This window comes from Bos javanicus, chromosome 6 (assembly GCF_032452875.1).
Source record: "Bos javanicus breed banteng chromosome 6, ARS-OSU_banteng_1.0, whole genome shotgun sequence".
NCBI classification, from domain to species: domain Eukaryota; kingdom Metazoa; phylum Chordata; class Mammalia; order Artiodactyla; family Bovidae; genus Bos; species Bos javanicus.
The window spans coordinates 3,055,109-3,127,197 of record NC_083873.1 but is presented as its reverse complement, the minus strand read 5'-3'; the positions used below and the strand labels follow the sequence as shown (position 1 = coordinate 3,127,197).

Below are 72,089 nucleotides of genomic sequence, written 5' to 3'. Positions count from 1 at the left end.
GTGTTTTTAAAATATTGAATTAGGTGAAGGAGATGATTTTAAAGACTAGGGAAAAGGAAACATCTATAAAGATGCTTTACTCAGATTGTTTTAAAAATCTATTTAAGTAGAATGTCTACTTTTAAATAAACCAAACTAAATGCAAATATTGACAAAGATATGTGCAATTATTTTTAATTAAAATAAATTATCTAAGCTTAACTCATGATCTCTAAATGATTCTTTAAATATATGTTTTCAATTACTCAACCTATAATTTCTACTCCTGATATAGAGAAGGTTCCTATTAGAATATGTGTAATGTCAAATAATTAAGGAAAACTATTAAAATTAAGTATTTGAAATTTTTATCTGAAAACAAACATAACAAAGAATAGTGATTGATGCTATCTACAAAGCATAGAACTACTGAAGCAAGTCTTTGCCAGAGACTGTTGTGCTATATTCATATATGCTTTCTGTTCTGTTCAGTTGCTCAGCCATGCCTGAGTCTTTGCAACACGATGAACCACAGCATGCCAAAACTCTCTGTCCATCACCAACTCCCGGAGCTTGCTAAGACTCATGTCCATTGAGTCGGTAATGCCATGCAATCATCTCATCCTCTGTTGTCCCTTTCTCCTCCTGCCCTCAATCTTTCCCAGCATCAGGGTCTCTTCAAATGAGTCAGCTCTTTATATCAAGTGGACAAAGTATTGGAGTTTCAGCTTCAACATCAGTCCTTCCAATGAATACCCAGGACTGATTTCCTTTGGGACGGACAGGTCTCCTTGCAGTCCAAGGGACTCTTAAGAGTCTTCTCCAACACCACAGTCCAAAAATACCAATTCTTCTGCGCTCAGCTTTCTTTACAGTCCAACTCTCATATCCATACACGACCACTGGAAAAACCATAGCCTTGACTAGACAGACCTTTGTTGACAAAGTAATGTCTCTGCTTTTTAATATGCTGTCTAGGTTGGTCATAACTTTTCTTCCAAGGAGTAAGCATCTTTTAATTTCATTGCTGCAATCACCATCTGCAGTGATTTTGGAGCCCAGAAAAATAAAGTCAGCCACTGTTTCCCCATCTATTGCCATTAAGTGATGGGACCAGATGCCCTGATCTTAGTTTTCTGAATGTTAAGCTTTAAGCCAACTATTTCACTCTCCTCTTTCACTTTCAAGAGGCTCTTTAGTTCTTCTTAACTTTCTGCCATAAGGGTGGTGCCATCTGCATATCTGAGGCTATTGATATTTCTCCCAGCAATCTTGATTCCAGCTTGTGCTTCATTCAGCCCAGGGTTTCTCATGATGTACTCTGCATATAAGTTAAATATTCAGGGTGACAATATGAAGCCTTGATGTACTCCTTTCCCTATTTGGAACCAGTCTGTTGTTCCATGTCCAGGTCTAACTGTTGCTTCCTGACCTGCATATAGGTATCTCAAGAGGCAGGTCAAGCGGTCTGGTATTCCCATCTCTTTCAGAATTTTTCACAGTTTCTTGTGATCCACACAGTCAAAGGCTTTGGCATAGTCAATAAAGCAGAAATAGATGTTTTTCTGGAACTCTGTTGCTTTTTCAACGATCCAGTGGAAGTTGGCAATTTGATTTCTGGTTCCTCTGCCTTTTCTAAAACCAGCTTGAACATCTGGAAGCTTACAGTTCATGTATTGCTGAAATGTATGCTTTAGCTTACTGGAAATCGAACTTTAAGGCAGAATTTCTGTGATTCAGTCCTTCCCCATAGAAATAGAGACTAGCAAATATAAAAAAAATATGTAAAAATAAATCTACCAAATTAAAAAAAAAAAACAACAAACTAGCCTGTTCCTCAAAAATTTCCATAGTGTTTTTTGTCAGTAATGTGAATATTCAAATGATATACTAAAGCAATCTACAGATTCAGCACAATTAATATCAAATTACCAATGACATTCTTCACAGAATTGGAACAAAAACTTTTACAATTTTTATGGAAACACAAAAGACCCTGAATAGCCAACATAATCTTGACATAGAAAAACCAAGCAGGAGGAATGAGGAGCCCCAAATTCAAACTATTACTACAAAGCTACAGTAATCAAAACAGTATGGTACTGCACAAAAACAGAAACAGGAAAATGGTATAGGATAGAAAGCTCAGAGATAAACCCATGAACCTATGGTCACCTAATCAATGATAGGAGACAAGAATATACAACGGTAAAAAGACAGCATCTCCAATAAGCGGTGTCTGAAATCTGGACAGGTACATGTAAAATAATGAAATTAGAACACTACCTAACACCATAAACAAAAATAAACTCAAAATGGATTAAAAACCTAAATGTAAGGCTAGATAGTAAAAAATTCTTAGAGGGAAAAAAGAAAAAGGAAAAACATTCTTTGATATAAATTACAGCAAGATCTTTTTCGGCCCACCTTCTAAAATAATGAAAATAAAAGCAAAAATAAACAATTGGGACCTAGTCTGCCTGCAATGTGGGAGACCTGGGTTCAATCCTTGGGGTGGGAAGATACCCTGAATCTTCCACTCTTGCTATTTTGGCCTGGAGAATGCCACAGACTGTATAGTCCATGTGGTAGCAAAGAGTTGGAAATGACTGAGCCGCTTTCACTTTCACTTTCTTTGGGACCTAATTAAACTTTAAATCTTTTGCACAGCCAAGGAAACCATAAACAAGATGAAAGACAATGGGAGAAAATATTTTCAAAGGAAGCAATAGACAAGGAATTAATCTCCAAAATATACAAACAGCTTATGAAACTCAAGATAAAAAAAAAAAAAAAACAAGCAAACAATCTGATCAAAAAATGGGTGGAATATCTTAATAGACATCTCTCTAAAGATGACATATGGATGGCCAAGAGACACATGAAATAATGCTCCTTATCACTAATTATTAGAGAAATGAAAATCAAAACTACAGTGAGTTATCACCTCATACCAGCCAGAATAGTCACCATCAAAAAATCTACAAACAATAAATGCTGGAGAGGGTGTGGAAAAAAGGAAAACCTTTTACATTGTTGGTGGGAATAGAAAATGGTACATCCATTGTGGAGAATAATATGGAGGTTTCTTGAAAAACTAAAAATAAAACTGCTATATGACCCAGAAATCCCACTACAGCAAATATACCCTGAGAAAAACATAACTCAAAAAGACACATGTACTCCAATGTTCACTGCACCACTATTTACAGTAGCCAGGACATGCAAGCAGCCTAGATATCCATCAAGAAATGAATCAGTTAAGAAAACATGGTACGTATATACAATGGAATATTTCTTATTCATAAAAAAGAATGAATTTGAGTCAGTTCTAGTGAGGTAGATGAACCTAGAGGCTGTTACACAGAGTGAAGTAAGTTATAAAGAGAAAAACAAATATTGCATATTAGTGTGTGTGTATATATATATATATATATATATATATATATAACCTAGGAAAATGGTATTGATGAACCTATTTGAAGGGAAAGAATGGAGATGCAGATATAAAGAATGGACTTGTGGACACAATAGGAGGAGAGAGTGGGACAGATGGAGAAAATAGCTTTGACATATATATATATATACTACCATGTGTAAAAGTAATTGGTTGGTGTGATTATAGATAAGTAGTGGAAAGCTGCTATATAACATAGGATCTCAACTCTGTGGTGACCTAGATGGGTGGAATGAGAGAGAAGGGTGTGGGGCAGGGTGGGGAAAAACAAAAGAGGTGGGGATATATGTATACTTACGGCTGATTCACAATGTGGCACAGCAGAAACAGCAGAACATTGCAAAGCAATTTTTCTCAAATTAAAAAAAAAATCTGATCACATCCCCCAAAAAAGGGGGATGTGAAAACTAAGAATATTTAGAATATAGAAAGAGATTCTTCAATGGCTAGTGTTCAAAGGTTTTGTATTCAGTGTGTTTTATTGTATCACAATACTTAGGGAACATTATGACCTTTCACAGACTCTTTCTAATTGAGGTGTAATTACAGAAATTGTACAATAAGTGATGCAAATGTAACATGGGTACTGTACTCCCGGTGCCATCTTCCTCTCTCATTTTTCTGGTGAATAGATGTGTCTTTTACTGAATGAAATCCACCCTCTAACCTGGATACTTCCCTAACTCTGGCTACACAGTATCCCTGCTGGTTCAATGTTGTTCTCAGAACATTTTTTTTTTTTATATCCAACAGAGTTATGTGAAATAGAGCATAAAAAGTAGGCACTGTACACAGAAAATAATAAGCATTTGACCAATAATAACTGCAGTTGTAAATGTTTTATAATTTTAATTATTTATTTTTTGCTGCAGTCTTTAATTTAAAATTTTTCGGGCAGACTGGAAATTTGGGAGAGAATTGATATTACAGTCTTCTTATTTTCCAGAAAATCTCAGTATTGCTCTAAAGGCCTCCACTGATAGGGTGAGCCCCACCCTCATTGTTGAGGTTCGTCTCCTTTACTTGATGTCAGTTGGCTGTAAATGTGGACCACATCTTCAAAATACTTAGATTAATGTTGGATTAAACAGCTGAATACTATAGCCTAATGAATTTAGCACATGAAACAGACCATCACATAATGTTATGGCAGCCATACACAATATATAAGCAAATGGATGTGTAGATGTTGCTGTTCCAATAAAACTTGATTTAGTTTGAATTTCATAAACTTTTCACATGTTACCTATTGTTTTTCCCTAAAACACTCCAAAATATACATACCATATTAAGCTCACATACAGACCATATAAATCAGGTAGTGTGCCAAATTTGTCCCAGTTGCTGACCCCCTACTCCAAGACAATGCATTGCATGTGTTATCTATGTTAATTATAAATATATTAAAATTTTGTTTTAATCACATTGACTGACATTAAGACAGGATCTGATAATATGTCCAGACTCAGAGCAGTGAAATACAGAAATCAGAGTATGGTCTTGGTTTCTGACATAGGCTGTACTCTTGAACCAGGAGGTGCTTGTTGTGCATTGTAAAGCAATAGGAAATGTTTGGGAAGTCCCATGGACAGAGGAACTTGGAGGGCTACAGTTCATGGGGTTGTAATTGAGTCAGACATGACTGAGAGACTAAAAAACAAGAACAAGAAAACTTTTTGTGCATTTTCCCTATGAATTAAATGATATAAAGAAAAAAATTAAAAGCAGGTCAGTAGACAGAATAAGCACTAAGCAAAAGATAGTTACTGTTATTATCAGTGATAGCATCTTTTGGCCTTATTGTGGCCAAAACACTGGTTATGTAGTTATCAGTTTTGGCAATTTAATGACCTAACAATGCAAAAGAAACATCATTAAGAAACAAAAGTAGTATTTCATACAAAATACATAATCAAAAATATTCTTAAGTTGACACATAATTTTCTCCTAGAGAACGGAATGGCAACCCACTTCGATATTCTTGCCTGGAGAATTCCATGGACAGAGGAGCCTGGTGGGCTCCATGGAGTCTCAAAGAGTCAGACACGACTAAATGACTGACACATACATACACATTTGTAACTGAGCAAATAATATTTTCAAAGTATAAAAGATACAATCTTCATTAGAAGTGCCTTCATTTTTTCCATATATCCACTCGAATTCTCCAAAGTCTCTTAAAATCAAGCAAAATCTAAAACATGTATTTTTTCACAGTTCCCAACTTTTACCTGTCTTCCAGCAGCCCCTTGCTTCTGCACATTTAATCTTTAGATAATACTTCCCGAGTTCTTGTGTTTGTGCCATGCAGTGGGCCGACACTCTCCTTGAGAATACCTGTGAGGGGAAAATAAACTTCCTTCCATTGATTCTGTTTAAAATGAAATCTCATGTGCACATATTCTTAATAACTACCTTCTTGTATAACTAAAATTTTCTACACAGTTAAAGAATCATTTTCTTCCTCCATAAATTTGACCATTTCAGCACTGAAAATTTTATTAATAGGTAAATAATGTCCTCTATGATACTTAAATAATCTATCATGGGCTTTTAGCATCCATTTTTAGTCTCCCTCTTATCTATTTGAATTTTTTATGTGAGTCTCAATTTCCACACATCACCTTCTTAACCTTCTGAGACATTGCAAATTGAATTTCTCCTTCTGAAATGAATGACAGTTTAGTACTGATATTAAAATTCTCCTTTCTTTCAAAACTCTCCATAATCTGTGTCTTCTACGAAGGCCTTGCACTCCAGCAACTCCTGTAGACTTCAGCAGCCTTCTTTGTGCTTCACACCATCTTCCTTCCTGTCACAGTTCAGTTCAGTTCATTTGCTCAGTCGTGTCCGACTCTTTGTGACCCCATGGACTGCAGCATGCCAGGCTTCCCTACCATCACCAACTCCCAGAGCTTGTTCAAACTCATGTCCATCAAGTCAGTGATGCCATCCAACAATCTCATCCTCTGTCAATCCCTTCTCCTCCTGCCTTCAGTCTTTCCCAGCATCAGGGTCTTTTCTAAGGAGTCAGTACTCGCATCAGGTGGCCAATGTATTGGCCAAAGCTTAATTAAGCTTTAGTATCAGTCTTTCCAATGAATATTCAGGACAGATTTCCTTTAAGGTTGACTGGTTGGATCTCCTTGCAGTCCAAGAGATTCTCAAGAGTCTTTTCCAATACCACAGTTCAAAAGCATCAATTCTTCAGTGCTCAGCTTTCTTTTAGTCCAACGAAAAGACTTTCTTTTAGTCACATCCATATATGACTACTGGAAAAACCCATCACAATTGTGCCTAAAATAAGATTTGCACTCAGTCATTCAGTCACATCTCTTTGCAGCCCCATGGACTACAGACTTACAGTCTCCTCTGTCCATGGGATTATCTAGGCAAGAATACTGAAGTGTGTTGACATTTCCTTCTCCAGGGGATCTTTCTGACCCAGGGATCAAACACTGGTCTTCTGCATTGACAGGCAGATTCTTTACCACTGGACCATCTGAGAAGCCCTAAAAGATGATTCACCCAAGGCTCAAAAAAATTAACCATTATTAATTAAACAGAGACCTGTTGCTACCAAACCCTATGTGAAGTTCAACTGAGTTGCCATCTCTGAGGATTAGCTCAGCTGTCACTTAGCAACCACAGTGTAAAGCACTGACATTTGTCAAGTTTTAAAGGATCATAGCCAAAATTACTGCTTATTTTCTCTTTCTGTACATGTGTATTGCTTCTATAAACCACAGCCTCATGGGACTATTACTGGTCCTTGTCTTCAAGTTCTTTGGGGGCACATTTAAAGTATATTTTATATCATGCTACATGTGTCAGTTCAGTTCACTAACTCAGTCGTGTTCGACTCTTTGTGACCCCATGGACTGCAGCACACCAAGCCTCTCTGTCCATCACCAACTCCAGAGCTTGCTCTAACTCACGTCCATCAAGTTGGTGATGCCATCCAACCATCTCATTCTCTGTTGCCCCATTCTCCTCCAGCCTTCAATCTTTCCCAGCATCAGGGTCTTTTCTAATGAGTCAGTTCTTTGCATCAGGTGGCCAGAGTATTGGAGTTTCAGCTTCAGCATCAGTCATTCCAATGAATACTCAGGACTGATTTCCTTTAGGATTGACTGGTTTGATCTCCTTGCTGTCCAAGGGACTCTCAAGAATCTTCTCCAACACCACAGTTCAAAAGCACAATTCTTCAGTGCTCAGCTTTCTTTATAATCCAACTCTCACATCCATACATGACTCCTGGAAAAATCATAGCTTTGACTAGACAGACCTTTGTTGGCAAAGCAATGTCTCTGATTTTTAATATGCTACATGTGTCAGTCCACATCAAATTAATACTCTAAAAGTGATGGCAATCATCTCAGATTTAACTGCTCCAAGAGAGATGGGGTGGTGAATAGATCTCTCTTACCTACTAGTATTCTATTTACTCTAGCTTGGATAATTGTCATTTCCACATATACCTTGCTAGCTTTATATTTAAGAGATTAACCAGACTTCCCCAAAGTTCATTTTGTATATGTCATATAGTCAATATTTAGTCAGTCCACCCCATACATGCCCCCCAGTTTGGGCAAAGATTCATACACTCTTCTAAAGTGATGGAGTATTAGGAGATAGTGCTTACTTTTTTTAATAGTTGACCTTTGAACAAAGTGGTTTGAACTGTGTGGTTTCACTTATATGGATATTTTCAATAGTAAATATTAGAGTACTACATGGTCCAATTTATACTTGGTTTAACCCTCATATTGTTCAAGGGTCAACTGTATATATAAGTTATTGGACATTGAAAAACCAAATGCAATTGAATAAAAATATAGCTACTTTCATTTCTATTATTTGTTTTTATTGGAAAAATAAATTTTATTGTGAACACATTATAATATTAGCTCATTATTTTTCTTTTTTTTTAAATTTTTATTTATTTTATAGTGGGTCAATAATATAAAAATATTACACACAGCACAAAAAAGAATTAAAGAAAGTTAATGATATAAACCACAGAACAAAATAAACCTCATTATTTTTCTATATGCTTTTCTAGTAGTTTTCTTAGGTTCTCTCCTTAGACACTTCTTTTTATCACACCTATTGTGTTTTCATTATATCTTTAATTTTAAGGTATAATCACCTTTCTGGAATTTTCTACAGACTTTTAAAAAATTTAAATATTTTTATTTTTTATTTATCCTATAAAATCTTTACAAACTATAATTTCAAATTGATTTAGAATTTTACAGTAATGAAAACTGTACTATAAACACTATGAAATGTTACACATGTTTCATAAAGATATTTGATTAACAAAAAAGTTATTAGTCTATCTAGTCTAAGCATATATTGTAAGAATTAGTTCAATCTAGAAAACAAAGGAAAACATTTTGGAACAAGCATCTCCATGATATCAATGTAAAGGTTAATCTTGATCAATTTATTTGGACTCTGACATTATTAAATCAATGCTGAGTTTTCCAAAGCAGAGATGTCAAGTTACCCTGATATACAGTGAGACGGTAAGACTGAGATGCAGACCAAATGAAGAAACTCCCATAATTTGTGTGTCACAGAAAAAAACCCATAATTCAGTTTGGAAATATATACTGGTTACAGTATGAAATAAATTGTCAAAAGGCAATCAGGGATTCTAGAAAAAAATCTATTTAGCTCACAAATATATGACTTTCATTATTGTCAGTTCTCACCAAGTTAGAAAGCAAAGGAAACCCACTTGTTTGTATGTGTGCTCCTTTTTAAAATATTAAATAACATAAAAACTTTATAAGCATTAATATTTCAATAGAATAAAAGACATTAACCTACATAAAAATGTCAAATATTTTAAAGTGGCTTGCATATCATTTGATATACTAACTGAAACAGTGATTATTAAAACAAGAATCACCAAGAAGTTCTACCTGTCAACACTCTTAAGAGATAAGAGGTGTTATGGATATAATGTGATCTCATTAATTCAGACTGTTACTCTCTGAATATTTTGTTCTTAATATTTTAAGAACAGCAGAATGTTTTCCATACTAAACAAATTCTATTTGTGGAGTTTGTCTTTGATCATTCTTTAAAAGTAAAATATCAAGGCAATTTATTCTTGAAGTGAAGAGATAAGCATATTTTCTTTAAAGGTAAAGGATTATCTGATTAGATACTTAAATAGCATAAAAATAATCTCTGAAAAGTGTTGATTGAAAGTTACAAATAAATATAGAGGATCAATGTTTGAATTAGGTGGTGCTCCTATCACAACCTTTTTGTTTGCAATGAGTAAAAGCCTATGCAAATTAGCATAAAAGTAAATGTGAAGATATAACACACAGCAGGTGAGTGCCGTACGTGGGTCCACCAGGTCTCAGCACAGCTGTCTTGGGCTGTTCCAGGCACGTTGCAGCCTCCCACTTGTGTCACAAGGTGTCTGCTTTACTTTCTAGTGGCTCTCCTCACCACCAGGACAAGCTACCCAGCTCATCAGCAGAACCCAGAGTGCAGGAGATGGGTGCCCACCAAGGGAAACAGAACTTGCTGGGCCATTTACTTAGCTTCACGGTCTTTGGTGAAAAACTGTAAGGTATGCATGGGCTCCTCAGGAGGCCCCCAAAGGAAGTAAGTGTCATTTGCCATAGCTTATAATGCTCCCTTATCAGGTTTCCCCTTTCTTGTCTCATTCTCCTCTTTAATTCCACTTCCAGGAATCACTTCCCAAATATTGTGTCGAAGGCCATGTTTCAGGCTCTGCTTCTAGTGGAATCTGAGGATACAGGACACAGACCTCTCTCCCAAATTTCAGCAAGTACTTATGGGCTTGCAGGGCATGAAGAATGTACTAGTCCCTCACAAGTGTTCTCTGTTATGTCCACTGGCGGGGCGGGTGGGCAGGGGGCAAAGGGGAGCACCATCTAAAAATTGACAACTGTGTTTTGTTCTACAGACAGGCTGAGGACTCAAACCCAGGACATAGCCTCTCAGGTAACTCTGAGGGACTGCGCCACAGAGAGGAGACTAGATATATAGGGGGTTTTGCCACAAAACCCAGGTGGTTGAAACATCAAAAGATTACAGCTAATTAAAGAAAATCAGCTATCTTGGATCTTCCCAGGTGGTGCTAGTGGTAAAGAACCCATCTGTCAGTGCAGGAGACATGAGATATGAGACATGAGACATGATCCCTGCATCAGGAAGATCCAGTGGAAGAGGACAAGGCAACCCACTGCATTTATTCTTGCCTGGACAATCCCATGGACAGAGAAGCCTGGTGAGCTATGGTCCATAGTCCATAGAGTCACAAAGAGTCAGACAAGACTGAAGTGACTTAGCACACACACACAGACACACACACAGATATCTTCAGTTAAGGAATTTAACACTTTTCTATATATGGGGCATTGCAAGAGTCTGGGGTCATCAAAAGAGTTCTTTTGATATGCATCTCAGCTATCTGGGGTGTATATCCTCTGTTTTCACACCCTGAGTCATCTCAGTGTACACCACTGAGAGCAGCTGAGTGGCTAATGACTTTATGTTCTAGCATCCTTTGTTTACTGATTTGGCAGTTAACGATCTTAGTCTACACTTATATCTCCTTCTCTTGAGTTTCTCTGTCTCTATGTCATTTTTTTTTCCCCAGAAGCTCAGCAGTTTAATTCTGTTTCTGGCTTGTTTATCTTCTGTAAATCTATCTCATCATCTAGTGCAGGCAACTTATAAACACATTATCCTAAACAAAGACAACTTTGCCATGAGAAGAATTTTGGTTAACTGTTAGCTTTTAAATGTGTTCATAAACAAGTAGTATTTTTAAGGTAGAACTTGTTTATATTTATCAGACATCTTTATTCCCTTCCTATGCCAGGAGATATATGTCATATTTTTAAAAATTATTTACCTGTGATGGAGCAGTGGCTGCATGTTGCTGGAGGAACTTTGAGGAGATATCCCGTGTCCAAGGGCAAAGGAGCAGCCCCAGCAAGACAGTAGGAGGAGCGAAATCAAGTTTAGACTCAAACCCCATACCTGCCAGAGACGCTCAGAAGGCTCAAACATACCTTGTGCACACCAGGACCCAGAGACTCCACAGAGACTGAGACAGAACTGCATTTGAATGTCTCCTGAGGAGGAATGGGTCATCAGAGGACTGCTGCAGGGGCAGGGGCTCTGGGTCCAGTAGACCTGGGTATGGCATAAGCCCTCTTGGAGGAGGTCACCATTAACCCCACCATAGAGCCGCCAGAACTTACACAGGACTGGGGACACAGACTCTTGGAAGGCACGAACAGAAGCTTGTGTGCACTAGAACCCAGGAGAAAGGAGTAATGACCCCAGAGGAGACTGACCCAGACTTTCCCATGAGTGTCCAGGAGCCTTTTACGGAGGTGTGGGTCAGTATTGGCCTGCTGAAGGGTTGGGGGCACTGAGTGTAGCAGTGTGTGCATGGGACCTTTTGAAGGAGGTCACCATTATCTTCATTAACTCCACCATAGTTCAGGCTTAGCTCAAATAACAGGGAGGAAACATAGTCCCACCCATCAACAGAAAATTGAATTAAAGATTTACAGAACATGACCCCCACCCATCAGAACAAGACCCAGTTTCCCCCTCAGTCAGTCTCTTCCAGTAGGAAGCTTCCATAAGCCTCTTATCCTTCTCCATCAGAGGGAAGACTGAGTGAAAACCACAATCACAGAAAACTAACCAATCTGAACACATGAACCACAGCCTTGTCTAGCTCAATGAAACTATGAGCCATGCCTTGTAGGGTCACCCAAGAGGAACGGGTCATGGTGGAGAGTTCTGACAAAACGTGGTCCACTGGAGAAGGGAATGGCAAACCACTTCCTTATTCATCCCTTGAGAATCCCATGAACAGTATGAAAAGGAAAAAAAAAGATAGGACACTGAAAGATGAACTCCCCAGGTCGGTAAGCATATTGCTACTGGAAATCAGTGGAGAAATAACTCCATAAAGAATGAAGAGACAGAGCCAAAGCAAAAACAACATCCAGTTGTGGATGTGACTGGTGATGAGAGCAAGGCCTGATGCTGTAAATAACAATATTGCACAGGAACCTGGAATGTTAGATCCATGAATCTAGGTAAATTGGAAGTGGTCAAACAGAAGATGGCAAGAGTGAACATCGACATTCTAGGAATCAGTGAACTAAAACTAAATTCAACATTCAGAAAACTAAGATCACGGCATCGGGTCCCATCATTTTATGGCAAATAGATGGGGAAACACCAGAAACAGTGGCAGACTTTATATTTTTGGACTCCAAAATCACTGCAGATGGTGACTGCAGCCATGAAATTAAAAGACACTTGCTCCTTGGAAGAAAAGTTATGACAAACCTAGACAGCATATTAAAAAGCAGAGACATTACTTTGCAACAAAGGTCCATGTAGTCAAGGCCATGGTCTTTCCAGTAGTCATGTATGGATGTGAGAGCTTGACTATAAAGAAAGCTGACCACCGAAGAACTGATGCTTTTGAACTGTGGTGTTGGAGAAGACTCTTGAGAGTCCCTTGGACAGCAAGGAGATCAAACTAGTCCATCCTAAAGGAAATCAGTCCTGGGTGTTCATTGGAAGGACTGATGCTGAAGCTGAAACTCCAGTACTTTGGCCACCTGATGGGAAGACCTGAATCATTTGAAAAGACCCTGATGCTGGGAAATAGTGAAGGTGAGAGGAGAAGGGGATGACAGAGAATTAGATGGTTGGATGGCATCACCGACTCAATGGACATGAGTTTGAGAAAACTCTGGGAGTTGGTGATGGATGGGGAGGTTTGGTGTGCTGCAGTCCATGGGGTGGCAAAGAGTTAGACATAACTGAGGGCCTGAACTGACTTACTGATTGTAAGTTCAGTGATAATAACTATGATTTACTGTCCATTAAAGAAAAGAAATATGTGAAGTCAGACAGAGAAATAAAAATATATCACTTATACATGAAACCTAAAAATATGATTCAAATGAACTTATTTACAAAACAGAAACAGACTCTCAGACAGAAAACAAATTTAGGATTAGCAAGGGGAAGAGTGGAGGGAAAATTAGGAGTTTGGTATTAAGATATACCCGCTATTATATATATAAATATATAAACAAAAAAAGACCTACTTTATAGCATAGGGAGCTATACTGAATGTGTTTTAATTTTTTAATAGTTTATAATGAAAAAGAATCTGGAAAATAATATATATATTCATATATGGAGAAGGGGACAGCAACCTATTCCAGTACTCTTGCCTAGAAAATCCCATGGACAGAGAAGCTTAGCAGGCAACAGTCCTGCTAGGACTGTAAAGAGTAAGACATGCCTGAGTGGCTAAACAACAACAACAGCAGTATGTGTGTCTGTATATATATATATATATTTATATGAATAACTGCTGTACAGTTGAAATAACAGCACTGTAAATTAGCTTTGATTTAAAAAATTGAAATTAGAAAACACTTTTCAAATAACAGGAGATATATTTAGCTGATACACACACATATGTATATATACATTTGTCATGCAGAGCATAATAAGCTGATTTTTTCCCTATGAGATTATATAACTTTGCTTTTCTGTTTGTAGTTGTTAGAAAAATATCATCAACAGTTCTTCATTTTTCTTCCCCTAAATGCTACACATGATTTTTGACCACATTCTTTCTATACAAATCAGTAAGATATCAACACATTTTTACCTTGGACATTTTACATATATAGACCTTTGGATTGTTAACTAAAAGATGATGCTGTTAAAGTGCTGCACTCAATATGCCAGAAAATTTGGAAAACTCAGCAGTGGCCACAAGACTGGAAAACGTGTTTTCATTCAAATCCCAAAGAAAGGCAATGACAAAGAACATTCAAACTACTGTGCAATTGCACTCATCTCACATGTTAGCAAAGTAATGTTCAAGATTCTCCAAGCTAGACTTCAACAGTACATGAACTGAGAACTTCCAAATGTTCAAGCTGGATTTAGAAAAGGCAGAGGAACTAGAGATCAAGTTGCCAACATCCATTGGATCATTGACAAAGCAAGAGAATTCCAGAAAAAGCATCTACTTCAGCTTCATTGGGCTTTCTCGATAGCTCGGTTGGTAAAGAATCTGCCTGCAGTGCAGGAGACCCCAGTTCGATACCTGAGTCAGTAATATCCAGTGGAAAAGGGATCTTCTCCAGCATTCTTGGCTACCCGCTCCAGCATTCTTGGGCTTCCCTTGTGGCTCAGCTGGTAAAGTATCAGCCTACAATGTGGGAGACCTGGGTTCAGTCTCTGGGTTGGAAAGATCCCCTGGAGAAGGGAAAGGCTACCCACTCCAGTATTCTGGTCTGGAGAATTTCATGGACAGCAGAGTTCATTGGGTCCCAAAGAGTCGGAAACCAATGAGGGACTTTCACTTTCATTTTCTGCTTCATTGACTACAGCAAAGCCTTTGACTTTCTGGATCACAGCAAACTGTGGAAAACTCTTTAAGAGATGGGAATACCAGAACACCTTACCTGCCTCCTGAGAAATCTGTGTGCAGGTCAAGAAGCAACAGTTAGAACCAGACATGAAACAATGGACTGGTTCCACATTGGGAAAGGAGTACGTCAAGGCTGTATATCATCACCCTGCTTATTTAGTTTATATGCAGAGCAGATCATGTGAAATGTCAGGCTGAATGAAGCACAAGCTGGATCCAGATTGCCGGGAGAAATATAAATAACCTCAGATATGCAGATAACACTACCCTTATGGCAGAAAGTGAGGGGGAACTAAAGAGCCTCTTGATGAAAGTGAAAAAGGAGAGTGAAAAAGTTGGCTTTAAACTCAGCATTCAAAAAACTAAGATCATGGCATCTGGTCCCATTCTTCATCATAGATGGGAAAACAATGGAAACAGTGAGAGACTTTATTTTTCTCGAGCTCCAAAATCACTGCAGATGGTGACTGAAGCCAGGAAATTAAAAGACACTTGCTCCTTGGGAAAAAAATCTCTGACCAACCTCAGTTCAGTTCAGTTCAGTCTCTCAGTCGTGTCTGACTCTTTGTAACCCCATAGACTGCAGCACACCAAGCCTTCCTGTCCATCATCAACTCCCAGAGTTTACTCAGACTCATGTCCATTGAGTTGGTGATGCCATCCAACCATCCCATCCTTTGTCATCTCCTTCTCCTCCCAACTTCAATCTTTTTTTTTTTTAATATATTTATTTATTTTTTAATTTTATTTTATTTAACTTTGCAATATTGTATTGGTTTTGCCATATATCAAAATGAATCTGCCACAGGTATACATGTGTTCCCCATCCTGAACCCTCCTCCCTCTTCCCTCCCCATACCATCCCTCTGGGTCATCCCACCTTCAATCTTTCCCAGCATCAGGGACTTTTCAAATGAGTCAGCTGTTTGAATCAGGTGGCCAAAGTACTGGAGTTTCAGCTTCAGCATCAGTTCTTCCAATGAATATCAGGACTGATTTCCTTTAGGATGACCAACCTAGACAGCATATTGAAAAGCAGAGAGATTACTTTGCTGACAAAGGTCCATCTAGTCAAAATTATGATTTTTCCAGGAGTCATGTATGGATGTGAGAGTTGGACTATAAAGAAAGCTGAGCACCAAAGAATTGATGTTTTTGAACTGTGGTGTTGGAGAAGACTCTTGAGAGTCCCTTGGACTGCAAGGAGATCAAACCAGTCAATACTAATGGAAATCAATCCTGAATATTCATTGGAAGGACAGATGCTGAAGCTGAAACTCCAATACTTTGGTCGGGTGATGGGAAGAACTGACTCATTTGAAAAGACCCTGATGTTGGGAAAGATTGAAGGTGGGAGGAAAAGGGGATTACAAAGGATGGGATTGTTGGATGGCATCACTGACTCAATGGGCATGAGTTTGAGTATACTCTGGGAGTTGGTGATGGACAGGGAGGCCTGGAGTGCTGCAGTCCATGGGATGGCAAAGAGTCAGAGGCGACTGAGTGACTGAACTGAACTGAACTGATGAATTTTAAGCTGCCAGTCAATATGAAAAGACCTGCATTTAAAGGCATTTTAGAACTACCATTCCTGGTTTGGGGTTTAATTCAGCTGCCAGCCATAGGCTTGATCAACAGAATGGTTCAGCTTGGCGTCCTCCACCTGACTACTGGCCCTGGGACCCAGAGTCTAACATTTTCTCTCGCCACCTCTGCAATGAGTTCTCACACTTTCAGTTTAGCATGCAAAGCTCCCTGATGGCCAGGGCTCTGATGTCTTCCACACCATGGATATAGACCTAGACTTCACTCTGGATGAATCTCTCTCTCCCTACCCTTTGGGAAAGAGGCGTGAAGGAGTGCTCCAATCCCAGCTCACTGCTGTCACCTTCTGATCTTGAGTAGTAATTCTGACTGCCCCCTTCCCACCTATCCCATGTGGGCCATTTGCCCTGAAAATTAGCTTTGTAAAACTCAGGTTAAAGAGACTTATTTGATTTTGCATTAAAAGCTTGAATTCTTCACAGGGCCACATTCCCCTGATTATCCTGTCATGTCTTATCTAAGGATTATTTTAAGCTTCACTAACTGGCACAATGTAGTCATAGCAACATAGCTTTCTTCTTTGTTTCAGGTTGATGGCAACTACTCTGAAGTCAATACTGCTAACTTCGTTTCTAAATTGTTTCACCTACTGTTCCAGTTAGATTTACCTTTTGTGCCAGAGATTTAGAATCCACTGAGTACCATTGACATGTTGGGGGAGATTAGAGAAGGGTACTTTGATATGGACAAGCATTTCTTGAACCAAGCATACCAGCATAGATCTTATGTGCCTTGAGTGGCTCACGGGCTCAGCACCAATGACAGTTGTGACATGGGTGGACAGGTGGTGAAGGAGTTTGGTCTCCATCCCAAGTACCCACACACTCCGTAGATGCAGCAGAATGCTGCTGTTAGAGCTGTGGCTATTATTACAGCAAAGGTGTGGGAAAACTTGGAAGGATAAGACCAAATAACACCAATCATGTCCAAAGGAGTCTTAAGATGTTCTTTCAATGGTTAAACGGTGAATCTGAGCTGGGGAGGATATTTTCTTCTTTGTGATACAAGTACTTTTACAAAATGATAGACATCCAAGAGCACTAGATTTGAACTAATATGAACCTTAGCTTCTTCAACAGAACTACAGACCCAGCTGCACCTTCTCTTTCCTCAGTAAAGAACTTCAGTCTCATTGCTTAGGGTGGAAGCCCGGGAGGGCTCATCACCTTCTTCAGCAGGAAGTTGAGGCTAGGCCTGATCTCGACCACATAGATCAGGCTGCAGGACCAGAGTCACAAGCAAACAGGTTAAGGCAGGGTTTGTAAACTGAAATGTCTGGAGGGACTAAGCTGATAAGCTAATCAAGGAAGCAATTTCTACTATGCAAATTAGCTGAAAATGGGAGGAAAAGTGATAAGTGACCTGACGCCTCAGTTTTGAAGGAGCAATATAGAGTGATGGTCAAGAACTGTCACAAGTGTAAAAACTCATTATGTGAGTGAGCAGCCCCAAATGTGGGCTTAGTGTACTAGAGGTTTTGTTTTTTCAACAAAAGTCATTCATTTGATTCTTTAAGTGAATTTGCCTGGAGATAACAACTAACGCAATTTTCTAAACAAGTATGAGAATCTCAAAGAGCTTTCTGACAAGTTGGTAACTCTTGGAATAGAAGCTGTTGTCTTCAAAAGACATCACCTTCTCAGGGTTATGTCCACTTAGTGTTTGCTCTGTGGTTCAGTCTGGAGTCTTTTAACTTTTGAGCTTCTCTCTCTGAAGGTCTGATATGACTTGTTTGACTCCAGTTTCGAATGGATCACAGGCCTTAGGAAAACTGGGCAGGTGGCAAGAAAAAGAGGTACTATCTGAATCCACCGCAGTTTTTCAGAAAACTGAATTGGGATTTTGGCCAAAGCCTTACAGACCCCATAATTTTCTCCAGAATACCTCCTTAACTGAGACAGAAGTAATCATCTGTTAATAAGTCAGTGATTCCTTCCTGTTAGTCTTTTTTAGTTTTTTTCTTTCATTTTGCACCTGTAAAATATGTTAATAATATCTATATCCTATAAGACCAATAGAAAATTATAGACAATTGTTTCCCATACCCTGTGTTGATATTAATGTCTACATGCACCAGATGATAGATTGTGATTATGGCACACTTATGTCTAAACACTGGTAGTCTCACATGACTGTACTTCACCATGGACTATGTCAACTGTCTGTTGAGACGCAGTCCTCCGCAGATCTCTTGTGTTTCCTCATAGCTCATTAGTGAAGCACTGACTTTACTTTTTTGGCATAAGCCATCATGGATGCTTGTCTAGTGAACAGCCTTGGAAGACAGAGATGGTATCTCCTTCTGGAACAAAGGCTGAGTATGCATCTGCCCATTATAAGACAGGGGTGTTCTCAAGTTCAATACAGCTTAGTGTGAGTTGACATCCATGTGGCCCATTCATATCATCCCCATGAGTGTAGAGGCCTAGAAAACTGACACACATGTGTTAATGCTGATGCTGCTGGTCATGTCCTGAATGACAGAGTTGAGTCCTCTGTGCCTGACCTGAAGTCTTGTGTCTGCTGTCAGCGTCCATGAAACTGGCTGGCCACCATCTCAGCTCCCAAAGAAGGGAGAACCTCAGACTCTCCCCGTGCTGGGCAGTGCTGTGCTTGTAACAGAATGCTGACCTGTTACAAGCTGCTGGCCTCTTGCTGTTGCTCTAGTTTGCCCTTTCCACGTGTCTAACCTGAGACTGTGTTACTGTTCTGCAAGCTTGAGGTTAGTGTCCTCCACCCACCTGAGGTATTAGAGGATTTTAATTAATGTCATTCCTTTTTGTGCTAACTCTTCATGACAATGACAGAGGGCAAGGACTGTGGGTCCCTGCAGAGGCTGAAACAGTGCTTATTTCTTCATTCTTGCATAAAACTATAGAATAATTTAGTACCCTCAAATATATATTTAACAACAGCTCTCATTTGTTTACAATCCAGATAGTAACTATTTTCTACAACTAAGATGTGGCTGTCCCAAGAAACTTGCCTTTCACTGTTTGCAGAAAATCCAAACCATTTCTTCCAAAACTTTTTCTGAAACTTTGCATGTCTTGTGTCCCTCTCCAATTCTTCAGCCCTATTTTCTGTCTTACAGTTATCTTTTTTTATCACTGTTCTTTCATTAAGTCAAATATGATAATCATCTCCTTATCTTGATTTTCACTGAGGGTAAAATATACTGTATGAGATCAATATACATATATGAGATTTATTAAAGATTTTAAGTTTATGCTATATCAAAGACATAGGGGTTAGGATACTGTCTTGTCCTTCCTGTTAGGGAATGAATGTCTAATACCCACTCTACAGTTCAGGGAGAGTGGTGTCTATTCTCAGTTGGCTTCACCCTTGCATCACTCTGCTTTTCTCTGCTGTGTGCTGAGCCTCAGAACACCAGGAAGTGCATCACTCAGGCTCACATGTCCGTTAGGAAGAAAGCAGAAGATCAGAGCTTGGTAGAGAGAGGGAAGATTCTCTCTCCTTTGCCGTCTCTTTAGCTCACTGTCATCTGGCAGAAGCAACACTCCTCTGTCAAGGCCCACAGGTCCTGTCCAGACATTTAGGCAGAGGCTGAGTGCCCTTGCTACACTCCAGGTGTCTCAACATCCCTGTTGGTTCCCCTGCCCAGAGTTCAGAAAATAGATCCTTCACTGAGCTACCTGTAGCTGACTTTTTGAATATATCATCTATTTTCTTCTGATATCCCACCTGATACATCCAAGCACTGAAAACTTATTATTTATAATCCCAGTTTTCCAGAGAAGAAGCTAAAGCTCAAGGAGACTAAGTGATCTAGCCCTTGATCACTCAACCCTCAAGGGAAACATCCAAGATGTAATGATGAAAGGGCTGTTTTCAAATCCTACACAGTTGTTACCATGTCAGGCTGCCTCTCCTACAGTGATCTATAGTTCAGTAATGGATATGCTATAATAGCAAGAATGCTCTAAAACACTTTTCTAAACATGGTTCTATTGCTTCTATAAACTGCATAACAATGAAAGCTCCATATGAAGCTTCGTTAGTCTTGAATGATCTACATGGTTTATAGTAGATAAATAAATGTAACTAGATAAGATTTTTAAGGAATATAGTCCAGATGTCATTCAATTATTGCTTTATGTTTCCTCATAGAGCATTTATTTCTCACTCAGAATGAAGCAGAATATAAAAAAATTTCTCAGTTAATTAACCAGTACTAAGATTAAAAACACTTTATTCATATTTATCTCCATCTATCACTTTACCAAGAAAAAATTTGATACAAGTGTGAAAATTTAAAGTCAGAAAGTCAGGTAGTAGAGTGTCAGTAAAAGATACTCCTGAGGATGATTTTAGATGTGCTTTCATTGGAGCCTATCAAGGAAATCTGGGACAATCCAGAGAAAAAACCATCAAGGTTGACTTCTGGGAGAATGTAATTAAAGCTTGGTCTCATTAGTTGTTCAGGAACACAGACAACATCACTGTTCTCTACATAACTAGTGAACAAATGGATGTCCTTGATGGCAGGCTAACAGATACCAAAGACATCTTACGGAAATTTAAAACCAGTTGCTTCTGATTTCCTCAATCATGCTTAGTGTATCCCTCTGTATATTGATGTTCACACTTTTCTCCAATTCCTAAGCCTAATTTTACTTAATTTTCTTTTAGAAATTCAGTTGATAATTTGGCCATATTTTTAAGACACTTTATTATGTACCTTTTTGTTCTTTGCATACATAGCATGAAAATATTGTTTCCTAATATATTTGGAGGAAAAAGCAACTCCCTCTCTTTTGGTGGCAGTTCCAGTTAGATATACAATATGCATTCCAGTAAATACAAATATCTATCAAAATTCACCTGACTAGAATGATTCAAAAGCATTCCCAGAATACATAGTCAGTTCCTTGTATATAAGAGTGACTTTTAGATATTTGTTTTCAATAAATATATCTTGCAGACATTTTGGGGGAAAATAGAACTTTAAGGATAAATAATTGGATTTTATTGAATTTTCTGCTACATCTGATAAGAGTTCTCTAAACAAAAATGTTCAACAATAAAAATAATGGAAGCATGTTCAATAATAAATGGTCAAAAGGCATGGTAAATACAGGAAACATAAAAAGATCACTTCAAGTACCATTAAAGAACCACAAAGTGTCTATGTCAAAAGGACCCAAAAAAAGGAATTATTGGACTTTTTAAGAACAATCTCTGGAACTCGAGTGAGTCATACCCAGGCCTATCTTGAATCCCATCTTGCCCTGCCCAGCAAATGTTATTCTGATACCAAGCAGCCAAGCTTTATAGTCAGGCTCGGCAAGGTGGACATGCATCAGGTCAACATGACAGGAAGAAAAAGAAAACCTTTTGGAGGAGGACAGTCAGCTCGCTCTTTTCCAGCTTTTGATGCTCTTAACAGCACTGAAGATTATGCTGTTCCTTTCAAATAAACAGCCACAGACTGATCTTCTGAATTTCCTCTCTGACCTACAGTCATCATCACGGCTTTCTTGTTAGAGCCCAAAATGATCCTCTCCTTTCATCGTGTTAGTGGATTGCCACCTGTGTGCCTTTGTACAGAAGAAGGTGAGCAAGAGTACCTATCAATGTGCATGTGTGTAGAGATGTCTTTTTGTGCTGGGTGAATAATTGATAATGGATAGATGATAGATAGATAGACAATGGATAGAGAGAGATAGAGAGATAGGGAACTAATAGATCATAGATAGATAATGAATAGAGAGAGTGCTAATGGATAAATAGTGAATGTATAGATAGATAATGGATAGATGAAGAGGTAGATAGATGAACAGAGAGATATAATGGATAGATAGATTCATACACAGAAAGATAGATAAATGATAGATAGATAATGGATAGATAAATAGACAATGGATAACTAGACTATGGATAGATGGATAGATTGATAGAAATGGAGAGGTAGATATAATGGACAGATAGATGATGGATAGATGATAGATGAATAGATAGATGTTAGATAGAAAAGCCTTTCAAAATTTGAAAAATATGAATAGATTTTAATATATTTTATGAACTTTTAGTTTATACACAAGTTTTCCCCCTAGTTAATATGTATCTCTCTCTCTCTCAAAGTCACTTAGTCATGTCCAACTCTTAGTGAACCCATGGAATGTAGCCCACCAGTCTCCTCTGTCCATAGAATTCTCCAGGAAAGAATACTGGAGTGGGTGGGTATTCCCTCTCCAGAGGATCCTCCTGACCCAGGGGTCAAACCAAGGTCTCCTGCATTGCAGGCAGATTCTTTACTGTTTAAGCTACCATGGACAGACTTTATACAGTTTTTTAATTTATATTTACTTAATATAAATTGCAAAAAATGACTAGCACCTTAAATCAATAATTTCATTGCTTATGTATTCATGCTTTCAACTAGAAATACCAAGTCTATTTAAATAAAAATATTAAACAGTATTACAGTTCAAATGCAGTTAAACAAAAATCACAAAAGAAGTAAATGACTAAGTTTGGAATGTTTCAGATGTTCAAGCTGGATTTAAAAAAGGGAGAGGAACCAGAGATCAAATTGCCAACATCCATTGGATAATTGAAAAAGCAAGAGAGTTCCAGATAAAACATCTACTTCTGCTTTATTGACTATGCCAAAGTCTTTGATTGTGTGGATCACAACAAACTGGAAAATTCTTAAAGAGATGGGAATACCAGACCACCTGACCTACCTCCTGAGAAATCTGGATGCAGGTCAAGAATCAACAGTTGGAACTAGACATGGAACAACACACTGGTTCCAAATAGCGAAAGGAATACATCAAGGCTGTATATTGTCACCTGTCTATTTAACTTATAATGATGGACTGAATGAAGCACAAGCTGGAATCAAGATTGCTGGGAGAAATACCAAAAACCTCAGGTATGCAGATGGCACACCCTTATGGCAAAAAGCAAAAAAAGAACTAAAGAGCCTCTTGATGAAAGTGAAAGAGAAGAGGGGAAAAGTTGGCTTAAAACTCAATATTCAGAAAACTAACATCATGGCATCAGGTCCCATCACTTCATGGTAAATAGATGGGGAAACAACAGAAACAGAGACTTTTTATTTATTTTTTTTGGGGGGGGGGCTCCAAAATCACTGTTGATGGTGACTGCAGCCATGAAATTAAAAGACACTTACTCCTTGGAAGAAAAGCTATGATCAACTTAGACAGCATATTAAAAAGCAGAGACCTTACTCTGCCAACAAAAGTCCATCTAGTCACAGCTCTGATTTTTGCAGTAGTCATGTGTGGATGTGAGAGTTGGACTATAAAGAAAGCTGAGCACTGAAAAATTGATGTTTTTGAACTGTGGTGTTGGAGAAGACTCTTGAGAGTCCCTTGGACTGCAAGGAGATCAAACCAGCCCATCCTAAAGAAAATCAGTCCTGAATATTCATTGAAAGGTCTGATCCTGAAGCTGAAACTCCAATACTTTGGCCACCTGATGCAAGGGACTGATTCATCAAAAAAGACTCTGATGCTGGGAAAGATTGAAGGCAGGAGGAGAAGGGGTCAAAAGAATATGAGATGGTTGGATGGCATCACTGACTTGATGGACATGAGTTTGAGCAAGCTTTGGGTGTTGGTGATGGATAGGGAACCCTGGCATGCTGCAGTCCACGGGGTCACAAAGATTCAAACATGATTGAGCAACTGAACTGAACTTATTTGAATTGACTATATGGACATTTGTTGACAAAGTGGTGTCTTTTCTTTTTAACAAACTGTCTAGGTTTGTCATAGCTTTCCTGCCAAGAAGCAATCATCTTCCAATTTCATGGCTGCAGTCACCATCCACAGTGACTTTAGAGCCCACAAAGAGGAAATCTATCACTGCTTCCACTTTTTCTCCTTCTATTTTCCATGAACTGTTAGCAAATATGGAAAACAGAGCAGTGGCCATAAGATGGGAGGTCAATCTTCATCCCAGTTCCCAAGAAGAGTAGTACTAATGAATGTTCAAACCACTGGACATTTGCAGTCTTTTCACATTCTAGTAAGGTTATGCTCAAAATCTTCCAAGCTAGGCTTCAGCAGTACACGAACCAAGAACTTCCAGATATTCAAGCTGGGTTAAAAAAAAAAGGCAGAGGAACCAGAGATCAAATTGCCAACATTCACTGGATCATATAAAAAGCAAAGAAATTCCAGGAACAAGTGTAATTCTTCTTCATTGACTACATGAAAGCCTTTGATTGTGTGGGTCATAAGAAATTGGAAAACTCTTAAAGAGATGGAAATACTAGACCACCTTACCTGTCTCCTGAGAAATCTGTATGCAGGTCAGGAAGCAACAGAACAGCAAACGGTTTCAAAATTGGGAAAGAAATGCATCAAGGCTGTATATTGTCACCCTGCTTATTTAACTTACACGCAGAGTACATCATGCAAAATACCAGGCTGTGTGAATCACAAGCTGGAATCAAGATTGCTGGGAGAAATATCAATAACCTCATATATATGGATGATACCACTCTAATGGCAGAATGCAAAGAGGAACTAAAGAGCGTCTTGATGAGGTTGAAAGAGAAGAATAAAAAAAGCTGGCTTAAAACTCAAAAAAAAAAAAAAAGAAAGAAAACTAAGACCATGGCATCCAGTCCCATCACTTCATGGCAAATAGAAGAGGAAAATGTGGGAGCAGAGGAAGCAGATCTTCCAGATCTTCCCAGGTCTTGAGCTTCCAGGTGGTATATATTTATATACATTGGAATATTACTCAGCTACAAAAAAGAGTGAAATAATGCCATTTGCAGCAACGTAATGGACCTAGAGATCATCATACTAAGTGAAGTAAATCAGACAAAGGCAAGTATCATATGACATCACTTATATGTGGAAACTAAAAAATGGTACAAATTAATTTATTTACAAATCAAAAATAGACTCACAGACATATAAAACAAACAAACTTATGGTTAATACAGGGGAAAAGTGAAAATGAAAGTTGCTCAGTCATTTCCAACTCTTTGTGACCACATAAACTATACAATCCATGGAATTCTCCAGACCAGAATACTGGAGTGGGTAGCCATTCCCTTCTCCAGGGGATCTTTCCAACCCAGGGATTGAACCCAGGTCTCCTGCGTTGCAGGTGGATTCTTTACCAGCTGAGCTACTAGAGAAGCCCCTAATATAAATGCAAAGAGGTTAGTAATTAGGAGTTTGGGACTAACATATATACACTACCATACATATATATATATATACATATATATATATACACACACACACACACACATAGTAGTTTCTATATTGAGTTTAAGAAAGCTCCAGGGAAAACTCGTGTGGTGCAGTCCATATATATATGTATGTATATTTTAATTTTTAATTTATATACATATAAATTAAAATTTTAAAAAAGCTTTACCAAGAACGTGTGAATTGAGCAGAGATTTTTAAAAAGGTGACAATGAGCCTTGTGGTTCCCATAAAGAGAGTATCTCAGGTAGAGGAAGTATAAGAGCAAAGACCTGAGGGTGGAGAACCCCTGGCTTGCCTGCAGACATGAGAGAGATCTGAAGGAGGGGTGGGTGCAGAGGGCCAACACAGAGTCCTGATGGTAGGCCATTGTAAGGACCATGGCTTTCACTCTGAATGAGGTGGTGGGAAACTACTAGACAGTCTTAACCACAATAGTGATGGGATCTGATTCATATTTTTAAAGGTGGGGTGTAAGTAAGGTTACAAGAATGGAGACCAGTGAGGAGTCTAATGCAGTAACTCAGGCATGAGATGAGGATGCTTGTACCAGAAATAACAACAGGGAAGTGGTTCACAATAAAAGATAAAAATCTGAAAATACTTTAATAATGCAACATAATTTTCAACAGATTTTATGTGAACTATGATATAAAGAGAGAGGAATGAAGAATTCTACATTTTCAGAGACTAGCTAAAATTATTGACCTACAATCCCTACTTATAAGGGGTTGTATTTCTTTTTTTTTTCCATGTCCTTTATTCCATGTTGTCCTATTAGAGTTTTATTTACACCAATACTGTGATATGCTTAAGATATAGATCACTAAATAAAAATATTAAAGATACCAGTACAGAATATCCATTCAACAAATTAAAGCAAAAACCGAAGCTCTGGAACAAGACAAGCCTTAACCAAAAATGTTTGGATGTACCCAGGGAACTCCTCTTGTGAACCATATCCCAGGTCTCTGGTCTCAGTGACCCTATTTAATAAGCACATCAACCAAGAAAGGCCAGCAAAAGGTTTTAAGAGGTAAGGAAATGTAGACTTATTCTGTAATACACAAAGTGCTCATTTCAGTAGATCCATTAAGAGAGAACATCTGAGAAAGATCATGAATAAAACTCACTCTGCCCAAATTGTTAGACGTAAGCTTTTATAGCACTATTTTAAATCTATATAAACAAGTTCAAATTTTTTAGTAGTTTCTTAAACTTTATAGAAAACCCTTTACAATTTCTAATGTTTATTAACATAAGCATACATGAACTACCTTTATAATAGAAACAGTTGTTCAAATGTTAATAAGGTGCTATCTGTGGTCCTAAAATAGGCCACTTCCATCTAATAATTATGGATCATCATAATAACTACATAAATGTATCATGGTAAACAGAACAGCTATATACATGAGCCATACTTGAGGCTCCAGCAGTCATGGGTACGAGTTGATCACAGGATATCCACTTCTAAAGCCTCAACAATGCACGCAGCAGAAGGACGGTCTTTAGGATCTTCATTAGTGCATACGGAGAAGAGCTCAATTACTTTCTGGTATGTTTCATCCAGTTCCTCCATATTAACAGGTGGCCTAGTTCCCAAAGCTGCATAGTATGCGTCATCATCAAAATCACTTTCATCAAAAGTTTTATCTTCATCATCATCATCATCTGGAAGATTAATGTGTGGAATAGATAAAGTCATCATTTCCCACAGAGTAAGACCAAAGGCAAATATGTCTGCCTTGTCAGTAATAATACCATACTCCTCCAGAGCTTCCTTAGGTTTCCAAGGCTCAGTGCCAATGTAAGGGGTTGTATTTCCATACTTAAAAGTAAAGGAAACCAAAATCTAAGTAGATTAATGAGACTTGGCATTGAAGTACAATTATTTTGTGATTGAACAGAGACATTACTTTGCCAAAAAAGGTCCATCTAGTCAAGGCTATGGTTTTTCCAGTGGTCATGTATGGATGTGAAAGTTGGACAGTGAAGAAAGCTGAGCGCTGAAGAATTGATGCTTTTGAACTGTGGTGTTGGAGAAGACTCTTGAGAGTCCCTTGGACTGCGAGGAGATCCAACCAGTCCATTCTAAAGGAGATCAGTCCTGGGTATTCTTTGGAAGGAATGATGCTAAAGCTGAAAGTCCAATACTTTGGCCACCTCATGTGAAGAGTTAACTCATTGGAAAAGACTCTGATGCTGGGAGGGATTGGAGGCAGGAGGAGAAGCGGACAACAGAGAATGAGATGGCTAGATGGCATCACCGATTCAATGGATGTGAGTTTGAGTGAACTCTGGGAGTTGGTGATGGACAGGGAGGCCTGGCGTGCTGCAGTTCATGGGGTTGCAAAGAATTGGACACGACTGAGCGACTGAACTGAACTGAAGGCATCCAGATTCAAAATCTACATTTTTTCACTATACCTACTTTGCTTCTCAGTTCAGTGTTTATGCCATTTAACCTCAAATCGTAAGCATTTACCCAATTCAAGCTGAGTAACATCTGCCTTCTGGAGTTTACTCTTTTTGCATGAGATAGTGTAAGATTATCAAAGGGCTCACAGATACAATAGGAGGCAATTTCTCAACTTACAATGCATTTGCTCAATTGCTGAGGCTGAGGAATGACTGTTATGATAAAGTATGAATGAACTAATCTTTTCTTGAATAAGAACAGTTCTCGGTGAAAATGCTTTCATTTTTCCTCCTCACTTTTTATAAGCTCCATTGCCACTGACAACAAATGAAAAATATTGTGGAAAAGCCGAGACAAACAACTCCTTTAAAAACAGCTGTGTGAACTGTCGTACTAATGACTCCCTACCCAGATCCTTCTCCTTGAGAGCGAGACATTTCTCATTTTATACAAGAAAGCAATTTGTCGTAAGAGTCCTTGAATTAAACCTTCAGACTAAAAGGAAGTTCAGAAACTATTTGAAGAGTCTTAGAAGCAATGCAAGCCACACTCTCAGGTTTATGTCAATTGATGTGGTAACAAATTCCCAAGAGCTCTTTCCCAAGACCTCTGATTGCAGGCAGCATTCAGAACTGAAGGATGATGACACACCAGGGTTACAAGCATCCTAGAAGAATATGGGGGCAAGCTGTTGGCAGCAAACTACACCTACCTGGTTCAGTTCATGAGCTGGCTGAACCCATTTGAAGCTTTTTATACTTGAGTTTAGCAGAAAAAATGGTACATCGAAGTGAGTTCAAGGAAAACAGCCATTTCCAAAATTAAAATGATAATTTGGACTTACTAATATGCCTTACAAGTTAACCGATAGTGTTTCCTGACCTGGATTTTTCATATATAAGCTTTAGATCATAAGGTCCAAATAAATTTATAATTATAAGACAACCTTATACAGCTTCTATAAGCACTTAGATGACCATGAACACATACCAAAAAGAACAAGGAACAAGTTTTGAAATGAGAATGAGACAGTGACAAAAAAGTAATAAGATTGGTTTTTATATATTTATGAAGACTTAAGTTTATCAGATAAACTTAAAGCTATGCTTTATACACATCTGTTTTGTAGACAATGTAGATGACTAAAAAGTGAACTAGAATTGCCATAAAAAGAAAAAATGAACATAAAACTTAACTGCTACTGCTAAGTCACTTCAGTCGTGTCCAACACTGTGCGACCCCATAGACGGCAGCCCACCAGGCTCCCCTGTCCCTGGGATTCTCCAGGCAGGAGTACTGGAGTGGGTTGCCATTTCCTTCTCCAATGTGTGAAAGTGAAAAGTGAAAGTGAAGTCACTCAGTCGTGTCCAACTCTTCGCGACCCCATGGACTGCAGCCTAAGCTGTTTCTAAAACACTACTGGGATAAATTAGATTGCCAGATAAAATACGGGGTGCTCAGTTCAACTTGAGTTTCAGAGAGACAATAAATATTTTTAGTATAAATATGTTGTAAGTATTGCAGTTTTTAGTCTGTTAAATTTGTATATTTTAGAGTTTAGTATCACATAACATGTATTATGCATATTGCACATTTCATGTTTAAGTATGGCCTAAATATTGCATGGAACATAGTTAAACTAAAATGTTAGTTGATATCTATATGAGATTCAAATTTAAACGACTGTACTTTTGTTTGCTAAATCTGCAAACCTAGATGGAGAGAGATCATTCTGGATAAGCCAGCAAGGTTTTTGGGAGAATATATTTTCCAAGAATTTGGGAAACTTTTGAGTCTTCAATCAGCTGTGTGATTTTGAGCTTGTCTGATTCTTAGTTTTCAGTTGTCAGTTAAATCATTTAAAGTATTATTGGTTTCAATTTTATGATTTATAAATATTCAAAATTAAAGTGTCTTATTATTTGAAAACTCTCAGTCTGGAATATCAAGCTAAATACCACCAGCAAGCACTAATTTAGATCTTATCAGGATGCATGGAAAGCACTGTATTTATAGGGTATTAACCACTTGACCCCTAAATAATCTAATAACACAATAACATCAGTGGAATTATGTCCCATTTTGCAGGTGAGAAACTCTGCTTCAAAGTTTAAATAGCTTTTTTTGAGAACACAAATCTACTAAGTGGCAGATCCAGGATTTAAACAGAGATCTTGACCTCAGGAAACCTCATACTTAGTAACACTGTACTATGTCCTTTCCAGTGATGCTTAAATCAAACCAGACAACTATTCAGTCTTCTTTGTTGCCTTAAATACATGTTACAGAGAGACAACTTGGATGTATTTTTAACGTGAAAAATGAAAACAAGGCAGTGATTTTTACCATGTGTATTAAACAGAAAATATAGTTCAACTGGGGCTTCCCAGGTGGTGCTAGTGGTAAAGAATCTGCCTTTTAATACAGGAGACATGAGATATGGGTTTGATCCTTGGGTTGGGAAGATTCCCTGGAGGAGGGCATGGCAACCCACTCCAGAATTCTTGCCTGGAGAATCCCATGGACAGAGGAGCCTGACAGACTATAGTCCATAGGGTCGCACAGACATGACTGAAGTGATTAGGACACACACGTACATGCATAGATCAACTGCCATCTTGCCAACTTGCCCTGAACCCTAGAAGCCATCTTCCCTTGGCAGCTTCACTGCCTTTGGGCCCTTACTTCAAAAGAAAATCACCAGCCACTTGGTGGAGCCTAAACTAGCTCCAGTTGTCTGGCAAAGCATCTGTTGAAAGACCACAGATTGACAATTTGAGTCAATAAAGATACAGCCCTTGCTGTGGTGCCCACCAATTTGCAGTGTGGCTGGAGAATGGGAAATGTCAAGTGTATATTAGGAAATGAAATTAATATTGTCCAGTGATAAAACAATTAATGGTAAAATAAGTCATATGATTCCAAGTTATTGGAGACTGAAAGCAATATTTATTTGGTCCTCTAAGCATCAAACACAAATATTATTTGATTAATTGCTATGTCTAAAAGATGACAGACAAAATAAGAAAATATTCCAAAACTAGCATGCTATCCAGAATATAGCATAAAATACTTTATAAAGTTATTAAAAAGTCAACACGACTTTATTAAATCTAATGGTTTTAAAATATAAAGCCCCTGGTAGCATGTTATGGCCCTTTCTGGAGGGAGAAGAATATTAGCAGAATGTAGCAAATGTCGTAAGAAACAAAATCACATTTGAGGCAGAGCTGATCTAATTCTGCTATAAGTGAATGGAGATACAGGGAATGAGGCCATGAGTTTCCAACAGGAGGGAGACAGAAGAGAATGATGTTGCTGCTTGGTGAGAGAGGAAAGGAGAGCTTTGAATTAATTCCCTGCCACTATGTGGTGCTAGCTACCACAAAAATAATAAAATGGCCATGCCATTTATCTTGGCACCTGATTAAGAGAATTTGACCCCTTAAAAATAATTTCTAATGTGAAAAGAGTAAATAACCCAAATTGGCCTCTCAGATATGGGGCTGCTCTGAAGGAAACAGTATGAAGTGTCAACAGTAGCTGAACAGCAGTTCGGCAGCATCAGGGGTATGGATCCACCTCACTGGGTAGACAGCTCCCATCTCATCCTTATGGGAAATGAGAGAACAAGTAGGACAGGAAGAATAGCAGCAGGACACAGGGACCCTCTGGGCATCTGTCCCTAACTGAACCCCCAGCTCTGCAATGAGTGGAGCTAAAGTGAGGGAATATTGGTTGTTCAAAGCCTGGGTAGGTCTTATCTGGTGCTCTCACTTTTCAACTGCTGAGGTCTAGACAGTGACAGTGAAAGTTGCTTAGCCATGTCCAACTCTTTGTGACCCCATGGACTGTGCAGTCTATGGAATTCTCCAGGCCAGAATACCAGAGTGGGTAACTCTTCCCTTCGCCAGAGGATCTTCCCAACACAGGGATCAAACCCAGGTCTCCCACATTGCAGGCGGATTCTTCACCAGCTGACTAATGGGAAGAGCTGACTAATGGGCACTCCTGAATGAGTCATTTCAATAAATAGAAGAAATCCATGTAAAAATCAATGGTATGTGTTATTTTCCTTCAGGTCTAGAGACCTAAGGGCTTCCCTGGTAGCTCAGATGGTTAAAAATCTGCCTGCAATTCAGGAAACCCCAGTTCAATTCCTGGGTTGGGAAGATCCTCTGGCTACCCACTCCTGTATTGGGCTTCCCTGGTGGCTCAGACAGCAAAGAATACACTTGCATGCAGGATATGTGGGTTGGATCCCTGGGTTGGGAAGATGCCCAGGAGGAGGGCATGGCAACCCACTCCAGTATTGTTGCCTGGAGAATCCCCATGGACAGACAAGCCTGGTGGACTACAGTTCATGGGGTCACAAAGAGTTGGACCCAACTGAGCAGTCAGCTTAGCTGACTAAGCAGCTAAGAGACTAAAGTCATAACGAACAGCTAGAGAACAGCTAAAGACTAAAGTCATAATGTAGTTTGATGGGAGTATAACATTCCACAGTCTAAGCTAGCTATTTAAACTATGTTATTTGATTCAGCAGTGGACAAAATAGTACCCAAAACAAACAAACAACAACAACCAAAAAAAAAAAAAAAAGGCAAAAAAGCTAACAAAAACCACTAACCACTGAGGAATTTCAATTTAATATCTAAATAAGATTCTGTGCTTTCCAGTATTAGACTACTCTCTCTTTTGAAGCTATAAATGAGACACAGGCTGGGCTTATTCATAATTAATTACTTTCTTTGCTCCCATCTTAAAATTAATCATCTGCCTTATATTGCTATGTTTTTTATAATTACCTCTAAAATTACTGGACAATAGTTGCAGAGAATAGAAATTGTTTCAGCCAATATATGTAAAAATGTGTTCAAAAGTGTCTTGCAAAATAGTGAAGATACGTGAAGAGACAACCTTTAGACTGAGCCTCCAGAAGACTCATCAGTAAGCCACCCCATGAATCTGTTACCACAGTTGACAGCTCCCTGATCTGCACAAGCGAAACGGACCCCCAGCATTCTTCTTCTGTCATTGACTGGTTCCAATGTAAGTCTTAGTAGAGTATATTTAATCAGCACACTTGTCATCAACCACGCAGGCAGCACAGAGATCTGAATAAAGGATCATCTGCTCTTCTGACCTCTGGGTGAAAGTCAGTAGGAATACATGTTGAGCTAAGTAATTCCTAAATTATTGTAACCACCCAATACTTTTACAAATGCAAAATACTTTTATGTCTTGTAAAATCTTAAATGGATAAACACAATTACATAATTACATACTTATTTTATCTGAAATATAAAGGTGACATTGATTTAAAGTATTTTCTTTAGATAATTAAACAAACATCTCATCTAAGAACCTCATTGACAATTGAATAATCAGCTATTGTGATCAATGTAAAACTTACTGGAAATAACTTTATAGCATATATCATTTTATACATAGATACAGAAAGAAAGGAAGAACTGAATCACTTGATAATTTTCATGGAAAAAGAATTGAGTGACTCATTATGTTATTAAAATAGATAAGTTCTTAAAGTTATTAAATTCTTCAAGACTAATTCCTAAGGGTGACCTTTCATATTCTTTCTTAGAATAAACATAACAAAACACTTGTGAGGAGGGAGGAGGGTTCAGGATGGGGAACACATGTATACCTGTGGCGGATTCATTTTGATATTTGGCAAAACTAATACAATTATGTAAAGTTTAAAAATAAAATAAAATTAAAAAAAAATTTGGATGTATTCTTTCAAATAGGATTAAGCCTAGATTCTTATGTGGGGGAATAAAAGAAACATGCATAATAGTATGTTGATTGAATACTGTTGTTAGTGTTCTAAACCAGAAACCTATTTTTCTAGCATTCTGTGCATGTACTTTGCAAAGTTATTAAAATATTCTCCATAAACTTTAATAAATATACCAAACTCTTAGTAAGTGAAATTTAATGTACCCATAACTTAAGTATGTTCATGTTTATTCCATTTGTTTATTTTTAGATATTCTCTTAATAAGACCAAAAACTTTCCCTATTAATTGTATTGTTCTTATTGCTTTTATCTTTATCTCAATAAATTATTCCACGAAGCTTTTAAAATTAAGTATAGTAGACTATTGGTCTTTGTTGATATAATATTTACTCTTTTGACATGCAGTACTGTGAAATTTGGGGCTTCCCAGGTGGCACTAGTAGTAAAGAACTTGCCTACATGTGCAGGAGACATGAGAGGCATGGGTTTGATCTCTGGGTTGAGAAGATCCCCCAAATGAAGGCAAGACAATCCCATTCCATTATTCTTGCCTGAAGAATCCCATGGACAGAGGAACCTGGCAGGCTGCAATCCACAGGGTTGCAAAGAGTCAGATATGACTGAAGCAACTTAGCATGCACGTACTGTGAAATTTACCTAAAACTCAAATGTAGCAATGGACTATTAACCATAAAAAGGAATGAAATCATGTCATTTGCAGAGAAACATGCATGCATCTACAGACTGTCATACAGAGTGAAGTAAGTCAGAAAGAGAAAAACAAATATCATATACTAACTTTTCTTTCCATATATGTGGAATCTAGAAAAAAAAAATGGTGTAGATAATCTTATATGCAAAGCAGAAATAGAGACAGATGTAGAGGGAAAATGTATGGCCATCAAGGGAGTGTAATGAATTGGAAGACTGGGATTGACATAAATACACTATTGATACTGTGTATGAAATAGGTGACTGACGAGAACCTACTGCATGGCACAGGGGTCTCTACTCAGTGTTCTGTGGTGACCTAAATGAGAAGGAAATCCAAAAAAGAGAGGATATATGCAAACATGCAACTGATTCATTTTGTTATAAAGTGGAAACTAATACAACTATTAGAAATAGTTGTATGAGTAATAGAATAGTTGTATTAGTATTATAGAAACTATAATTAAAAAGTATAATAGAAACTAATACAACTAAAGCAACTATACTCCAATAAAAATTAACTTAAAAAGTGACATTAGAGTTGCCCTAAAAAATAATCCACCTTGTCCAAGAGGAAAAAAAAATAGGACAATTACAGGTGAAAAATCATAGGAAAATAGCAAGCCATGGTGGTACTCTAGGCTGTGGTGTGCTGGCCCACCTGTAGTTCATCATGGCACAAGTGTTCAGGGTGTGTGGGGATGTGGCAGTGGGCAACACTAGAAAGGCAAGCAGGAAACAGGCCTTGGGAGTTTGAGTTTGTCCTACTTACAATTTGAATAGTATCATGAAAATAAAATAGGAAACACTGAAAACTATTCCACTGAGGGTGAATGTCATCATCAGAGGTGTCAACTAGCCAGTTTTGTGCTTCCTAAACATACTGTTTGGCAGTGATGGGATGATTTCAGAAGTGCCATAGGAAAAACAAGAACAGCAGCTAACTAAAGAGATTGGAAATGATAGGGCCTAAATGTAGGAAGGCACAATGAATGAAGAATGTCATAAACTTCAAGAGATACACAGGAAATAAAAGTGACAGGACTAGTAAATAATGGCATGTGGATGACAAAGATAAGTTAAATGAGGCTAAAGTTTATACATTGATTGAGTAGATGGTAGAGGAATAATTTTGGGATTTCAGATTAGTAGATCATTCTGCATCCTCAAAGATCAGCTTACTTTTTTCATCTCTTTCAAAAAATACCTTTCTACTAATAATGATTAAATTCTAAAAAGTGGGAGGAAGTAACGAGACTACAATAATTGGTCTCTATATAACCCAGGTGTCAATGGGGGCTCATAAAGCCCAAAATAAACTTGGTAAATTTGATTTAAATACGTAGTTCACTGTGTAAAGTTTATTCCAATGCTCCATATTTTTTTGAATTCCTAGAATTCCAATAGTCCTATGGTCACCATTGACTTCAGCTTTCTGTCAGCTAAATTCTTTTTTTCTTCAGGACATCTCGTTTCTAACACTAACTATGTATGTGTGCCAAGTTGCTTCAGTCATGTCTGACTCTTTTCAAACCTATGGACTATAGCCTACCAAGCTCCTCTGTCCATGGGGATTCTCCTGGCAAGAATACTGGTTAGCTTGCCTTGCCCTCCTCCAGAGGACCTTCCTGATTCAGACATTGAACCTGTGTCTCTTGTGCCTTTTGCATTGGCAGATGAATTCTTTACCATTGCCCAGGTAGTACCAGTGGTAAAGAATCTGCCTGCCAATGCAGGAGGTTGAGATGCAGTTTCGATCCCTGGGTCAAGAAGATCCCCTGGAGTAGGAAATGGCAAGTCACTCCAATATTCGCGCCTGGGAAATCCCATAGACAGAGGAATCAGGTAGGCTACTGTCCACTGTGTCATAAACAGTCAAACACCAACTATACAAGAACTCAACTCAATTCTGGGCAAGGGAGAGAAAAAGGAATATATATATATAACATATATACAAGAACTCAATTCAATTCTGGGCAAGGAAGAGGAAAAGGAATATATATATATTATATATAAACATTATATATGTATTATATATATTATATATACATTATATGTATACATTATATACATTATGCTATGCTATGCTATGCTGTCACTTCAGTCGTGTCCAACTCTGTGTGACCCCATAGATGGTAGCCCACCAGGCTCCCTTGTCCTTGAGATTCTCCAGGCAAGAACACTGGAGTGGGTTGCCATTTCCTTCTCCAATGCATGAAAGTGAAAAGTGAAAGTGAAATTGCTCAGTCTTGTCTGACTCTTAGTGACCCCATGGACGGCAGCCTACCAGGCATTGCAAGGGGCATCTCCTCTTCCAGATATTTCTATTGCTTCATCTTTTGCTTAATTTTTACAATTCAAAATCACATGTAGAAATTTCAAAGTGTGATGCTAGTCAAGTGTTTTTACTTAACTTTACAAAAAACTTCAGAGCAAAAGAGATGAAGAATAAATAGCTCTTTAAATGTGAACAGTTCTAAACTAAAATGGAAGTTCTACAATAATAGGAAAATTGTTTTACCCATTTCAATGTTGTAACTCCAGAATCCAGAATTCTACTTGGCATATGGCAGACATTTAATGTATATTTGGATGTTTGAATATATTATATTTTAAAATAGAGCTATAAACTCTTACATCTGATCTCTACCCCTACAGTTATCTCATAGTTATCAAAAGGGAAAAAATTTGTTCATCATATATAAAAAATGTTTTCATCGTGTTTAGATTTAGTAAATGTATTTTACTGTACTCTAGGACTCATAGCATTTTTTATATAGTAAATACTTAAGAATTGAAACAGTCTTTTATTTTTCCTGCACTCAGTAGATTATTTAACATGTCTTCTGAGCTTTGCTGGTATGGGAGTCCTTCTCTAGAGGACTCCCATTCTTTGTGGCTCACAGACCACCAGCTCTAACACTTTTCTCATCCATTTTAAGAGCATATTGCTTGCTTTTGTTTTTAAGCAAGTACACAGCTTATGCTTCTTTGTGATCAAAATAATTCATTGCACTAAGCAGAAAGAAGATATAAGTAAAATATTTGCATGAATAGAATGCCCAAACAAAACCTCAGTGAGCTTGCTGACACATGACACAGCTTGTCACCTAAAGCATTGGCCCACCAAGTCTTAAGATTAATGGTACCAGTTATTCAGCTTTGTTTACTTGCCCAGAGCAACTGTAAAAAAATTGCCACAGACTTAGTGGCTTTAAACAGCAGAAATTTATTCCCTCATAGTTCTGGAGGCTGGAGTCTGAAATCAAGGTGTCAGCAGAGCCATTTTTCTTCCAAAGTTTCCAGGGAACAATCTGTTCCTTGCCTCTCTCGGCTTCTGGAAGCTCTGGGAATTCTTTAACTTGTGGTTATGTCATCTGGGGACATAACCCAGTTCTGCCTCTGTGCTCACATTTCTTCTTTCTTTTTTCCTTGTGTCTCTTATAAAGACAGATCATCCATGATATTTTTCTTGTATAAGACTCTTTACCTTGATTACACATGCAAGGACTACCTCATCACTGCTTTTAAGGTGTAATTATCAGGGTGTAATGCTCCAGCTCAAACTTTAAAGATTCTATATGTCTATACAAATGTCTTGTTTCTACAGGAAGGAAAGTTGGCCTCTGTACCTGGTCAAGCATTTCTCAACACCAAACATTCACAAGCTAATTTATAAATTATCATAGAGATTACTAAGACAGAAAAATAAAATAGTATATTTGTAGATATATTATGGGCTTCCTGGTGGCTCAGCAGTAAAGGATCTTCCTGCCAATGCAGGAGATGCAGGTTTGATCCCTGGATCAGGAATATCTCCCGGAGAAGGAAATGGCAACCCACTACAGTATTCTTGCCTAGGAAATCCCATGGACAGAGGAGACTGGTGGGGTATACTCCATGGGGTCGCAAAGAGTCAGACACGACTTAGCAAAACACAACAGGTATATTTTATATACATAAGCTGTAAGGCACAAGTGTGTGGAATGATACTATATCAGTTTTAAGTTCTAATCTTTGCAAGAGTATATACAAAAGATTAACTGTACCAGTAAGCAAATTATTATATAAATAATTATAACCATTTTATATAGAAAATTGGTGGAGGACACTTACATTTGAAAAGACATAAATTATGAAGAAACATTTGGGGTGCAAATTGGAAACTGTCAAATGTGGCTTGCTTTTAATTTAATCTGCCCAGATTTCTCTTAATTTTTAAATTGAGTAATTTTTATTACTCACTAAAATTCTAAATTATGATTACTTAGTCTGCAGAGTAGGCAGTCTCTTTCTCAGTCAGCATTGCTTTTACTAGTTAGTCAAGTTATTTAAATAAATTTTAAATTGAGGGGAAACACACATCAAGTTGAAAGGGAACAAATAAAGGAGAATTTCTTTCATGCAGATGATTGAAACATTACAAAACCTCTAAGCATTTTAATCATTCATTTAAAAGTTTGGACAAATGTGGAAATGAACATGCTCCTCTCTGTATTATTCATTTGAATATAGAAATGATTAAGCTGATGTTTCTACTTTTTCCTCCAAAAAAAAAAAAAATCTTTAGAGAGATTATCCCTCTTGACTTGTCAGTGAAAGAGGAAGAGCTCATTTTGATCACAGATGACCAAGGACTGCTTCAGAGATCATCCTGGCTTTTTCTGAAGCATCTGTGATACTCAGTTCTTATATTGAAAAAGTCAATAAGATTATATATCACCAAAAATACCTTAAAATATAAGATTCTGTGGTATAATTTTTAAAAATCACATGCAAGTCTTAAAGGAAAGAGGATTACTAATAAAACAAATATATCTTCTATTCTTATGTTATTTTCAATAAATTATTCAGAAAAGTCATTTCAGTATGATATGATTGGCATTTTGAAATAACAATGACTAGAAATCACTGAGCTACTAATGCGTCCAAGACAAAGAGCTTAGCATTTTATATGAATCATTATAATTAATCTTCAAAACACTATTAGTAGGTAGAAATTTGTATAAAACTTTTATATATGTCAGCTTGTGTATATATGTGTGTGGATGTAGAAAGAGAGAGAGAAGAGGGAGGGAGGAAGTGAGGAAGGGAGCATGGGAAAAAATAAACAGAGGAAGGAAGAGAGAGAAATGGAGAGAGAAAGAAAATAATAATTTGAACCATGTTTAATTCCAGGGAAAATGCACATATGAAAGTGATCAATTACAAATATTGATTTCTCCCACGTGCTATGCTTGAAAGTGAGAAACTTTCCCAAAGTTCCCCAACCATGAGGCTGCAGAGCCGACAATAAGATGTCTATTTGCCTGGCCTGGAAATCAAGTCACTTCATTTCTGTGCTACACTGCCTTTTACTATTTCAAGACATAGATACTTTACATACAAATACATTTCTGACTGTATTTCCTTTCCTAAAATAAGAGCATAAAAAGTCTAGTTAAAAAATAAGGTCAATAACAGACTGTAGTATATCCACAAGGTTCATTTTTTTTTACTGATATTTTATGTATTTCTTCCCCCACACAGGATTAAACATTCTTTTTTTAATTGAATGATAACGACAATTTTGTGTTAGTTTCTGCTGTACAACAATGTGAATCAGCAATAAGTATACTTAGCCCCTCTCTCTTGAGCCTCCCTTCAACCCACTGACCCCACTGCTCTAGGTCATCACAGAAGACTAGACTGAGCTCCCTGTGTTATAGAGCAAGTTCCCACTAGCTATTCTACACATGATACTGTACATATGTCAGTGCGACTCTCCCTATTCGTCCTTCCCTCTCCTTCCCCGCACTGTGTTCACAAGTCCATTCTCTAAATCTGTATCTCTGTTTCTGTCCTGTAAACCAAAACTACAAATATAGGATAAATCAATCAAAAAACCTAATACTTACTTTAAGTAAGAAATGAGTCCAATAGTTACTGTTCAAGCTGGTGAAATAATTTGACCTGATCCCAGGAATATGATACCTCCTCCAATTGAGCTCTTCTACTTCTTAGGCTTTGTGAGGGCACAGGCTACACACACAAATACATACATATATATATATATTATATATAAATTAAATCTAAAAAATAATTATATTCCTATTAAGAGCTCTGCATCCTGGTTGGCAAATAAACAAATTTTGATAACTCATTCCTCTGTTCTTGAGTAAAGAATGTTCTTATCTGATCTGATTCTGATAAGTCATCTTAGCACTAATTCCTTGCTGGTTCTTTAATTCGTGTTTTATAGCTCTTTTTTAAGCAGGATGGAATGGCCCCTATTTTTTTTGGATGATGAGAACCAGAAATCTTGGGTTCTGATTTTCAGAGAGGTCAGAGCAAAATCATCATTTAACAAATGGTCTATCCTGAACCAAGTTATAAACAGAAAAATTAAACCTCAATACAGAAATTGTCCTAAAGATAATGTTGTTAAAGTGCTTCACCCAATATGCCAGCAAATTTAGAAAACCCAGCAGCGACCACAGGACTGGAAAAGGTCAGTTTTCATTCCAATCCCAAAGAAAAGCAATGCCAAAGAATGTTCAAACTACCACACAATTGTACTCATCTCACATGCTAGCGAAGTAATGCTCAAAATTTTCCAAGCAAGGCTTCAACAGTATGTGAAACATGAAATTTCAGATGTTCAAGCTGGATTTAGAAAAGACAGAGGAACCAGAGATCAAATTGCCAATATCTGTTGGATCATAGAAAAAGAAAGAGAGTTCGAGAAAAACATCTCCTTCTGCTTTATTGACTATGCCAAAGCTTTTGACTGTGTAGATTACAATAATTCTTAAAGAAATTCTTAAAGAGATGGGAATACCAGACCACCTGACCTGTCTCCTGAGAAATATGTAAGCAGGTGAAGAAGCAACAGTTAGAACCAGACGTGGAATGACAGGTTCCAAATTGGGAAAGGACTACATCAAGGCTGTATATTGTCACCTGGCTTATTTAACTTATATGCAAAGTACATCATGCGAAATGTCAGGCTGGATAAAGCACAAGCTGGAATCAGGATTGTTGGAGAAATATCAAAAATCTCAGGTATGCAGATGATACCACCCTTATGGCAGAAAGCCAAGAACTAAAGAGCCTCTTGATGAAAGTGAAAGAGGAGAGCTACAAAACTGGCTTAAAACTCAACATTTAAAAAACTAAGATCATGGCAACTGGTCCCATCACTTCATGGCAAATAGATGGGGAAAGAATGGAAACAGTGGCAGACTTTATATTTTTCGACTGAAAAATCACTGCAGATGATGACTGTAGCCATGAAATTAAAAGACACTTGCTCCTTGGAAGAAAAGCTATGATCAACTTAGACAGCATATTAAAAAGCAGAGACATTACTCTACCAACAAAGGGCCATCTAGTCACAGCTCTGGTTTTTCCAGTGGTCATGTATGGATGTGAGAGCTGGATTATAAAGAAAACTGAGTGCCGAAGAATTGATGCTTTTGAACCATGGTGTTGAAGAAGACTCTTGAGAGTCCCTTGGACTGCAAGGAGATCCAACCATCCCATCCTAAAGGAAATCAGTCCTGAATATTCATTGGAAGGACTAATGCTGAAGCTGAAACTCCAATACTTTGGCCACCTGTTGCAAAGAACTGACTCATTGGAAAAGACCCTGATGCTAGGAAAGACTGATGGTGGGAGGAGAAGGGGATGACAGAGGATGAGATGGTTGGATAGCATCACTGACTTGATGGACATGAGTTTGAGCAAGCTCTGGGAGTTGGTAATGGACAGTGAAGCCTGGCGTACTGCAGTCCATGGGGTCACAAAGAATCAGACATAACTGAGAGACTGAACTGAACTGAAGACAGATATTAAATTGAAATGTACACCATATAGAGAAAATATATCATTAGTCAGGTACAAAATGTACTACACTTAGAATGTTGTAATTATTGCAGGTCGGAAATATAATTTTCCAGTGAAGATATCAAAAATTACCTTCAGTAACATCCAAACATAGTCTGTTGTATTTATATAATTGTTTTTTTTTTTTTTTCTTTTCCTCAAACCCCATCATCATATTTCTCAGGACTAGTTTTTTGAGATGAAATCAAGCTAAAATGAATATCTGGGGTAGACTCATTGGTATTGAGGGTGGATTTCTGAAAAAGTCAGCATGGAGCATATAAATTAAGAGAAAAGCTGTTTCCATCTGCCTTCGAGCACTGCTTCTCCACCTCTGCACTAATGACACCTTGGTCTGAGCAGTCCTTTGTTTTGGTGGCCTGTGCTGGTTACTGATGGATTTAGCATACTTCTTGCTCCTGCCCACTGGATGCTACTTCCAGTTTTCCACCCCTCCCTATAATAAACAAAATTATCTCCAGACATTGCCTTTGTCCTCTGATTGAGAACCCTGCCTTAGAGAAAAGGTTAATGGTGATTTTTATGGAAAAAGAGTCATATATCTGGTCTGTTATTGACGACAGGCTATTGAAACTGGGACATGTGTGCTCCGTCATTAAGTAGGGATCCATCCTCTTACAAAGGTACTTGCCTCTTTTCCTTGATTTATCCCCAATTCACTTACCCCAGATCTGACGGAGCCATTAAATATGTTCCCTGATTTTATGAAAACTAACATTTTCCTATTACATGGATTTGAAATACCAATCTTTGTGCATACATGTATCTTAAATACTCTAAATGTCTTTTCTTATTATACCTGATTTTTTTCACCATGGATATGTCAAGTAAACACTTTGAGGAGCTTTCTATGTAAGAGTTCTTTTTGTAATTGTACAAGAGAATATAATTATTATAAAACTTCATATTGGGCATGGAGATTAAAACAAGTAGGCCAAAGAGTGCTACAGACTCATAAAGACAGCAGATGAAATTACAAAATACTAGTACTGATAATTTTAATATTTAAAAAAACAACTACTTTAATTCATACTACAACTCCAAATTATTTTGGAGAAATCTGACTTTATGTATGTGGTCGATACACTAGAAAAGAAAAATTTAATAGGTAGTTTTTTTTTTCCCCAGTACTAATATAAACAAATTTTATGTACCTTGGAAAATGTCTTTACTTTGAAGTTAATAATGTTCCACTAAAGGGATAATTTATGGAAGTATCATTTATGATAAAATTTAAAAATGATAATTTAAGGGTAACAAACATGCAACTCATAATTAAATGTTAGTAAATTAGAAAATATATACTATCAACAGCATTATAATTGAATTGTAAAACATTATAAAAATGGATGCTATAACATTTTTATCAATTGTAGAACTTCTAGGTTGACTCTCACATGTATTTGAGAAAGATACAATGTAGAATGTTCATGCCTTTCCTAGGAACTCAGACCAATGTGTCATAAACTAGTTTTCCAATATGCTGCAGCACAAACTAACAAAATTGGACCCTGCAGACAACTCTAAAGAGTCAAACCATTTTTCAAGAAGACATCTCTCTCTCTTACTGACTGAAAATGAAATTTGGAGCTTACCTAAGCTTTGAAGATGCCCTTAGCACCTGAGAATTAGATCCAGGCTTACTCACAGTCAGAGCTGTTCTCAGAGGGTTAGCACACCAGCGGTTCACATCAATATACGGTTTGAATTTTCTGCCTCAGTTGTGTATGCAGGTTCAGTTTCTACAAATGCAATTTTTAAGTGAACAATGATATTAAAACCCCCATTTACTCAAGAAGTCTTCATATCATGGAAATAAATATTTCTGTATTATTTTACTTCAAAATAGCTTTTTTTTTGTTTTCTTCTTCTTGATATACATTGGTTGTGCTTCTCAACAGATTACTTTATATACCACTTATGGTGAAATTGAAGCTGTTAGGTTCAATCATTTAGGTGCCTCCCATTCATCTTTTATCATACAAATAATTCATCATCATTACTTTTTTCTTCTCTCAGAGATATAATTTATCTGTCACATCATTTCAACCTTTCAAACATGAGTTCCACACTTGCTGGCCTCTTCCACAAAGAATGAACACTGATGTGACCTGTGGAATTGGTTAATGATAATGACAAGACTTCACTGGTGATCCAGTGGTTAAGAATCCACCTTGCAATGCAAAGGATACCGGTTTGATCCCTGGTCCCAGAAGATCCCACATACCGCAGAACAACTAAGTCCATGCACCACAGCTACTGAAGTATGTGTCCCTAGATCCTGTGCTGTGCACAAAAGAAGCCAATGCAATGAGAAAATCATGCACTGGAATGAAAGAGTAGCCCCTGCTCACCTCAACTAGAAAAAGCTCTGTGCAGCACAAAGATCCACCATGATCAAAAAATGTTAAATAAATAAAGCTTAAAAAAATAAAATGATAATACTGGCTCATCAGTGGTAACACAACATCTGAATAACTAATGAACACTCATCAACCTCCTTGACCTAATTTACATTTTAAGAAACATCCACACAACTCACTCTTTTCAAGTGCTCATATATTAATAGCAGTCACTAAATTTTGCTATTCTCTAAGAGGAGGAGAGTGAAAAAGTTGGCTTAAAGCTCAACATTCAGAAAACTAAGATCAGGGCATCTGGTCCCATCACTTCATGGCAAATAGATGGGGAAACAGGGGAAACAGTGTCAGACTTGATTTTGGGGGGCTCCAGAATCATTGCAGATGGTGACTGCAGCCATGATATTAAAAGATACTTACTCCCTGGAAGGAAAGTTATGACCAACCTAGATAGCATATTCAAAAGCAGAGATATTACTTTGCCAACAAAGGTCCATCTAGTCAAGGCTATGGTTTTTCCAGTGGTCATGTATGGATGTGAGACTTGGACTGTGAAGAAAGCTGAGCACTGAAGAATTGATGCTTTTGAACTGTGGTGTTGGAGAAGACTCTTGAGAGTCCCTTGGACTGCAAGGAGATCCAACCAGTCCATTCTAAAGGAGATCAGCCCTGGGATTTCTTTGGAAGGAATGATGATAAAGCTGAAACCTCAGTACTTTGGCCACCTCATGCGAAAAATTGACTCATTGGAAAAGACTCTGATGCTGGGAGGGATTGGGGGCAGGAGGAGAAGGGGACAGAGGATGAGATGGCTGGATGGCATCACTGACTTGATGGATGTGAATTTGAGTGCACTCCGGGAGTTGGTGATGGACAGGGATGCCTGGTGTGCTGCAATTCATGGGGTCACAAAGAGTCGGACACGACTGAGCGACTGAACTGAACTGAACTGAAGTATGAAATGAATCATAGTGAACTTAAGAGGTATGAAGTTAATACAAAATGTGTTTGCTAACCACAAGATAGTAAACTGAAATCTATAACAGGTATCTAGAAGTTCCAAAATGTTTTGAAATTAAAGAAAGTGGACGTGACAAATAGATTCAAGGGATTGTATCAGATAGAGTGCTTGAAGAATTATGGATGGAGAGTCATAATATTGTACAGGATGTGGTGATCAAAACCATCCCCAAGAGAAAGAAATGCAAAAAGGCAAAATGGATGTCTGAGGAGGCTTTACAAATAGCTGTGAAAAGAAGACAATTGACAGGCAAAGGAGAAAAGGAAAGATATACCAATTTGAATGCAGCATTCCAAAGAATAGCACAGAGAGATAAGAAAGCCTTCCTCAGTGATCAATGCAAAGAAATAGAGGAAAACAATAGAATGGGTAAGACTAAAGATCTCTTCAAGAAAATTCGAAATACTAAGGGAATATTTCATGCAATGATGGGCACAATAAAGGACAGAAATGGTATGGACATAACAGAAGCAGAAGATATTAAGAAGAGATGGCAAGAATACACAGAAGAACTATACAAAAATGATCTTAATGACCCAGATAATCACAATGGTGTGATCACTCACCTAGAGCCAGATGTCCTGGAGTATGAAGTCAAGTGGGCGTTAGAAAACATCACTACGAACAAAGCTAGTGGAGGTGATGGAATTCCAGTTGAGCTATTTCAAATCCTAAAAAATGATGCTGTGAAAGTGCTGCACTCAATATGCCAGCAAATTTGGAAAACTCAGCAGTGGCCACAGCACTGGAAAAGGTCAGTTTTCATTCCAGTCCCAAAGAAATGCAATGCCAAAGAATGCCCAAACTACCACACAATGGCACTCAACTCACATGCTAGCAAATTAATGCTCAAAATTCTCCAAACCAGGCTTCAACAGTATGTGAACCATGAACTTCCAGATGTTCAAGCTGGATTTACAAAGGCAGAGGAACCAGAGGTCATATTGCCAACATCCGTTGGATCATTGAAAAAGCAAGAGAGTTTGAGAAAAACATCTACTTCTGCTTTATTGACTACGTCACAGCCTTTGACTGTGTGTACCACAACAAACGCTGGAAAATTCTGAAAGAGATGGGAATACCAGACCACCTGACCTGCTTCTTGAGAAACCTATATGCAGGTCAGGAAGCAACAGTTAGAACTGGACGTGAAACAACACACTGGTTCCAAATAGGAAAAGGAGTACATCAAGGCTGTATATTGTCACCCTGCTTATTTAATTTGTATGCAGAGTACATCATGAGAAACGCTGGACTGGAAGAAACACAAGCTGGAATCAAGATTGCTGGGAGAAATATCAATAACCTCAGATATGTAGATGACACCACCTTTATGGCAGCAAGCAAAGAAGAAGTAAAGAGCCTCTTGATTAAAGTGAAAAAGGTGAGTGAAAAATTGGTTTAAAACTCAACGTTCAGAAAACTAAGATTATGGCATCCGGTCCCATCACTTCATGGGAAACAGATGGGGAAACAGTAGAAACAGTGACAGACTTTATTTTGGGGGGCTCCAAAATCACTGCAGATGGTGTCTGCAGCCATGAAATTAAAAGACGCTTACTCCTTGAAGAAAAGTTATGACCAACCTAGATAGCATATTCAAAAGCAGAGACATAACTTTGCCAACAAAGGTCCATGTAGTCAAAGCTATGGTTTTTCCAGTAGTCGTGTATGGATGTGAGACTTGGACTATAAATAAAGCTGAGCACCAAAAAATTGATGCTTTTGAATTGTGGTGTTTTGCAGAAGACCTTTGAGAGTCCTTTGGACTGAAAGGAGATCCAACCAGTCCTGAATATTCACTGGAAGGACTGATGTTGAAGCTGAAATTCCAATACTTTGGCTACCTGATGCAAAGAACTGACTTTTTAGAAAAGACCCTGATACTGGGAAAGATTGATGGCAGGAGGAGAAGGGGATGACAGAGGATGAGATGGTTGGATGGCATCACCGACTTGATGGGCATGAGTTTGAGTAAACTCTGGGAATTGGTAATGGACAGGGAGGCCTGGAGTGCTGCAGTCCATAAGTTGCAAAGAGTCATACACGACTGAGCAACTGAACTGATAAAGAGAGTCAAACAGCTGTTTGGCTGGCATTTATGGCTGAGGATTATTTGTAGCATTAATAGATGATAATTAATGCAGTTGTGGTTTGTTCAGTCTCATTACTCTTTATCTTTCTGTAGGAATGTTCTACAATTTATTCTTTTATAGATTATATTTTTGGTAGTTTATTTTTATTTACAATGTTGTGTTACTTTCTCTTGAACGGCAAAGTGATTCAACTATACATACATATATTATTTTGTGTATTCTTTTCCATTATGATTTATCATAATAGATTGAAATAGTTCCCTTTGCTTTAGAGTAGGATCTTGTTATTTATCTTTTTTGCATAATAATTTGCAAATTCTATTAGAGATTCTATTTTTTAGTGAGACTTTTAATTTTTCATCCATTCAAGACCTTCTTTTAACATGCCTTTTGGTGTCTATATGAGTATATTACTGTGCAGTAATATGTAACTAGAAATGAAATCACTGGGTTTCATAAAATGAGTTAAAAAATTATGCTTTTTCTCCCCTAATCTATTTTCTGAACATATTTGGGTAATACTAATATTTTATAGCAGTCATTCATGAATGAAGCCATCTGGTCCTGGAATTTTTTCCATGGAAAGATTTTTAGTGATGGATTTGGTTTATATAATACTTTTATAATACAATATGTTTCTTAATGTATAACATACATAGATAAAATCACGCATTTTCTAAGCATGTGAGGGTAAAAATCAATAAGGACATGTAAGAAGTTTGAGTTTGACTCTAAATTGAATAGTATATTTCTGTTAAGGCATTTGCTTGGATAAGTCCAGTGATTTCTTGGGTATTCTCATTTTACCTTGGAGGTGGTTATTTGACTTTCAGGGCTGTGTTGTGTTAGAGATTATGTGTGTAGTGATTATGGCACCTACTACAGAGTAGCTGTTATTATTATTATGAATGTTCTCTGTCATAGGCACAAATGACACCTGGTGGTTATCATCTTTAGCTAGAATGAAAATAATTCCTTATGAAGTCACAGAATAGCTAATATTTTAAATAATTTTAGAGTCAATATTTTTAGCAATGATAATTCATCTTGATCTTCTGCATTACTTACTCCTTTTCCCTTTCCCATAAGCAAGATAAACTGAGACTTTCATGATGGCAGGCTCTTGAAGGAGAAGTTCTTTGAATGGAGAAAGGTAGAGCTTGAACAGAAACTTTGGAATTTCTAAGAACAAGTATTTTCATATTAAATACTTTGGCAATTTCTAAAAATTCCATGACATATTTAAAACAGAGAAATGTTTGTTTTATCATTTCATGATCAAAACTAATTGCAGAAGAACCAGAATCATATAAAGAGAAGATAGTATGTACAGAACTAGGCAGTTATAGTTCTTACAGTACTTATAGTTCTTATAGTACTTAGGAGAACATAAGTACATTTATAAAACACACACACACACATTTGGAGAAACAGAGCAGAATAAATGATGTGAATGCAGAAATCAAAAGCAAGTTGTCTCTTGCTGAGAGAGTTAATTCTTAGGTAGGTTGATAAGGAGTCTGGGGCCCTCAAGGAGAAATAGGTCCAGGACCCTCAAGAAAAAGAAAGGGGTCTGGGGTTCTTGAGGAGGAGAAAAGGACAAACATTTATTTTTTACATTCCTTTGTCTTAGTCACATAAGACATTTTTTTCTTTAAGCCCAGAGCTAATGATTATACAACAAAACAACTCATCTTGCTCAAGGGTATGTTTTTCCTTAAGCTCTGTACTAATGATTATATGACAACAGTGTATTTTGCTTGAGGGTATTTCTCCTTCTCAACAAGAACCTTGCACCCTAGAGCTGGTGCTACACACCAAGAGACGCAACTGCAATGAGAAGCCCACACACCACAACTAGGGAGTAGCCCCTGCTCATTGCAACTAGAGAAGAGCCCGTGCAGCAGTGAAGACCCAGCACAGCCAAAATTAATTAATTAAATTATTTAAATAAGCAAAAGTAAAACTATTTCCTTTTTAAAAAGGGAAATAATACTTGACAAAAGTAAAGAGCTTTTTTTTCCCTCAGAAAACAAGTGGGAGAAATACAACACAGTATATAAAATTATACATTTAATTTCTTCCTGAGATTGAGAGAGAGCTTTCTTCTCTTCTGCTGAAAAAGAATCAGACTAAATTGAAGAGAATTCAACTCCCACTAGTTTAGATTTCAGTCTCTTATCCATTTCAGTGGGCCAGTTACAACTTACGATTTCTGAATTCTTCATTTAAAAGAAAATAAAGCATCCCTACTCATCTAATGAAAATCCAAGAAGACATATGTAGCATTGCAAGTTTTAATGAGAAATCATGGTAATCATGAATGGTAACCATCTTGGCTTATTCTTAAAATAGATGCATACATTTGAATGCCCCCCTTTAAAACTGTATTGTGCTTTTACTCCAACAGTTTCCCCTCTGTGCTGAGTCCTACCAGTAACAACCAAATCCACACAAGCTCCTATTCACTTCAAGCCAAGGCAACCTGGAATGTCTGGGCTTGGTCCCTGTTTCAGCCACAGCTATTTCATGCCCTCAGGACTACTGTGGTCATGCAGGGACCCTCTCTTCACTCAGCAGACACAAATAGTCAGGGGAGCTCTCCTTATGGTACATCTTTGGCTGATGGACAACAGGGGACATGGGTAAAGGTTTCTTCCTTCTTTCCTTCAGGAAGAAAATTCAGATACATTTCACAAAGGTCCTTAGAAGGAAGATAGTACAGTCATCCTGAAGGTGAACTTGATTGTGCATTTTGTTTCTTTTTTTTTTTTTTTTTCTGTCTGGTTTTGTTTTTCTTTATGTAATGACAAAGTTTATTCCATTTTTAATAACAGAGGACAAACTGTTTAAAATTTGCAGTTTAAAACATGCACATTCACAAAAGGCCAATGACACATAATGCTGCATAGAACTGAATATTAGTCAACTTTAATAACTCTAAAATACAGTTTATTGGACATCAAGATATACACATCTGAGAAAACTACTATAATCACAGACTCAATATTCTTCATTCAGGCAACTTTTGCATTTTTATGTGACTTTTTCTCCTTCACAGGTTACTTTCAGTCCCTCAAAGCTACTGGCTGGGAGCACATTCCTAAATGAACTCCTACAGTTTTGATTAAGCTCTACTTTTAAAAAAGGTAGAACTCAACAGCTTGCCTTTGGTGGGGATCTTACATGACTAATTGCAGGCTGCCTGGTCAAACTTTCTTTACCAGTTCCTTGAATCACTTCAGTAAATGTTCTAGAGTTTGTCCACTTTTCAGGTCTGGTTTACAGCCCATCAAGGTTTCTGCTTAGATTTGTTACTGTATTCTTTATCTTAGCCCCTTAATAATAATAACAATAACTTAAGTCCCTTTCTCTGCCATTTAACATTCTCCATTAAAGACCCTGACTCCCGTTTCTGATATTGGGTCTTCAGCTAACCATGTGGATGAGCCATCAGACCAGCTGGCTTCCCACATACCACACAAGAGCAGCACCATCTCCCCCTACCCCCAACGCTGACTCAGAACACATGATGAGTACCAGGCCAGCTCTGCTTGCTTAATGATATCCTTGCTGAAGGCAAACCATAGCCTATTTTGTTCAAAAGAAAAACAAGAACAAGACTGAAATATATTCTTCACTTTCCTTTCTTTGAAGTCGATTTTATTTTCTTTTCCCCCAACTTGTATCCACAATTTTGAAAGTGTTATCAAGTTCGTTGTGATTGGGGCATGATGGGCGAATTAACTGAGAGATGAAGTGTTGAGGAAAGGAATACAACTTTATTTGAAAACCCTGCTGGCCAAAAAGATGGCAGACTAATGTCTCAAAATAACCTTTTTATGGGGTCTGGATGCCAGGATCTTTGATAGAACAGTTATCGGGGGAGTGAGGAGGCAAAGTAGAAAGCTCATTAAACTTGCAAATGTCTCCTGAAATGGCAAACCTTGGGGAGGGGATGTGCTAATTTCTTCCTTCCTGTAGACATCCACAGGTAGAGAGGGTCCTAAACAAAGGCACTTTAGCTTAACAGTTAGACAGAGAGGCAAGATTCTCCAAGGCAGGCCATTATGCATGATTATAACAACAAAAACATTAAAAAGCAAGTCAAAGAAACAGTCCTAGTATGGAATCAAAATTGGCTGTTCCCTGCAACAATATGATGTTTAAAATGTGGTTAAAATAGCTGTGTTTAGTTTGAATATCTAACCTTCTGTGTCCCTTCTTAAGCCTCAGTCAAATCTGTCCTTTAAAACCCAAAGCCTCAAGATTTTGCCAGACAAAATTAAATATATAACACATATGTAATAATTGAAACTTGTACAATTCTTTTGCATATGTAATCTTATTTGACTCCCTCAACATCAAAAGAGGAAGAAGATAGTACAGGCAATAACATCTCTATTTTACAAATAAAGACACTGAAATTCAGAGAATAGAATTGCATATGGCCACAGTCATCAGGGTGGTAGTAAATATTGAAGCCAGGCTGTGAACTCACATCTTCTGACTTCCTGATCAAATGCTATTTCCACATTCAAAACAGATGACTCTTCAGCTGGTGCCGTCTGATGCTATAATGGAGAACACAATCCAAACTCACTTCTTCCTGCAAGAAAACATAACAAGAATAAAATTCATCAGTCACCTTCCTCCTGAAGGAAGGGAACATGAAGCAGAAATATGCTGTTCTGTGAACAATGCTGTCATCTTTGTTGATGGTTAAAGGCAGCATTTTAAAATAATCAGAAGTCAGTATCCTTTTTCCAAAAGATTTGTTTATTGGTGAGTTTCTATGCTATCCTGGAGGTACAACAGATGCCTGGAGTGTCTGTAATGAACTTCACATACTTCAGTGTCCTTTGTAATTAGAATCATCTGCAAGTTCTCACGGAAGATTTTTGTTCCGTCTTTTTTCTTGATACATTTCACTTTCATGATGAAACTTTTAATTTTGGCACTCCTACCTGGAGCAGGGTTATCAGCATTCAGTGTTTGACAAGAAAGGACAATCAATTATAAAAAAGGAAAATTAATGCCATTTTCAGAAACATGGGAAAACTTGGAGATTATCATACTAAGTGATATAAACCAGACAGAGAAAGACAAATACCATATGATATCACTTATATGTGGAATCTAAAAATGTGATGCAAATAAACTTATTTACAAAATAGAAACAGAGTCACAGACATAGGAAACAAATTTATGGTTACCAAAAGGAGGGATAAATTAGGAGAGGAGGGATAAATTAGGAATTTTGGGTTAATACATACACACTACTATATGTAAAAGAGATAATCAACAAAGACCTACTGAATATCATAGGGAACTATACTCAATATCTTGTAAAAACCTTCATATATATATATATGAAGCTATATGTATTAATATGAGTATATGTATATATATATATGAATATATATAACTAGATAATTTTGCTATATACCTGAAAATAACACACCATTGTAAATCCACTACATTTCAATAAAAAACAAAAATATTATCTATATAACAGTTACACAGAGCCCCACTCCCCCTGCCTGGGAGATTGGGAATGGACTTCAGAGACTACCAAACACTCTCATTGGCCTGGAATACACACACGCACAGATGAATTAGTTTCCATGACATCCCTGAATAATGTGCCTTCAAAGATGAGTGAAATCAAACTGATTTTTTTTTTAAATCAAGAATTTAGCTTCAGATACACCTAGAGGAATGTTGCAAATGGAATTCCTAAAGTAACCATGAAGAAATCTAAGACACATTCTTTTAGTTTCTAAAAATCTGGATGTGATTTTAACAATTTTTGGTTTCTGGTCAGTTTGGTTTCATGGGTTGCAAACTTAAAGTCATCTTTAATTTATACACTTTAGTTCTCCATATCTCAACAGTTTCAGGTCTACTGACTTATTCTTCAAAATGCTTCAAACCTTTGCTATTCTTATCCCTTTCATACATAGCATTCTAATTTATCCCTGACAGCTGGCTAGAATAATGTCATGAAGAAGATAAACATTTGAGAAAGAAAGCCGGAACTAGTCTAGGAGGCTGTATTTTTAAAAAATAGCAAGAAAAACTGCCAATGGAAAGAATAAAATCTTACAGAAAATACAGTTTTAGAAGATTCATTTTTATGGCATTAACTATATTTGAGAAACACAAGAAAGTAAAATTTTAGAAGTCATTGGTTTTCAAAACAAGCCATACTCATCAATTTTATTACTCTGCTCTGGTAGATAGCTTTTGCCAGTACTGATCTTCTGTAGTTATTTGAGTCAGCTGTTTCCAAGTGATGGAGCAAAGGGTGGAACCACTGGATGCTGCAGTCATCACACATCGCTGCACCATTTTGCTGCATAATTTCTGAGATCTTACATTAATATATCAGGTCTTCTTAAGTTCTAGGATGTCGCTCTGTACATCTGGCAGATGACAAAGAGAAGATGAGCCTATTACTGGACTATGTATCAACAGAACTGGCTACATAATTTGTGGGACCCAGTGCAAATTGAAAGTGCAGGCTCCATTGCTCAAAAAGTGTAACGATTTCACAACAATGACACCAAAGCAGTAAGCCAAGCACACAGTCCTGTGCACAGGTCACAAGCCTTTGAGGAGGCTGGCCTTTGTACCAGATCTGATAAGAATGAATTGATGGCCTCTCCAGATGCAGAAGGTGTCAACTCAAAAAAGATGCACAATTTAAATTTAAACGTTGAGAATTATGTTTTATTCGGAGGACAAAACTGAGGACTTAGTCTGGAATGTGGCTTCTCAGACAGCTCTGAGAGACTGCTCTGAAGAAGGACGGAGGACCCAGTATATACAGGAGTTTTTGCAGCAAAGGCCAAGGAGTCAGAACTTCAAAAGATTACTGTTAATTAAAGAAAACCAGATATGCCAAGTTAAGGAATTTAGCACTTTTCTATGTATGTGAAGATGTGAAGTCTGGGCTCACTGATATCATCCCTTTGATAGGCACCTAGGCTGTCTAGTGCCAGCAGCCTGTTCGTTTCCATCTGGAAACCTCTCAGGGAGCACAGCTGGGAATGGCTGCAGTGGCTGAGGGCTTGGTGGTAGGCAACCCATTAGTCTCCACCCTGAGCTCCCTCGAGGTTCACCACGAGGGCAGCTGTAGTGGCTTGAAGCCTGCAACATCCTTTGTTTACTGATATGGCAGGCAGTGGTTTTTTTCATTGACAAAGTGTGTAACATAATAAACTCACTGTCAAAGGTGAACTGGAGTCCCTGAGAGATGGCACCACTTTGAAGGTTCTGAGTTGGTCTCTGCTATGAGCGGGGCAGGGCATCAGCAGAGGCAAGAGCTACATCAGCCCTGGGGAGGAAGACTATGCTACTGGGTCCACAGTCTCCATTGTAGCTTCATGGACACTAGGTTCATGATCTCATCGAGCACCAGGGGGCCAATGAGGCAGGCTGATGACAAGCTGGTTGGTGACTTCTTCTTCAGCAACAGATACTCTCTGATGGGCATTGATATGAAACTCACAGTTCCACCCACTTTGTAGGTCCAGCCACAGGCCTGCTCCCACAGATGCTCTTGTCTTTGACTTCCATTAGAGCTCATTTGTTACATAATAAATGTTTGTTTTTTAATCCAACAAGTTTGGAGGTAATTTGTTATGTAGCAATAGATAATTGATACAAGGAGTAAAGAGATTTCCTTATTAATATTGTAATACAGAAGAACAAATCTGACTCCGGATCAGACCTGTTTCTTTTACTTTAATCTTTGTATTCTATTGCTTCTGCTACAAGTTAAACACTAAAGAGATGTTGCTTACAGCTCAAAGTACACATAATGGCCCATCTCTGGGAAACCTGCCTCCCATGCTTGAGTGTTAAGCCAAAAATACCTTTGCTCAGCTCGTAGGAAACATCCTGACCAGGCCCACCTGTGAACGACTTCAGGAAAGAAGAAATTAACATGTCCTCTCCAGAGTCTGGCTGGAACCAGGAAATAGTTCCAATTTGTCAACATTTTTTTACTTTATTTTACCACCGTAACTCCCCCTGTACTGTTTGTTCTATAAAAGAAACGAGCACCCAAACCCAAGCAAGACAGTTTCTTGGAACACTAGTCTGCCAACTTCTTTGTCTGCTGGCTTTCCAAATAGAATCACTATTCCTTGCCTCAGCACCTGATGTGTCACATGGTGAATCGTATGAGCTTGGACTCAGTAACAAAATTGTCCCCCCTTACCTCTCCTATGACCCAACGTAGACCAGGCATGTCTATTGGAACAGTGACTGGCAGCAGAAAAAACAACAACAAAAAAACCCCTGCCCCCATAGAGGAAGATATAAATTATATAATTAGGCAAAGTGTTTCTTTTCTACATTTTGATTGAGATGTAATTGACAATTGTATTAGTTCAGGTTTACAACATAATGATAATACAATATAATGAAAATGATCACCACAACAAATCTAACAAACACCCATCACTATACATAATTACATTTTTTTCTTGTGATGAGAACTTTTAAGATCTACTGCCTTAGCAACTTTTAACCAGACCACCTGACCTGCCTCTTGAGAAACCTATATGCAGGTCAGGAAGGAACATAGAACTGGACATGGAACAACAGACTGGTTCCAAATAGGAAAAGGAGTACATCAAGGCTGTATATTGTCACCTTGCTTATTTAACTTATATGCAGAGTACGTCATGAGAAACGCTGGGCTGGAAGAAACACAAGCTGGAATCAAGATTGCCGGGAGAAATATCAATAACTTCAGATATGCAGATGACACCACCCTTATGGCAGAAAGTGAAGAGGAACTCAAAAGCCTCTTGATGAAAGTGAAAGAGGAGAATGAAAAAGTTGGCTTAAAGCTCAACATTCAGAAAACGAAGATCATGGCATCTGGCCCCATCAGTTCATGGCAAATAGATGGTGAAACAGTGGAAACAGTGTCAGACTTTATTTTGGGGGGCTCCAAAATCACTGCAGATGGTGACTGCAGCCATGAAATTAAAAAACGCTTACTCCTTGGAAGGAAAATTATGACCAACCTAGATAGCATATTCAAAAGCAGAGACATTACTTTGACAACAAAGGTCTGTCTAGTCAAGGCTATGGTTTTTCCAGTAGTCATGTATGGATGTAAGAGTTGGACTGTGAAGAAAGCTGAGCACTGAAGAATTGATGGTTTTGAACTGTGGTATTGGAGAAGACTCTTGAGAGTTCCCTGGACTGCAAGGAGTTCCAACTAGTCCATTCTAAAGGAGATCAGCCCTGGGTGTTCTTTTGAAGGAATGATGCTAAAGCTGAAACTCCAATACTTTGGCCACCTCATGCAAAGGGTTGACTCATTGGAAAAGACTGTGATTCTGGGAGGGATTAGGGGCAAGAGGAGAAGGGGACGACAGAGGATGAGGTGGCTGGATGGCATCACCGACAAGATGGACATGAGTTTGAGTGAACTCCGGGAGTTGGTGATGGACCGGGAGGCCTGGTGTGCTGCAGTTCATGGGGTCGCAAAGAGTCAGACATGACTGGGCGACTGAATTGAACTGAACTGAACTGAACTGATAGTATTATTGAGTATAGTCATTATATTTTATATTACATTCTGCGGACTTATTTTATAGTAGAATTTTGTGTCTTTTGACCCCTTCACCTATTCTGCCCATCCTTCCTCAAAATAAGTTTATCTTGTTTGCTATATTCATTGTTCCCATGACTGAATATGATTCCCTATTTTTTTTTAGTGCTTGGAGTATCCTTGACTGAATAAACCCAGGTTAAGTAAACTAAATTACTTTAGTAAGAACAATCTATGGAGCGATTATCCATACTCTGATACAAGACAGAAAGAAATGCAGGAAACAATGCGTGTTCTAACACACCACCCGGCTTTAACACAGCTAACCAATGTTAGAGGACAGAATCAATTTTGAATCTATGAAGAGACAGGAGGAAATCACCGCTGTTTTTAATCACATCTCTGAGAGTCTGGAGAGTCTTTGTCACTTTTTTTCAGATTTTGCTTGAGTAAGAAGAGAGATTTCTTTAAATTTTTTTCAGCTTCTTGTGCCTATAGATGCTCCAACTAAACCTTTGAAAGACCATCACCATAGAAAATAACAAAGACGCCTCAATGTTGCTCTTGAAAAACAAGGGGGATTGTGTATGCTTGTGATTTACTAAAGGAGACTCTGAAAGGATAAGAGCCTCAGCAGAGCAACCTAGAGAACTAACTGCTCTCTAGTGGGAAAGGATGCTTCTTGTAGTAAATTAGAACCTTCCCTGAAGGATTATTCAGGGAAAACATGGCATACACAAGCATTTTATATATTTTGTATATATATATATATATATATATATATATATAAACTTTATATAGAAAGAACTAAACAAAAAATTTTATTCAAAGAATTAATATTAAACTTCAGAAATATCACTTAGAAAAGAAAAAAATATTGAATAGAACATTCAGAAAACACCTGTGCTACTGACATCAGAGAATGGACAACCATGAAATGGAGCAAGAGATTTTGTAAATACAGATGTGTAATGCTTACAAAGTTGCATTTGAAGAGTGCTTTGTAACTAAAGGATTTCCCCATTTTTCTCTAACTGTATTCTTATAAAAAAGACTGTGAGGTAGGTAAAACTGGTAGAATTTTATTACAGATGAGAAAAAAATGAGATCCTCTGAGGCTAAGCAACCTGCCTAAGAATAAATAAGATTCCTGGAGTTAGTCTTTTATTATTCTTTCAGCATTATTTATTATGACACTAAATTCTATTTTAGGGCAGCATGAAATTATGTCATTTATGATTTTCTTTTCACAAGTGAAATTCAGAAAGAGAATAATTTTGAAGAAGTGGCTATCATAAAACTTTCTTTAGGAAACTTTAGGTTATTGTGCAAACTTTGCATTACTTCAGGAAGTCAGAAGTGGATTTTCAGAGACATTTTAGAACAAAATTATTGCTTCCAAACGGTTTCTCTTCTGTGTCCTGGGTATCTTCTCCACTCTAGCAATTAAAAAAAGAGGCCCCAAATATGATAGAAAAAAAGATATTTTTAAAATAAAAACAGAAAACAAAATACCTGATATTCAACACTCATACCTTTCAAAACTTCTCAGAAGAGTATGGCCAAATTATATAGCCACATTTCCAAATAACATTTTACAAAATATTAGTCCCTTTTCTTCTTACTAGAATCTTCTTCTTCTTCTTAGTAATAGACTCTGTAATAGACTCTGCTGTAGTTATAAATCTGCTTTATAATAGAATATATCTTTAGATATAAATTAAATACAGGTGTTTTAATTCATAGTATAATTTAGTTACCTTTAAGGCTATGCATGTTTCAGGAGAAAAAAATAGATTTTGTTGCCAAAATCTTGGCTCTCTGTGTACCAATGCCAAATAGAAATACAGAGACAGAGTTTTGAAGAAAAGAGAAAAAGTAGCTTTATTTCCTTGTCAAGCAAAGAGGGAACATAGCAGACTACCACCTCAAGAACTGTGTACCCCTGGAGGGGGAGTAAAGAGATTTATAGTCAGGATTCATAGTCTGGGATAGGCAATAAGTCTCAAAGTAGTGAAGGGCTTGTAGTCTTCTTTTTTTTGCAAAATTTCAAAATGGCCACAGCTAGCATCAGGCAACTTGGTAACTGGGATTGGTCTTTTCCAAACTTATTGTGCTGTGACCTTCTTTATTAAATGAAAAATACTGCAAGAGAGTGTTACGACGGAGTGTGGGGAATGGAGATGATGTCAGATGTAGAATAGAATTCATATGGAGTCAAGAGAGTAAATAGCTTTGTGAGGACAAGTCTAGCTACATGTTTGGTAGCAGCAACAGTTAAAGAATAACCAGGACTTCTTAAGTCTTACTGGCCTGTTTGGTTTGCACCTAAGGCTGTTGACCCATTTCTGTTTTTGCTGCAAAAGTTTCAGAGTCAGAAAAAAAATTCAAATCTTGGCATTGCTTCTGTAAAGATAGCAGTGAACCCCTTTCAACTTTTCTTTAGAAAAGCTTTCTTCAAATCATTATCTAAAATCTACTCCAAAATAATAATTTGAAGTTCTTAAGTTTTTATTGAAGTGTATTTTCCTTATGTTTATATGCTTTAATTTGACTATCCTCGATACTGCCCTAGTATTTACTCAGTATCTTTTCCTTTTACAATTTAATTTTTAAAGCAACATTGTTTCTTAATCATCCTACTTCAAATGGATAAGTATCCCACTCAACCAAGAAATTGGTTTACAAGACTTAATCCTATGATTACAAACTTGTATGCAAGAAATGTCCCAGGAATCTATTTCTAGTTAATAAAATAAGTCTATGAACCAATCTGTCCCACATTAGCAGACAATTCAGTCCCAATTCTGAATGCCATCTCTGCCCTCTCAACTCCACAGGATGGAGCAAAGGGCCTGGCCTAATTTTTGAAATTTGAAGCAAAAACTAGAGATATACAAAACTCAAACACTGCATTATTAGCATTCCTCAACCCTAATTTTTCATTTAATAACTGACCCTGTTTATTTGTTTTACTATGCCACAGTCAGAGGCACACTCAGTTTACCTTCAAGTTATATAAAAAAAAGAAAAGAAAAAAAATACATTATTGTATTGTAAACAACACACTAAAATATATGGTCAATAAAATTATTGAAAAATAGTAAAAAGTGCTAGTACTAAGTTTAATGCTTTTGGTAGATAAGGGCATCTTGTCCACTATCATTTTGTCATCCTGGAATGTACAGACATCCATTGGTCCTTATCTATGGGCAGAGATAAAGCCATACTAGTTTTCCTCATGCTTTGTTTCTTCCATTGTCGCCTGGCACACAATCATTCTCTCTCCCTCATACACATGCTCTAAGAAATGGATCTGAGTGAGTCCCTTAGTCACTAATACGGAGTACCACTTTAGTGCAGAAGCATGACAGGTCACCTGGTAGACCGTCGATGCCTTCTGTGCTCTCCTTGTAAATGACCAACTTTAATCAGGTTTGGAGGTTAAGGCCACTCAAGCTTGCTCCACAAAGAACACTGCAACTTAATATGTCAGAAATCCCCTGTGACTGCTTTAGTCAAAATGGGTCAAAAAATCTACAAATCACCTTTAGGCTTCAAAGTCTTTCGATACAAAAACACATCACAGAAGTTGAAGAAGCATATTTGAAGATGTTCTGTATTCTCAGAATGAGCGGCCAAATAGAATCTACTTAAATGGAAAAGGCAAAAAATAGTAGAAAATAAAATGGACTCATTTTCCAGCTTTCCAGGGCCTTGTTGTTGTTCATTGTTCAGTTGCCCAGTCATGTCCAACTCTTTGTGACCCCATGGACTGCAGCCTGCCCTTGTGAAATTTTATGTAGACCTGCTTTCCATAAGAAGCTGTGACCTTCAATATTTGCAGTTTTATGTTCTCACTTTTAAAAGTTATGCCTCTTAGATCCTATTGCTAAGACATTCAAACTTCTACCAACTAAATCAAAAGTCAAACTATAGTACAGTATTAATGGATAATCGTGGGTTAATATTCCCATGTTTGTATTTTTGAAGAATTCAACGACTTAACCCCAATAATAGGAACATTAAACACTGTGATGGAGTTAAGAAGCATATTTTATGCACGGGAGACTATTCTAGTCAAATAATATCACTTAAGTTGATAGCATTATTACCTTGTGGGTTGTATGGTGATGTTAATAATAATGGTCTCACTTCTGGGGTCAATGGAATACACAGCTCCAAAAGCACCACAATTACTGTATAAATCCAATACTGACAGTACGAAAATTTCAAAATCCTCATATATTATGTTTCCCAACTTTGTTTTACAGTGCTGATAGGAAATAAAATATGATAAAGCACAAAGCACAGTCTCTGGCACATACAATAAATCAATACATATTTGAAGACTTGGAATCTGAAAAATATGAAACTGAAAGTAATGAAGTTAATCAACAAAGCTCACAAAGCTAGATAATGAAAAATCTGAAAGAAGAATCCATATCTCTAAAACATTTGTTGCACGATTCTTTCTGCTTCATCATGTTGCATTTATTTAGCCCAAAGCTATTACTTCCTCCCTGACTGCCCCAGATATTACAGGATAGTCCTGATTTGTTTACTAATACTCTTAATTTTTTGAATATTAAATGACTTCCACATTGAGAAAAATGATTGCTTTCAAGAATTATAATTCATTATATAGCTTTTATATTTTATCTTTAACCTAGTAAAATGAAGCTTTCAAAAAGTTTCAAGAAAAAATAAACAAATCAGAAATAAGCACTTAAACTTCTTAATAAAGAAAACATCAAGTGATATCCTATGAATTTTCTCTTGCTGCAAATAAATTTTGCATAAATGTAAGCTCAAAGGTTTTACATTAACCTGATATTTAAGATCAGTTCAAGCAATAGATCAAATATCTTTTTATCTATATGTCATGGTGTATAAGCAAAGTTAAAGAAAATGGGAAGAGGAAAAATAAGAGATAATGGAAAGAAAGAAAAGAAGTAATTTCTCTCAAGATAATTTTAAAATATTTTAAACTAAATGAAAATTAAAGCACTGCTTATAAAAATTTGCTGGGTGCAGCCAAAATTTTACTTGGAATTTCATAACAGTAAATGCATATGTCAGAAAATAAGAAAGTTATTAAAAAAAAAAAAAAACAACACTGAGTTTTCACTTTAGGAAGCTAGAGTAATAAGGAAAATTTACCCCTGAATGAGCAGAAGAGAATTTTAAAATAGAACAGAAATCAATGAAATTAAAAACAGGAATGTGTTAATCACTGAATCACATCCTACTCTTTGTAACCTCATAGACTGTAGCCCGCTAGGCTCCTCTGTCTATGGAATTCTCCAGGCAAGAATACTGGAGTGGATAGCCATTCCCTTCTCCAGAGGATCTTCCTGACCCAGGGATAGAAGCCCAGTCTCCTGTATTGCAAATGGATTCCTTATCATCTGAGCCATCAGGGAAGCATCCCCTCCCCAAAAGGCAATAGTTAAGATTTTTAAAAATCAAAAGCTAATTATCTGAAAAGATCAATAAATTTGATGGAACTCTAGCCAGATTAAGATTAAAAGAAAAAGAAAAGATACAAATTACCAGTATCAGAAATAAAAAAGTATCACCACAGATTCTATGAACATTAAAAGGAAAATAAAACACTATGAACACCTCTATTAACACAAATTTGCTAACTTAGATAACTTGAATCTCTTCTTTAGAGGGCACAAAGTACCAAAGCTCACACAAGGAGAATGAGCTCTATAGTTATTCAAAATATTGAAGAATTAGTTTTTAAGTCCTCCAAAAAATAAACAACAGCTCCAGATGTTTTTCACTGGTGATTTCTACCAGACACTTAAGACATGATACACATTCTTACAGTTTCTTCCAGAAAACAGAATGAAAGAATATCTCACAACTGCTTGTAAGAGGACAGCATTGTCTAATATTAAAATCACATAAAGGCATTCCACAAAAAGAAAACTACAGACCAATATCACTCATGAACATAGGCATAAAAGTATTTAATAAAATTTGTTAAGTTTCTGGTTAGTGTGAACCCCAAGTAGATCCTCCTGATACTTTGTAGGATGGTTGGCTTCCTTTTTGTCGAATATATTAGCTCTGTTGATCTGCTAACTTACCTCAATGGCAGGAAGCAGCAGCTAGACCAGATGTGTGGATTTGCTTTGTGACAAATGGCCTCAGCTTCTGCAGGATACCCTTGTCGTCAAAGACAAGGCAATGGGAAGGTAGGCAAGTTTCAGCCTATCCTTGTGGGTTTAAACTCACACCTGTTCTTGATCTCTCCCTCCTGACTTCCTGTGCAGTGAACTTCAAATTTGAGCTCAGTCATGCTGAGACAGTCCTGCAGGAACTATTTAACTACTTCCTGCTAGTTAAATGATGCAAGTCAGTTATGTTGTAGCTATACATTATACATATAAAATATCCTATTGGTTCTATTTCTCTAAAAGACTCCCTTTGAACCATGAAGTGATCCAGCATGGCGAGATAAAAGGGTGACTTGGAAGAAATGGCATTTGTTAGGAATCAGAGATTGGTGAGATTCAGATGATGAATGGACTGGTGTGCTGTGCTACAGACTTCTTCTGATAGAAAATAGGAAGTCACTGAATATGAAAGTGATGTTTATATAAGTAAGGCCCATTGTCTATTTTGTTATTATTACACTATAGGAAATTGTCAATATATCTTCACTAAGTTTGGGGGTGGGTGGGTACAGTGAGGATGGCTTATGAAAATGTATATTTTAACCCATCCTTAAAATTATGAGATGAAAAGCACTTTGGAGGGCTTCCCAATTAGAATGGTTTAAAACTTAGTTATGACATGAGCCTCATTGTAGTCTAATAGGAGGAGATATGGCATATCTATCAGGATGATTTGAAAATTTGCTTCAAATATAAGCCCTAAATTGAAAATCATAAAGACATAGTACTTCAGCAGTAGTCCAGGCTTTGATCTTTCAACACCTTGTCCTTGAAGTCAGGTTCAAGGTAGGACGTTAAAAATAAGATCATCAAATACCATGACTCAGATGAAGAAGGGAAGTATGGATATGCTCCTATCAGGAAACGTTCAGAAGTAAGGGGCATATACATAAAGAAGAATTTGTTGTTGCTGTTAAGTCACTAAGTCAAATCTGACACTTTTGTGGCCCTGTGAGCTATAGTCTGTGAGGATCCTCTTTCCATGAGATTCCCCAGGCAAGAATACTAGAGTGGGTTGCCATTTCCTTCTCTAGGGAATCTTCCTGACCCAGGGATCAAACCCAAGTCTCCTGCATTGTAGGTAGACGCTTTATCACTGAGCCACCAGGGAAGCCCAAAGATGCATTAGCTGAGACCAGAATAAGGCATGGAAAGAAAACACTGAAATCATTTTTTTAATTTATATTTAAAAAAGAACAACCAGCACCAACCAATAGAGTGATTCTGTCCCACCCATTGTGTATTGACTTGAACCAAAGCATAATCACCTAAATGTCATTATGCTAACATTCTTTGTCAATAATACCCTTGCAAGGCTTCAAATGGCACACTAACAGTAGAAGCAGGAAATTGAAAATCTCAGGTTGGTATTACAAATGATCACTTAACTACTCTAAATGAATTGTGTGTGTGTGTGTGTGTGTGAAACAGAGTGTGGAGTACCCAGCATAAGACAGATACCAAATGAATGAAAACCAGTGAGGAAAATTAAAATAGATTTCAGCAAAATAAAACAAATTCTCTAATAATGATATATTAACTTATAGAGGAACTTCCTGCTTTCACTCAGGATTTCCTCCAAAGTGAAAATGGTCACATGAAAACTGAATGATGGGACTTCCCTGATGCTCTGGTGGTTAAGAATCTGCCTTGCAATGTAGGGGATGTGGGTTCAAATCCTGGTAGGGGAGCTAAGATCTCATACATTGTGGAGGAACTGAGCATGTGTGCTGCAACTGCCAAAGTCTGCACGGTCTGGACCCTGCACAGCACAACTCGAGAGTCTGCTTACCACAAGGAAAGATCCCACGGGCTGCAATGAAGACATAATGCAGCCATTAAATAAATAAATAAGGTGAATGACTTCTTGGTGGTGATACTTCAAAAGAGAGTCATGTGTCCACTCTGAGACTGTGATTCTCTCAGCCCTTGATTCTTGATGTGCAGGGTTTAAATCAAGAGTGCCAAAACTTTAGGTAAATCAAATATGTTCCTCATTCAGTAATTAAGATTATGGGCCAAATATATATAGATCAATAAAGACAATTATCTTGGTATATTTATTTAACAAAATATAGTTATCCAGGTAATTACCAAATTTAAAACCATTTCTACGTGAAGTATATAATACCACAGATGAAAAGATCAAAATTAACTTCATAGTAAAACTAGAAAATATAAACAAATATCCAAATACAAGCAAAATGCAAGTCTTACAAGGTACAAAGAAGATATGCATTTAGTTGGAAAAGATAATATTTTTGGAGCAGCTAAAATTTGAGCTGTATCTTGAGGATACATAGTGTACCTTCCAATGGATCTGATGGTAAAGCATGTAGGAGGAGAGACCAGTAAAAGCAAAGGAAGGAGAGAAATATTTAATTTTACAAAACATCAGGTAAAATTTAGAAATAAGGCTGGAATGTTACTGATACACAGACAAGAAAGCTAGTCTAATTCTGGGCAAATAGTTTTGACTTTGCTTCATAGGTAGTGGATTTTTCATTCAGGACAGGGCCTTGGTCTGACAATATGTTTTGGTCTGTTTTTGTTTGTTTGTTTGTTTGTGTTTTATTTTTTTGGCCATGCCACGTGGCTTGCAGAATCTCAGTTCCCCAACCAGGGCTGAACCCAGACCCTTGGCAGTGAAAGTTCAGAGTCCTAATCACTGGCTAACTAGGGCATTTGCAGGACAGCCCTTTCTGAAGATTAAGATATTTATAAATTGACAGATGAGTACAGCAGAGTTTTGTTATCCCTTTAAATTCAGGGGGAGAACAGAAAACCCTAAAGGTCTGATCCTGATTGCTGTTTTATCCACATTATCCTTTTTTTTTTTTTTTTTGGCCTAACCACCTGTCAGCCTTCTACTACCCACATTTTACAGAAGAGGAAACAGGTTCAGAAATACTAGATCACTTCCAAGGGACACACAGTTGGTATTTAGCTGAGTTAGGATTTGAATTCTTATCTAACAAGATTCAGTTTCTTAAACACCACTTTATATTTCAAAAAGCAGTGACAGTGAGAATGAAAAGAAGAGAATAGACGAGCAAAACATTTCTGAGGGGAATATCCAGAAAACAGCTCTTAATAGTAAGAGGAGGGATTAAGACCAAAGCAAAAGATAAATTGGAGAGTCGCTATGCCACTTGACTAAAAACCTTTAAAGACAGAACTGACATTTTGAACAAGCAGAAATTATCCTTAAGTGGAATGTCTATAACTCTGACTTTTGTTTTTCTATAAACAAAGATTTCTCTAGAGATGCTGGGTTTAGTTTAATTAGCATACACTTCTTATTTATATTCATATTAACCCATTTGTGATAAATCATTCCCCAATGGACTGTCCTTATCCAATATTTTAATTAGTCTTCTGAATAATGAATGTATGGTAAAAGCTGTTTCATCTCTGAACTTCAGAGAATTAAACTAAGTAGGAAGACTATAACCATGGTGCATTTGTCAAAAATCTACCCCCAGGACAGAGCTTATTAGCCGAGGTTTCATAGCCGGTGCTCTAGCAGCCCCTATATTTCCCAGTCATTCATCAGAAGAGTTCATGGAAAAAAAGATTAAGTGGAAAGTTTCAAGCTATTTTTACCCTGGGGCACAAGAGAGTAAAAGGACACAGAAGTAATGTCATTGCATGAAAAAGATCTGCAATAAATATTCCTTCAGTAAGTCTTCTCCTTCAACATGTCTCCCTCTCAAAACCAGATAACACAACCTCTTACTTAAGGAAGAGACCATAAAAGTAAGGCGATGTTATGCCAGAACTCAGAACTCTTGCATCATTCTATCATATGTTCAAATTTTTGTATATAAGCATCATACACACACAGACATACACACACTCACAGACTCATCCATTCACTCATGCAGATTCTTGGCACTGTGGTCTCTTTCCATAAGGTCATCAATAGATCAGACACCCGTAGGATCCTATAATAAAACCAAAACTGCTCCTTCAACACCCACTAAGGATTATAATTACCCACTAATTATTATATTATTCTCACTAGAGAATAATATAATAATACCAAATAAGTTAACTGCTGTGTCAATATAAATGATAAAAAAGAAAGTAATGCATGGCTATTTTTATAAAATGCATAGAGTGCAAAAATTCACAAGTCCTAGTACCTGAGAACCTTGCTCTTAATAGTTTGGGTCTTTGTTTTTCCTTGTCCTTAATTTTTTTTTAATTTAATTTTATTTTTAAACTTTACAATATTGTATTAGTTTTGCCAAATATCGAAATGAATCCGCCACAGGTATACCTGTGTTCCCCACCCTGAACCCTCCTCCCTCCTCCCTCCCCATACCCTCCCTCTGGGTCGTCCCAGTGCACCAGCCCCAAGCATCCTGTATCGTGCATGGAACCTGGACTGGCGACTTGTTTCATACATGATATTATACATGTTTCAATGCCATTCTCCCAAATCTCCCCACCCTCTCCCTCTCCCACAGAGTCCATAAGACTGATCTATACATCAGTGTCTCTTTTGCTGTCTCGTATACAGGGTTATTGTTACCATCTTTCTAAATTCCATATATATGTGTTAGTATACTGTATTGGTGTTTTTCTTTCTGGCTTACTTCACTCTGTATAATAGGGGAAAACCACAAATCACTGGGAGACCATGAGGGTTTTCCTGAAGAACCATACAAGTCTTGCCTTTAAATATCAAGAATGAATTATCAGCCGTTTCACAAATTTTGTTTTGGGTTATAGTAGAGAGCTCCTTGTTATTAATATAGAGTGAAATTACCAAGAGTTACTAGAAGTGAATAGTGGTTAAGACTTATTGAGGGCTTTCTACATGCCAAATATTGTGCATTTGACCTGTTAACTAATTTTCTCACAACAGCTGTGAAACAGGCATCTCCTAGTTTACAGGTGGACAGGAGGTTGGGTTTCCACACCCGCCACACATCTGTAAACTATGGTACCTGTATTCAGATCCACAAAGTCTAACTCTGAACCCCTCAGGACTGCTTCTCCATGACACTGCATCCTTTATGCATAAACTTTTGAAATGTACTTTAGAAAATTTAAGTGAAGTGCAAAGACTAGAAAGTTTAACAAGAATCTCCTGACAGTAAAAATCAGTGCTACCTTTTAATACCAGAGAAAGAAACTTGGGGTCACTCACAGATTAGCATGAACACTGGATTCAGAGACACAGATGTGGATTAAAACTGTCCTATCATTTTCTAGTCATAAGTAGAAAAACAGATGTGTCCATACTGGGGCACAAATGGAGATGGAGTTTGTTTAGCCGTTCAACAATCATATTTCTCCTTCCTGGTACAGAGCAAGACTACATTTTCCAGTATCCTTCAAGGTTAAGTTTGGCCATTTGAAAAAAGTCTCAACAATAGGACATGCACAGAAAAGAGGGTGACACTGTAGCAGAACAGATATTTAAGGAGGAGGGTACCTTCTCCACTGTCTTTAACCCAGTCTCCCAACTCAATGAAGTAAGCATAGAAACCCTGAGAGACACATTTTGAAGAGAGCAGAGGAATAAAATGGAACAAGCCTGAGCTTTAAATCAATATTTGGAAGAGAGATATAAAATTCTACAGGATGGGCAACACATGTACACCCATGGCTGATTCATGTGAATGTATGGGAAAACCACCACAATAATATAAAGTAATTAGCCTCCAATTAAAATTAAAAAAAAATTCTTCTAAGGAACCGAACTTGGGTCTGCTCACCCATGCACAATAAAGCCAACCTACTGATGCCAGTTTGTGGTGAAGGAAATTGCAGCATTTAGTGCAGGCACCAGGCAAGAAGTACAAGGCAGCTAGTGCTGGAAAACCCTAAACTTCCCAAAGGATTTCAGCAAAATATTTTTAAAGTCAAAGTAAGGAAAGAGTGTCCCAGGATGTGTGATCAGCTGGTGCACACTTCTCTGATTGGTTTAATGGTGAGGCAACAGGGTCACAGTGGTTAACATTGTCAATCCTTAGGCACCTATGAGCTCAAGATCATCATGTAGTTAATTCTTACATTTGGGGTGGATTTAGCATCTTCAAAACAACTCAGGAAACGTGCATCAGATACTGTTATCTAGGTGCTTCAGAGAGGAGCTAAAGCAAAAGATATGGAGAAGGGGGTCTGTCCTGCAAAGGCCCAATATGGTCCTGCTCAGTTACAATTCAGCATCAATTTATATGGGCAAGAAACAAATGCTTATTGTGTGTAAGCCAGTATACCTATTGTTTGTTTCTTACAGCAGCTAACACCTCACTTATAAGGTTCTCTATTATACATAAACAATAAAAAACGTTGCTGAGCTTTCAATCCTAGCTCCAGCACACATGCTGTGTGATCTTGAGCAACTCATACAAATTCTGTGAGCTTAAATTTCTTTATTTGTCAAGAAAAAAGAGAGAGAGAGAAATTATTATAGCATATACCCTGAAAATTTTCGTGAAAATTAAGTTAATGTTATAAATTCCTTGGCATAATGCCTGCCTTATAATTAGCAAAAAAAAAAGTAATAAAGTGCTCTTATATTCCACATGATTGTAAAGCTACTTATAAGTCTCTTTAAAACAAGCTATTTATTCATTTCACAGTGCCCTCTAATTCAATTATATAAATTTTAGCTTATCCACATTAATTACATTTCTAAAGAAAAACTAAATAAAACAACCTCTGGGCTTTTGATTAAAAACTGTCAGTTACTGTTCACAGTAAGTTTCACTCTCACTTTGTCCCACCATCTGCAAAAATCACTAAAAGGGGCTTTAAATAAAAAACCATAATGCTGAAACTCTTAAGTGGCTTTTTGGGGGGTTCCGGGGAGCACTGAAGAGCTATGGTTCTGTATGTTTCAGCACCGAAGAATTCAGAGAGAGGCAAAGAGATAGATAAGAAGTGGTTTATTAGAATAGAACTCTTGTGAGGCTTACAAGCAGGCTGGAGAGACAGTGTAGATCCTAGTGGGCTAGAGTTTTATAATCAAAGGAAAAGAGGGGACAGTTGAAAGAAAATCTTATTCCTCCTGCTTGAGTAGAAGTCAAGTTTCCATCATCAGCTACCCCTCTGGGTTGAGCAGAGGAGTTTTCTTGTCCCTACATGGTCAAGTTGGGACTGTCATAACACTATGGAAAAATTATCTCAGGTCTCAGTACAATGAGGGTCTTTCATTTTGAAATGTCACCTTTCCATAAATGGTTGGTTTTTATGTGTTCAGAGAGCATGCCGTAGGGGTCATTAACTTACTGAGCTTACTAAGCAGGGTTTGGGTCTCACACCACCACTGTTTTGTTGTTTAAAGTTATGTCCCATTCTTATGTTGTATGGTTTTGTTGATAAGCAAGTCTGCTTGGCTCCTTAGTTAAGTAAACCTGCTTTCTTGAGTGATCATTAGCTTAAGGGGTTTTCCATATTTTTTTCTTTACTAATAATCCCCTGTGGTATTAAGTAGATCTAATCATCTACTTTGTCTCTTTAACCTGTCCCTATTGAAGCCACAAAAATAAAAATTGAATAGAATAGAGACAACAAAACAAATTTTATGTCTGGAAAGCAAATGGATGAATGGTAAATAACTTGTTATCCAGCAGTGTGGAAAGCTGAGACTGAGCCCATTAACACTATGGAATTTTGAGGAGCTAGTACCAGCTACCTGTGGAATGGAACAGAAAACAGCAGAACTGATTAAAGACTCTAGGAACATTCAGATTCTTAAACACTCTACTCTGTGTGTTTGAATAAGTCCTCCACCCCACATGGAAGCAGAAGCCTGAAGAGTTACTTTCTAGCCGTAGTTACAGAAAAACACAAAAAGATTACCAAGTAAGCATACAGACCTCCATGAACCTCTGATATCCAGAACTCTGGCCACCAGGCTTGTACTAGCTCCAATGGAAGGCCACAGATAATAATATGACCAGACTATTATTGCCAAAATCTTTCATCCAGTATACCACTGTTGGATTAAATCTCAGAGACAGAGTTTTGGGTGAAGTAGAACTAAATAGCTTTATTGTTTTACCAGACAAAGGGGACCATAGATGGCTAATGCCCAAAAGACTCTACGTCCTCCCTACAGAGTTCAAGGAGCTGGGTGTGGTCAGCTCATGGACATTCTTCTGATTGGTTGGTGATGAGGTAATTGGGAGTCAACATCGTCAACCTTCTAGTTCCAACTGGTCTGAGGTCTATACGTTTGTGGGCAACATACAGCTAACTTCTTCCACCTGATGGATTTTTTAGTATCTGCAAAACAGCTCAAAAGACATGGGTCAGAATATT

At 37.5% G+C, this 72,089-nt stretch overlaps 1 protein-coding gene across 1 annotated transcript; it reads right to left on the bottom strand.

The window, feature by feature from the left end:
- Positions 1 to 26,525: 26,525 nt before the first annotated feature.
- LOC133250026 (lymphokine-activated killer T-cell-originated protein kinase-like) lies at positions 26,526 to 54,372 on the bottom strand. The gene is made up of 2 exons (XM_061421200.1): positions 54,259 to 54,372; positions 26,526 to 27,599 (listed from the first exon to the last, which is right to left on the bottom strand). The coding sequence occupies exons 1-2, from the start codon at positions 54,370 to 54,372 to the stop codon at positions 27,225 to 27,227; spliced, it is 489 nt and encodes a 162-aa protein (XP_061277184.1). The 3' UTR covers positions 26,526 to 27,224.
- Between the last annotated feature and the right edge of the window lie 17,717 nt (positions 54,373 to 72,089).

What these genes read in the sequence shown, in the direction of transcription:
- LOC133250026 (XM_061421200.1), bottom strand. Translation starts at nt 54,372, where the DNA reads ATGTGTGATGACTGCAGCATCCAGTGGTTCCACCCTTTGCTCCATCAC. An exon ending in AAGCTATCTACCAGAGCAGA is followed by an intron (nt 27,600 to 54,258) that starts GTAATAAAATTG and finishes TTTACTTTTAAG; the next exon opens with TATGGAAATACAACCCCTTA.